This window comes from Lepus europaeus, chromosome X (genome assembly GCF_033115175.1).
Source record: "Lepus europaeus isolate LE1 chromosome X, mLepTim1.pri, whole genome shotgun sequence".
Taxonomy (NCBI): domain Eukaryota; kingdom Metazoa; phylum Chordata; class Mammalia; order Lagomorpha; family Leporidae; genus Lepus; species Lepus europaeus.
This window is the reverse complement of record NC_084850.1, coordinates 6,604,162-6,676,250: the sequence shown is the minus strand read 5'-3', so window position 1 is coordinate 6,676,250 and position 72,089 is coordinate 6,604,162. Positions and strand designations below refer to the sequence as shown.

The 72,089-nt window shown below is 38.3% G+C and overlaps 1 protein-coding gene across 11 annotated transcripts; it reads left to right on the top strand.

Annotated features, from left to right (window-relative positions):
- Nucleotides 1–28,704: 28,704 nt before the first annotated feature.
- FMR1 (fragile X messenger ribonucleoprotein 1) lies at nucleotides 28,705–71,295 on the top strand. Of its 11 annotated transcripts, none has more exons than XM_062182871.1 (17): nucleotides 28,705–28,829; nucleotides 39,499–39,551; nucleotides 43,375–43,468; nucleotides 45,982–46,053; nucleotides 46,315–46,463; nucleotides 47,943–48,036; nucleotides 48,120–48,236; nucleotides 50,352–50,522; nucleotides 50,613–50,691; nucleotides 56,697–56,806; nucleotides 57,627–57,761; nucleotides 58,253–58,315; nucleotides 61,607–61,693; nucleotides 64,347–64,542; nucleotides 66,147–66,254; nucleotides 66,699–66,781; nucleotides 68,950–71,295. In XM_062182871.1, exons 1-17 carry the CDS (start codon nucleotides 28,779–28,781, stop codon nucleotides 69,058–69,060), a joined length of 1,773 nt encoding a protein of 590 aa, XP_062038855.1. In that variant the 5' UTR covers nucleotides 28,705–28,778; the 3' UTR covers nucleotides 69,061–71,295. The 11 variants fall into 11 exon arrangements, with proteins under 11 accessions (XP_062038855.1, XP_062038853.1, XP_062038849.1 ...); XM_062182869.1 differs by having other exon boundaries at nucleotides 66,108–66,254; XM_062182865.1 differs by having other exon boundaries at nucleotides 66,108–66,254; nucleotides 68,899–71,294.
- The last annotated feature ends 794 nt before the right edge of the window (nucleotides 71,296–72,089 follow it).

Genomic DNA, 72,089 nt, shown 5'->3' with positions numbered 1-72,089 from the left:
TCCTGGCTTCAGGTTGCCCAGCCCCAGCCATTGTGGCCATTTGGGGAGTGAACTAGTGAATGGGAGATCAATCTCTCTCTCACTCTCTCTCTCACTAACCCTGCCTTTCAAATACATAAATAAATCTTTAAACAAAAAAAATAAAGCCATATTAAGTAATTATTTGTCAAGTTTAAGTGATATGTCATCAAATGTAACCATACCGATAAGCAAAGCCAAACTTACACTATGAGCTGACCCTATAGCTACAGTAGACGATGATAATCAATAATCATTTTAAATAATCTGTGAGAAACCAACAAAGATAAGCAAAATGCCAGGAGATTAGAGAGGATAATATTCTACATTGAAAAAAAAAAGAAAACAGACCTTCTAGTTTAATTGGTTCCTAGAAAAACTGCAAATACGATTCTTACTAAACAAATTTAACAGTACTCTAGGCTCAGTATTCTAGCTTTATGAACTCATTCACCGTTTCTCTTATATCTAGGGTCCTTAAGGTAACAATTCACTATACCTTAGCAGTTCATCAAGTCCAGATGGATACTTAAACAAGGTCTATCACAACTTAGACACGTTTCTCTACTCTTTTTTTAAGAGCCCTTCTCAGAGCACTCCTTGATGTGAGAAAAATAAATCGGTCATTAGTGCTGCTCTTCAGAGTGAGGCAAAATTCTGTATAGGTTAGGCACTGATGATGGCAACAAATGCAGAGAACTAGGTCCACAATCCAGTTCTAATACCATTGATGAAAACACTTAATGTTTGCTTACACTGGTTGAGCACTTTACAATTATCCCCATATATACAAGAGGTTTTCAAAAGTTCATGGAACATACTTATTATGAAACTAAAGTATAAATAGATTTCAAAACATTTTTGCCCAAAATAAACAAATAATTCTTTAAAAATTTTATTTATAAGGTACACAAATTTCATAAGTACAACTTTAGGAATATAGTTATCCTTCTCACCATAACCATCCTCCCACCCACACTCCCACATCTCCTCCTCCTCCCTCACCCCTTCCCAGTCCCATTCTCCATTAAGATTAATTTTCAATTAACTTTATACACAAAAGACCAATCTATACTAAGAAAAGATTTCAACAACTTGCACACACATACACACACACACACAAAAAAAAAACCTTGAGAGCTAGTTTTACAGTTAACTCTTATAATACAACTTATTGAAGACAGAGGTCCTGCATGGGGAGTTATTGCACAGTGAGTCCTGTTGTTAATTTAACAATTAACACTTTTATGTATGACATCAGTGACCACCCAAGGCTCTTGACATGAGCTGCCTAGGCTATGGAAGCCTTTTGACCACAAACTCTTGTCAGCATTTAGAAAAGGCCATAAGCAAAGTAGAAGTTTTCTCCTCCCTTTATAGAAAAATACAGCCTTCTTTGATGGCCACTTATTTCTGCTGGGGTCTCACTCACAGAGATCCTTCATGTAGAACATTTTTTTGCCACAGTGTTTTGGCTTTCCATGCCTCAAATGCTCTCACAGGCTTTTCAGCCAGACAGAAATACTTAAGGGCTGATTTTGAAGTCAGAGTGTTACTTAAAGTGATTGTCATTCTATGAGTCTGCTGTGTGGACTGTTTCCTATGTTGGAACATTCTCTCCTTTTTAATTCTATCTATTATTATTACTAGACACTTGATACTATTTATATGATCTCTTAAATTCCTAATCCTATCTATATGTTCACTTTAATACTTAATATGATCACTTTAACACTTAAGATGGCATTTTTATCACTCAGTGTAATGGGATTTGGGGTCCCATGACAAGCTTTTAAACTGTACCAGGGATAAATACCACTTAGTCTGGGTGAATGATATTTCTGATGTGTTGTTGGATTCAATTGGCTAGAATTTTGTTGAGGATTTTTGTGTCTATGTTCATCAGGGAAATTGGCTGTAATTCTCTTTCTCTGTTGGATCTTTTTCAGTTTAGGAAGTAAGGTGATGCTGGCTTTATAGAAAGAATTTGAGAGGACTCTTTCTCTTTCAAATGTTTTGAATGACTTGAGAAGAATTGGAGTTACTTCTTTTTTAAATGTCTGGTAGAATTCAACAGTGAAGCCATACACTCCTGGGCTTTTCTTTGTTGGGGGGAGTCTTTATGACTGATTCAATTTCCATCTTGGTTATGGGTCTGTTTCAGTTTTCTATGTCTTCATGGCTCAATTTAGGTAGGTTACATGTGTTAGTTCTCCCCATCAGAGTTAGGAGTCTCCACTTAGCTTGTTGCTGGGTGCAGACACAAGTTGGCGCAGCTGTTACGTATGTCCAAAATGGCACCTGCTCTATCAGCTTGTTACAGGATGTCATTGTATGGTGATCAGAGAAAAAGAAACGTGTCCCTCCATTTTTTTCTCCTCTACTTGGGCAGGTACACTATCACCCACAGGACTCCAAGCCAGGTTCCCTCTAGGCTCTCCTGAAGCTTTATTGCCAGTGGCTTGGGCTGCTGCAGTCTGGTCCACTTCATTCTCCAATGCTAGTGCGTATGCTCTCGGCTGCTGAGGTCCTGAATTGTGGGCATCCATGCCTTCCATGTAGGTTCACTGTGCCCCTCTAATTTTCATAGTTTCTTCAACTGTTTTCTCCCTAACCCTGCCCTGGGACTGCACTCTTCACTTTTTATTAAACTATCTTCTCCTAGACTAGAGCAGTAACCTCTCTCCCTACTCTACCATCTTGGAAGCTCCCCCCCTACTTTTAAAAAAATGCTTTATTTATTTATTTGAAAGGCAGAGTTAAGAGACGCAGAAGCATGGGGAGGGAGGGAGGGAGGAAGGGAGGGAGGTTGGTCTCCCATCTGCTGGTTCATTCCCCAAATATCCACAATGGCCGGAGGTGGGCTGATCTGAAACCAGGATCCAGGAGCTTTTTCGGCCTATCCCATGCGGGTGCAATGGCCCAAGGTCTTGAGCCATCTTCTTCTGCTTTACCAGGCACATTAGCAGGGAGCTGGATTAGAAGAGGAGCAACAGAGACTAAAACTGGTGCTCCTATGGGATGCCAGTACTGCAGGAGGCAGCTTTACCCACATGGGAGACCCAGAAGAAGCTCCTGGCTTCTGGTTTCAGATCAGCCCAGCTCCGGCTGTTGAGGTCATTTGGTGAGTGAACCTACAGATGGAAGACTTTTCTCTCTGTCTCTCCCTTTTACTGTCCATAACTCTACCTCTCAAATGAATAAAATCTTTTAAAAACATGATTTAATTATATCATCATAATAAATTAAATATTCATACATAAGATCAATATGAGGAAAACTATAAAATCTTAGTGAAAAAAAGTCAAAGATCTAAGAGATAGATATTCCTTGCTTCTATTTAGGAAGATATAACATTACTTCCAATTAAAATCTCAGCATGTTACCAGTAGATATTGACACATTGATTTTCATGTTTATATGAAAAGGTAAAAAACTAGGCTATCCAACACAATATTGAGCAATAAAGTTTGAGGACAGACACCACCTACTTTAAGACTTATTATAGCCAGCGCCGCGGCTCACTAGGCTAATCCTCCACCTTGCAGCGCCGGCATACTGGGTTCTAGTCCCGGTCGGGGCACCAGATTCTGTCCCGGTTGCCCCTCTTCCAGACCAGCTCTCTGCTGTGGCCAGGGAGTGCAGTGGAGGATGGCCCAAGTGCTTGGGCCCTGCACCCCATGGGAGACCAGGAGAAGCACCTGGCTCCTGCCATCGGATCAGCGCGGTGCCATTGGAGGGTGAACCAACGGCAAAAGGAAGACCTTTCTCTCTGTCTCTCTCTCTCACTGTCCACTCTGCCTGTCAAAAAGAAAAAAAAAGACTTACTATAAAGCTGCTTAGGTCAGTGTGGTATTGATGAAAGAATAGACAAATAGATCAATGGGAAGAATAGAGAAGCCAGAATTTGACCCATTCAAAAATAATCAATTGATCATTGAAAGAAAAAAGGCAATTCAATGGAGGAACTATGGTCTTTTCAACAAATTGTGCTGGAATAATCAGACATTCAAATGCAAACAAAGATAAGAATCTACACAGGTTTTTAATCTTTCATTAAAAAGTTACCCAGAAGAGGACATTTAGCTTAGCAGTTCAGATATCAGTTAAGATGTCCACATACCTTCTCAGATTGCCTGGGTTTGATGCCCTGATAGAGCTCCTAACTACAGCTTCCTCCTAATGCATATCCTGGGATGCAACAGCGATGGCTCAAGGGATTGTGTTCTTTTCACCGTCGTGGGAGACCTGGATTGAGTTTCTGGCTCCTGGTTTCATATCTAGTCCTGGCCATTGAAAGCATTTGTGGAGTGAATGGGTGGATGGAAGGTTTCTATCTCTCTGCTTTGCAAGTAAATATTTTTCTTCGTTTGCTCAAAATGGGTCATACACCTAAGTGTAAAACACAAAAATATAAAACTTACAAAAGACAACATAAGAACATGACAGATCCAAGACAGTTGAATAGAGGCCCTATATTTGCCTCCACTACAGAGAAGAACCAGAGGAACAAAAGAAGGATCACACTTTCCAGGAGATTAACTGAGGGAAAACTTTAGTAAAGATGTGACAGAAATTGTAAATAGCACAGAGACTCTAAGCCATCAGAGAGAGGGTGGCAGGAAACAAAGCACACCACAATTCTTATCTTGTCTCCTCAGCTTGGTTGAGGGGGGACTTCATCTTGCTGGAAAAAGGTAAGCAGAAAGCTCTGCAAACCCACTACCACCATATCCAGTAGACCTAACTACAGGAGAATCCTACAGTTGCCACTGGCTTTACGTACAAGTCTAGAAAGATAATTGGGGTCTGAGCAATGGCTTTGCTCCAAAAAAAGGAACTCACATTGCCTCCCACCCTAAGCCCTAGACATAAGCTACTTCAGCACAGCCACTGTAAAACTTCCCTGTCTTACAGGACAGTACAGAGCCCTGTCTCTACCAGAAGTCCAAAGAGTCAGAGCCAAGGACCTACACAATATACCCTGTAGCTACGGCATTGCTGGGCAGGAGTCCTGCAACCATGCTTGCTCACTGTGCATGATCTAAGGAAGCTCACTTCTGCTTCTCAGGGCTTGGTGCCAGCAGCAACTGGTACACAATCCCAGAGGGCCAGACCCAAGGAAGTTTCCTTCCAAACCTATTAGCACATGATGCTGTGTGGCCATTGCACAAACACTATCATGACCCTTGCATGCCTTACGGGATCTGGAGGCAGCCTCTTCTGTGTTCTACAGCTCTGAGACTGTGATTGTTGGTGCCACAATCCCTGAAGTAACTCATATTCACTGGTAGGACCTGGAGAGCTCTATCTACATTTCTCTGCTTCAGGATGGCAGGTGCCAGTCCACAATTCCCAGCATACCCTGTGAGAATGGGGTAAGAGGGCAACTGCATCTTGCATCTTTAGCATTGTGATGGTTCGTTCTATAAGTCATGGGGTCACCTGTGGAAGGACCTATCTGCATTCCTCTGCTACTGACCTGTACGTACTAGTAAAAAATCCAGAATATAACCTGTGGTTGCTTTGTGAGACCTGGTTAAGGTACCCTTTGAATCCTGTAGATCTGGAACTGTGACTGTTAGAGTTATATACCAAAAAGTTCAGATCAAGGGAACTGGGTAAGTACCACACTGAATTTTGCAACTCTGAGACTGGGTTTGTTTTTCCATATGTCCCAGGGATACCTGTGCTCACACTGTGGAGCCTAGGGAAGGCCCTGTCTGCAACTCACTTATGCAGAATTTTACCTGCTGGTGTAGGATACTCATCATAACCTATGATCATATTGTAAGACCTGGCCAAGGTAGCCTCTGAGTCCTTCAGCTTTGGTAGTGGGACTACTGGAGCTATAATTCCACAAAGTAACCTGATTTAACCTCATGAACCCTAGGTAGAACATTATCTACATTCTACTGCTGCACATCCATTCCTGTCAGTGCACAATCCTCAGCATAACTTTTTCATGAAACATGAAAGCTGGGCAATATCTCCACCACATCCTACAGCTCTGGGCCTATGACTGTTATCTCCATAAGTACCAGAAACACATGTACCTGCTCCGTGAGACCCTATCTGCCTTCCAATGCTGCAAGCCCATACATTCAAGTGCACAATCATAGAATAATCTAAACTTTTCCTATAGGACTTGGGTGAGGAAGCTATCCTGCTCTGCTGCCCTGGGACTGTTACTATTAGTACTATATTCCTCACCTGAACCCACACTGTGGGACCTAGGGAATAACCTACATGCATTCCACTATTCAAGGCCCACGTCTGTCAGTGTACTTTCCTCAGAATAAACTATATTCACCCCATGGGACTTGGATAAGGCCCACTTCAAATCCTGCAGTGCTGCAACTGGGGATTATGGTGCTATAAGCTCCTGTACCATCCAGGCCCACCCAACAGGACCTGAAGAAGGTCCCATCCATATCACACATATCCAAGGCAGTAAGTATTGGTGCCCAAAGCTCCAGCATCACTCAGGCTTCCCTGGTGGGACCAGGGAACAGCCCCCTCTGTGTCCCACAGCACCAAGTTCGTGGCTGCTGCCATCCAAAACTTCAGTGTGATTGACGTATAATTTGATGGGACCTAGAAAGACACACCTTTGGAAGCTGACATCCACTTCAAAGTCATACCACTACATTCATGAACTTCATGAACTGCTGCAGACTAGACAACTGTGGCACTGATAAACACTGCTGATATGGATTACAGCCAAAGAGATCATTTGGGGGTCATAATATTGGGATTATATAAACATAAAGCTGAAACAACTACCCAAGTGGCACTCCTACAGTCCATTTGAACAAACCAATCATTTTTAACAGAAACTACCCCCCCCAAAGAAGAATGAATCATTATACCAGATGTGTAGATGTCAATGTAAAGACACAGGAAACAGGAATAATCAAGGGAAAGCAGAACACCTCCAAAATAATATAATGCTTCTCAAGAAATAGATCCAGATTTGAAGGAAATCAATGAAATGCCTAAAATAATTCAAAATGACACTTTTTTTCTTTCAACTTTTATTTAATATAAATTTCCAAGGTACAACTTTTGAATTATAGCAGCTTTTCCTCCCATAACCTCCCTCCCACCCACAACCCTCCCATCTCCCACTCCCTCTCCCATTCCATTCACATCGAGATTCATTTTCAATTATCTTTATATACAGAAGATCAACTTAGTATATACTAAGTAAAGATTTCAACAGAATGTACCCACAAAGACACACAAAGTATAGAGTACTGTTTGAGTAATAGTTTTACCATTAATTCTCATAGTACAACACATTAATGGCAGAGATACTACATGGGGAGCAGGTACACAGTGACTCCCACTGTTTTTTTTTTGGAAATGAAAAATATTTTATTCATATATAGAAAACTGTACAATTCTTAAAAGTTGTGCATGAGTATTGTTTAACACAGCATTGACTCAGCACTCTCCTTGATCAAACAGAGACATAGAAAACAAAATCCATAGTTCCTACCTCTAAGCAAATGCTACAACCTAGAACGACCACCAGAAGCTACTCAATCATGATACTTATATAAAGATAAATGCTAACATACATAAAAATCTATATGCTCTATAGTCCAGAAGGTGATAAAATACATTTGGAATATCTTGAAAATTTGTCATGATTCTTACATACTTAAAATGTATTGTTTTTCTTCTTTTCGATTATATGTATGCTAATATGTTAGCTATATATATCTACAAACAATTATTTTTCAAGTTTATAAGTTTTCATCAACAAGTAAGCTCATTTTTGTTACAGCAAAATTTAATTAACTTCAGTAAAAGGTTTACCAATATTCTCAAATGATTTTTTAAGAATCCAATAATTCACCTTCAGAAGTACTATGGCTTAATTTTCTTTTTTTAACTTTTATTTAATAAATATAAATTTCCAAAGTACAACTTTTGGATTATAGCGGCTTTTTCCCCCATAACCTCCCACCCACTTGCAACCATCCCATTTCTCACTCCCTCTCCCATCCCATTCTTATCAAGATTCATTTTCAATTATCTTTATATACAGAAGATCAATTTAGTATATACTAAATAAAGATTTCTATAGTTTGCACCCACTCTTACATTTAACAGGGATCACTCTTCAGTTAAATTTAAACACCTAAGAATAACTGTGTGTTAATAAAAGAGTTCAACCAATGGTATTAAGTAGAACAAAAGAATACTAAAAGGAATAACGTAGTAAGTTGTTCCTCAACAGTCAGGACAAGGGCTGATCAAGTCATTGTTTCTCATAGTGTTCATTTCACTTCAACAGGTTTCCTTTTAGGTGCACAGTTAGTTGTCACAGATCAGGAAGAACATATGATATTTGTCGCTTTGGGATTGGCTTATTTCACTCAGCATGATGTGATCCAGATTCCTCTATTTTGTTGCAAATGACCAGATTTCATTTTTTTAACTGCTGTATAGTATTCTATAGAGTACATATCCCATAATTTCATTGCCCAGTCTTCTGTTGATGGGCATTTAGGTTCATTCCAGGTCTTAGATATTGTGAATTGAGAGGCAATAAACATTGAGGTGCAGACAGCTCTTTTATTTGCCAATTTAATTTCCTTTGGCTAAATTCCAAGGAGTGGGATGGCTGGATTGTATGGTAGGGTTATGTTCAGGTTTCTAAGGAATCTCCAGACTGACTTCCATAGTGGCCTAACCAGTTTGCATTCCCACCAGCAGTGGGTTAGTGTCCCTTTTCCCCCACATCCTCTACAGCATCTGTTGTTGGTAGATTTCTGTATGTGAGCCATTCTCACCGGGGTGAGATGGAACCTCATTGTGGTTTTGATTTGCATTTCTCTGATTGCTAGTGATCTTGAACATTTTTTCATGTGCCTGTTGGCCATTTGGATTTCCTCTTTTGAAAAATGTCTATTGAGGTCCTTGGCCCATCTCTTAAGTGGGTTGTTTGTTTTGTTGTTGTGGATTTTCTTGATTTCTTTGTAGATTCTGTTTATCAACCCTTTATCTATTGTGTAGTTTGCAAATATTTTTTCCAATTCTGTCGGTTGCCTCTTCACTCTCCTGACTGTTTTTTTTTTTTTTTTTTGCAGTACAGAAACTTCTCAATTTGATGCAATCCCAATAGTTAATTTTGGCTTTGACTGCCTGCACCTCCATGGTCTTTTCTAGGAAGTCAAAGTGGAAGTTCTCTGCTCCCTTCAGAGAAAGGTATTGCCTTCTTTGATGGCCTGTTTTTTTCACTGGGATCTCACTCACAGCGATCTTTCATTTAGGTCTTTTCTCTTTTTTTGCCACAATGCCTTGGCTTTCCATGTCTGTGAAACTCTCATGGGCGGAAACTCAATGAAACACGAGAGAATGCAAAGAGACAATTCAAAGAAATGAGAAAACAATGCATGACACAAATCAGAAATCCAAAAAAGAGAATTCATTAGAAAGAATTATCCTGGTTTTGGGGGGAAGCTATTGTAATCCATAAGCTGTACTTTGGAAATTTATGTTCATTAAATAAAATTTAAAAAGGAAAAAAAAAAGGAAAACCACAATGAGATATCACCTCATACCTGTTAGAATGATTGTTAAAAAAAAAAAAAGAATCATCCTGGACCAGTATCATGGCATAGCTGGTAAAGCTGCCACCTGCGTTGCCAGCATCCCAGGTGGGTGCTGGTTAATGTCCTGGTTGCTCCATTTCTGTTCCAGCTCCCTGATAATGACCTGAGAAAAGCAGCAGAAGATGGCCCAAGCATTTGGGCTACTACTGGGACATCCAGAAGAAACTCCTGGCTCCTGGCTTTGGATGGTTCAGCCCTGGCTGTTGCAGCCATCTGGACAGTGAACCAGCAGATGGCAGATTCTCTCTCTCTCTCTCTCTCTCTCTGTCTCTCTGTCTCGTGTGTGTGTCCCTCTCTCTATAACTCTTTCAAAAAAAGTAAAAATCCAAAAAAAAGGGAAAGAATCATCCAGAAATTTTGAATCTGAAAACTTCAAAGAAGTAAAAATATAATTTTGAAAGTTTCTGAATCGATATTCTGTATATAAAGATAATTGAAAATGAAAAAAACCCCTTCGTGTTAAATCAGAAATTACATAGAAAACTAATCAATCTTTTTAAAAAATATCATGCAGAGTCTCTGTCATTAATGTGCTGTACACTGTTATTTAATGCTATAACTAGTACTCCAACAGTATTTTCTCACTTTGTGTTGCTATGTGAGGGCAAACTGTTGAAATCTTTACTTAATATATACTAAACTGATTTTCTGTATATAAAGAGAATTGAAAATGAATCTTGATGTGAATGGAAGGGGAGAGCAAGTGGGAAAGGGGAGGGTTGCGGGGGGGAGGGAAGCCATTGTAATCCATAAGCTGTACTTTGGAAATTTATATTTATTAAATAAAAAATAAATAAATAAATTAGATTAAAAAAAGAAAGTTTCAACAACAGAATAGAACAAACAGGAGAAAGAATTTTTGATCATTAAGACAAGATTTTCAAATAATCAATCAGACAAAAATAAAGATAAAAGAATGAATAAGTCTTACAAAACATTTGTGATATAACTAAGCAAACAAGCCAGCACTGCGGCTCACTTGGCTAATCATCTGCTTGTGGCACTAGCACTCCCTGTTCTATTTCTTGTTGGGGTGCCAGATTCAGTCCTGGTTGTTCCTCTTCCAGTCCAGCTCTCTGCTGTGGCCCGAGAAGGCAGTGGAGGATGGCTCAAGTGGTTGGGCCCTGCACCCGCATGGGTGACCAGGAGGAAGCACCTGGCTCTTGGCTTCGGATTGGTGCAGCGCGCTGGCCGTAGCAGCCATTTCGTTAGTGAACCAATGGAAGGAAGACCTTTCTCTCACTGTCTAACTCTGCTTGTCAAAAAAAAAATAACTAAGCAAACAAATATTCTTATTATAGGGCTCTCTAAAGGAGAAGAGAAGAAAAAAGGAATTGAGAGTGGCTGCTGCTGTGGTATAGCAGGTTAAGCCATGTTGTGTAATGCTGGCATCCCATTCGGGTGCTGATTCTAGTTTCAGCTGCTCCAATTCTGATATAGCTTCCTGCTCTTGCACCTAGGAAAACAGCTCAAGATGGTCCAAGTACTTGAGCTCCTGTTACCCATGTGGGAGACTGGGATACACTCCTGGCTCCTGGCTTCAGCCTGGCCAAGCTCAAGCCGTTGTGGCCATTTGGGGTTTGAACCAGAGGATAGAAGATAGATATCTCTCTCTCTATCTCTCCTTTTCTCTCTCTGTAATTCTGCCTTTCAAATAAATAAATAAATAAATAAAACTTCTTTTAAAAAGGCATTGAGAATCGAATTAAATAATAGCTGAAAACTTTCCAAGTCTTGAAAGAGATAGTGACATCTGTATAAAGAATCTGAAAGCATCCCAAAATAGACTCAACATAAAAGACCTTCTATAAAGCATATTGCACTCAAATTGTCAAATGTTAAGGATAAGGAGAAAATCCTAGAGACAGAGAATGAAAAACATCATTACAAAATGATAAACTCATCAGAATAACAATAGACAGCAGAAATCCTATGGGCCAGAAGAGAACTGAATAATATATTCAAGGCCTTGAAGGGGAAAAAAAACTTTCAAACAATAATACTATTCTTTATAAGTTAAGCAGAAATAAAGTATTTCCCAAACAAAATTGTGATAATTAATCAGCAGCAGACCATCCCTACAAGAAATCCTGAAGTAAGTCCTGAATTAGAAGTAAAAATAGTATTAGAACCATCATGAAAACACACAGCAGTGCAAAATGCACTAAAAGAGCAGAAACAAAAAAGAGAAAATAAAGAGAATCAAACTTGATCATGACAGAAGCACAAAAGTAAATAATAAAAGAGATGGAAAGAAACAGAGACTTTATAGAATAATCAGTAAGCAATCTACCAAATGAAAGGAGATAAATATTAGGTTGATATTGATAAATAAAAATTATCAATATGAATATCAATATTAATTATTTCCTTTAAAGGAAATGTATTAAATTTTACAGTCAAAAGACACAGGTTGGCCAAATGACAAAAAAAAAGCAAAAAACACATATGCTGCCTACAACTCACTTCACAGGTAAAAATGCACATAGAAAGTAAATAGCTAGGCCTGTGCCACGGCTCACTTGGCTAATCCTCCGCCTGCAGTGCTGGCACCCCGGGTTCTAGTCCCAGTCGAGGCGCTGGATTCTGTCCTGGTTTTTCCTCTTCCAGTCCAGCTCTCTGCTGTGGCCCGGAAAGGCAGTGGAGGATGGCCCAGGTCCTTGGGCCCTGCACCCGCGTGGGAGACCAGGAAAAGCAGCTGGCTCCTGGCTTCAGATCAGCGCAGTGCACCAGCTATAGCAGCCATTTGGGGGGGTGAACCAATAGAAGGAGGACCTTTCTCTCGGTCTCTTTCTCTCACTGTCCACTCTGCCTGTCAAAAAAAATTACTATTAACAAATACATGCCACAAACTGAAAAACTTCAAAGAAATGGAAAAATTCCTGGATAAATATAACCTACTAAGATTAAATCAAGAAGTATAGGAAAATCTAAACAGACCCACAAGAAGTAACAAGATTGAAGCAGTAATTAAAAGTCTTTTTTTTTTTTTTTTGACAGGCAGAGTGGTCACTGAGAGAGAGAGACAGAGTGAAAGGTCTTCCTTTTTCCTTTGGTTCACGCCTGTAGCCTGGAGCCAAGTGCTTCTCCTGGTCTCTCATGTGGGTTCAGAGTCCAAGCACTTGGCCATCCTCCACTGCACTCCTGGGCCACAGTGGAGAGATGGACTGGAAAAGGAGCAACCGGGACAGAATCCGGCGCTCTGACCAGGACTAGAACCTGGGGTCCTGGCACCACAGGTAGAGGATTAGCCTACTGAGCTGCAGCGCCAGCCTAATTAAAAGTCTTTTATCTCCAGGTATGTGGGCCCTTTCTCCCCATGTGGGAGATATGGATGGAATTGTTGGTTCCTAGTTTCAGCCTGGCCCAGTCCTGCCATTGTGGCCATTTGGGGAGTGACAAAGTAGATACAAGATCTCTCTCTAACTATACTATCAAAGAAAAGTCCAGGACCTGATGGTTTTATAATTGAATTCTACTAAACTTTAGAGAGGAACCAACTCCAATACACCTCACATTATTCCAAAATATTGAAAAGGATGAAATGCTGCCAAACTATTTTTATGAGGCCAGCTTTACTGTGATAACGAAATCAAAGAAAAACACAACACAGAAAGAAAACTATAGACAAATACCCTTGAGAAAAATAGATGCAAAAATTCTCAATAGAGTATTAGCAAACTATATTCAACACTATATCAAGAAGACCATGCATCATGATCAAGTGGAACTTATCCAAGGGATACAAAAATGGTTCAACATTTGTAGGTCAATAAATGCAATAAATGACATCAACAGAATGAAGAAATCATATGATCATCTCAATAGATGCAGAGAAAGCATGTTATAAGATTCAACATGTCTTCACAATAAAAATTCTCAGAAAATTATGTACAAAAGGAACATCAGTCAAAATAATAAAGGCTATATATGACAAAATCACAGCCAATATCAAACCAAATGCAGAAAAGCTGAAAGAATTTCCCTTCAAATCTGCAACAAGATAAGAATGTTTACTTTCACCACTCTTATTCAATAAAATATTATAAGTGTTAGAGCAATTAGGGAAGAAAAAGAAAAAAACAGACAAGAAAATTGGAAATGACAGACTCAAAATATCTATTTTTAGATGACATGGTATCACACATAGAAATCCAAACACTCCATCAAAAAGTTGTTAGAACTGACAAATTATGTAAAGTTATAGAATACCAAGATCAATATTAAAAATGGTATCATTTTTGCAAATCATAACAATCTTGATCAAAGGGAAATCAAGACAGCAATCCCATTCACAAAAGCTCTGAAAAAAAAATGTAGAATAAATTTAATCAAAGAAATGATAGATCTCCACAAAGAAACTATAAAACATTGATAAAAGTAACCATCAAGCATACATTATCAAGCACCCAAAAATAGAAAGATATTCTTTGTTCAAGGATTTGAATAATTAATGTAACTTAAACATCCACACAGCCTAGAGCAATCTAAGGATTCAATGCAATCTGCATGTAAACACAAATGACATTTAAAAAAAATGAGAAGAAATAAACCTAAAATTCTTATGGAAACACAGAAGTCCAAGAATAGCCAAAGTGTTTTGAATAATAAACAAACAAATAAATAAAGCAAACTGGAGACATCAAAATATCCAATATATGAAAAACATACTATAGACACTACAGACCAAATAGACCTAGCTGATTTCTACAAAGCTTTCCACCCTACAGCCAGAGAATACACATTTTTCTTTCACCACTGCATGGAACTTTCTCTAGGATTCGACACATGCCAGGCCATAAAGCAAGTCTCAGCAAATTCAAAAAAATCGAAATCATACCATGCATCTTCTCAGACCACAATGCAATAAAACAGGAAATAAGCAACTCGGGAATCTCTAGAAACATGGTAACATCTGGAGATTGAACAATATGCTCCTGAATGAACAGTGGGTCAAAGAAGAAATCAAAAGAAAAATCAAAAAATTTCTGGAAAAATGAAGATAATACAACATATCGAAACTTATGGGATATAGCAAAAGCAGTGTTAAGAGGAAAGTTTATAGCAATTGGTGCCTACATCAAGAAATTGGAAAGGCACCAAAGAAATGACCTATCAATGCACCTCAAGGATCTAGAAAAACAACAGCAAACCAAACCCAAAACTAATAGGAGAAAAGAAATAATTAAAATTAGAGAAGAAATAAACAAATTGAAACAAAAAATACAAAAGATCAGCAAAATGAAGAGCTGAATTTTTGAAAAAATAAAAAAAATTGACACACTGTTGGCCCAACTAAACAAAAAAGGAGAGAAAAGACATAAATCAATAAAATATAGATAAAAAGGAAATTAACAACAGAAAGCACAGAAATAAAAAGAATCATCATTAATTACTATAAAGAGCTGTATGCCAACAAACTGAGAAACTAGAAGAAATGGAAAGATTCCTGGACCCATACTCTCTACTGAAATTGAGCCATGAAGACATAGAAAACCTAAATAGACCTGTTACCAAGACAGAAATTTAATCAGTAATAAAGACCCTCTCAGTAAAGAAAAGTCCATGACCAGATGGCTTCATTGCTGAATTCTATAAGATATTTAATGAAGAACTAACTCCAATTCTTCTCAAGTTATTCAAAACCATTGAAATGGAGGTAATCCTCCCAAATTCTTTCTATGAAGCCAGCATCACCTTAATTCCTAAACCCAAAGAAAAGACAACAAAAAGAAGTACAGACCAATTTTTTCCCCAATGAACATAGATGCAAAAATCCTCAACAAAATTCTGGCCAATTTAATCCAACAACACATCAGAAAGATCATTCACCCAGACCAACTGGGATTTATCTCTGGTTAAATGTTGAACCAGGGATATTTCAACATTTGCAAATCAATCAATGTGATGCATAATATTACAAATTAAAGAACAAAAACCATATGATTATCTCAATAGATGCAGAGAAAGCATTTGATAAAATATAACACTTTTTCATGATGAAAACTCTAAGCAAATTGGTTTTAGAAGGAACATTTCTCAACACAACCAAGGCAATTTGTGACTAATCCATGGTCAGTGTCCTAATGAATGGGGAAAAGTTGGAAGCATTCCCACTGAGATCTGGAACCAAAATGGATGCCCACTTTTATCATTGCTATTCAATAGAGTCCTAGAAGTTTTAGTCAGAGCCACTAGGTAAGAAAAAGGAATCAAAGGGATTCAAATTGGGAAAGAGGAAGTCAAACAATCCTTATTTTCAAATGACATGATTCTATATACAGGGGATCCAAAAAAATCCACCAAGAGACTAGTGGAACTCGTAGAAGAGTTTGGTAAAGTAGCAAGATATAAATTCAATACACAAAAATCAATAGCCCTAGGCCGGCGCTGTGGCTCAGTAGGCTAATCCTCCGCCTTGCGGTGCTGGCACACCGGGTTCTAGTCCCGGTCAGGGCACCGATCCTGTCCCGGTTGCCTCTCTTCCAGGCCAGCTCTCTGCTGTGGCCAGGGAGTACAGTGGAGGATGGCCCAGGTGCTTGGGCCCTGCACCCCATGGGAGACCAGGAGAAGCACCTGGCTCCTGCCATCGGAACAGCGCGGCGGCGGCCATTAGAGGGTGAACCAAGGGCAAAAAGGAAGACCTTTCTCTCTGTCTCCCTCTACTGTCCACTCTGCCTGTCAAAAATTAAAAAAAAAAAAAATCAATAGCCTTGAGACAATGGCAAGGTTGACATTGAGCTTCTAAGATCAACTTCATTCACAATAGCTACAAAAAAATCAAATACCTTGGAATAAATTTAACCAAGGATGTCAAAGATCTCTAAAATGAAAATTACAAACATTAAAGAAAGAAATAGAAGAAGACACAAAAAATAGAAAATCTTCCATGTTCATGGATTGGAAGAATCAATATCATCAAAATGTCCATTCTTTTGAAAGTAATTTACAGACTCAATGCAATATCAATCAAAATACCAAAGACATTCTTCTCAGATCTAGAAAAAAATTATGCTGAAATTCATATGGAAACACAGGAGACCTCGAATTGCTAAAACAATCTTGTACAACAGAAACAAAGCTGGAGGCTCACAATACCAGATTTCAAGACACACTACAAGGCAGTTATAATCAAAACAGCCTAGTGCTGGTACAGAATCAGATAGATAGACCAATGGAACAGAAAAGAAACACCAGAAATAAATCCAAGCATCTACAACCAACTCATCTTTGAAAAAGGAACTAAAACCAATCCATGGAGCAAGGAATTCTCTTCAACAAATGGTGCTGGGAAAACTGAATTTCCACATGCAGAAGTATGAAGCAGGACTCCGACCTTATACCTTACACAAAAATCCATTCAAAAGAGAATATATACCTAAATATATAACCTGACATACCATCAAATTATTAGAGAGCATTGCGGAAACCTTGCAAGACATTGGCACAGGCAAACAATTTCTGGAAAAGACCTCAGTGGCACAGCAGTAAAGCCAAAATTCACAAATGGGATTACATCAAATTGAGTTTTTCTACTGCAAAAGAAACACTCAGACAAGTGAAGAGACAGAATGGGAAAAACTATTTGTAAGCTATGCAACTGATATAGGATCAATAACCAGAATATATAAAGAGATCAAGAAACTCCACAACAACAAAACAAATAATCCAGTTAAGAAATGGTCAAAGGATTTAAACAGACATTTTTTGAAAGATGAAATTCAAATGGCCAACAGATACATTAAAAAAATGCTCAGGATCACTAGCCATCAGGGAAATGCATATCAAAACTATAATTAGGTTTCACCTCACCCCAGTTACAATGGCTTTCATACAGAAATCAACAAACAATAAATGCTGGCAAGGATGTGGGGAAAAAGGTACCCTAATAAACTGTTGGTGGGAATGTAAACTGGTAAAATCACTATGGAAGACAGTTTGGAGATACATCAGAAATCTTAATATAGACATACAATACAACCCAGCCATCCCACTCCTGGGAATTTACCTAAGGGAAATGAAATCAGTAAATAAAAGAGTTATCTGCATCTCCATGTATATTGCAGCTCAATTTACAATAGCTAAGACATGGAATCAACATAAATGCTCATCAGCTGGACATTTGATAAAGAAATTAAGGTATATGTACTCTATAGCATACTATACAGTGGTTAAAAAAAATGAAACCCAGTCACTTTCAACAAAATGGATGGATTTGAAAAACATCATACTTAGTGACATAAGCCAGTCCCAAAGGGATAAGTACCATATGTCCTCCCTGATCTGTGAGAACTAACAGAGCGTCTAAAAGTAAACCTGTAGAAGTAAAATTGACACTTTGAGAAGCAATGATTTGAACAGCCCTTGTCTTGACTGTTGAGGAACAGTTTTTTTCTTCTTCTTCTTAATACCATTGGTTGAGCTCTTTACTTAACAGAATTAATCATGTGTGTATAAAATCAATGGAAAATAGATCCAAGTAAAAAATAAGAGTGGGAATATGAGAGGGAGGAGGAAGTTTGTAATTGTAAAGCTGTACAGTTCTGCATACATTCCTACTTCTAAGGGTACAGCTAAAATCTTGCCATGGGACTACAAATCCCATTAAGCTGGGTGGTAATTATGCCATCTTAAGTGTTAAAAGGATCATATTAAGTGTTAACTTCATCATATAGATAGGATTAAGTGTTAAAGGAATCATATAAATAATATCAAGTGTCTGATAATAACAACAGATAGAATTGAAAAGGATAGAATGTTCCATCATGGAAGCAGTCCACACAGCTGACTCATAGAATGACAATTGCTCTAAGTAGCACTCTGACCTCAGAATCAGCCCTTAAGGCATTCTGGTCTGGTCTGGCTGAAAAAACCATGAGAGCATTTCATGCATGAAAAGAATGTCCTACGTGAAAGATCTCTGAGAATGAGACCCCAGCGGAAGTGGCCATCAAGGAAGGATGTACTTTTCTCTAAAGGGAGGAGAGAACTTCCACTTTATTTGTGGCCTTGTCAAAATACCAACAGAGACTGTGGACTCAAAAGGCTTCCAGAGCCTTGGCAGCTCATGTCAAGAGCCTTGGGTGATCACTGATGTAATACACAAAAGTGTTAATTGTTAAATTATCAACAGGAGTCACTCTGTACTTACTCCCCATGTAGAACCTCTGTCCTCAACATGTTGTACTATGAAAATTAACTTTAAAACTGGTTCTCAAACAGTTTTTTTATATTTTGTGTGTTTGTGTGTATGTGTGCAAATTGTTGAAATCACTGCTTAGTATAGAGTTGGTCTTCCGTGTATAAAGTTAATTGAAAATGAATGTTAATGGAGAATGGGTCTGGGAATGGGAGAGAGAGGAGGAATTGGGGTGGGAGTAGGTGGTGGGAGGGTATGGTGGGAAGAATCACTATATTCCTAAAGTACTTATGAAATTTGTACTCATTAAATAAAAGGTTTATACAGGTAAAGATGCTGCCTGCAATGCTAGCATCCCATATGGGCACTGGTTCAAATCCCAGCTACTCCACTTATAGCTCCTTGCTAATGACCTGGAAAAGTAGTGGAGGAATGCCCAAGTACATGGGCCCCTGCTACCCATGTGAGAGACCTGAATGAAGCTTCTGGCTCCTGGCTTCATTATGGCACAGCTCCGGCCATTCTGGCCATCTAGGAAGTGAAGCAGCTGATGAAAGGTCTCTGTCTCTGTTTCTTGTAACTCTGACTTTCAAATAAATAAATCATTTTTAAAAAGAAATAAAAAGATCTCTACCTCTCACCATATACAAAAATCAAGTCAATACCTGAAACAATAAAAATCCTAAAAGAAAACACAGGGGAAACACTTTGAAACACTAGTATAGGTAAGGGTTTTTTTTGTTTGTTTTGTTTTTCATTTGTTTGTTTTTTGGTTAAGATCCCAAAAGCACAGGCAACAAAAGAAAAACTACAGAAATGGGGTTCTATAAAACTCAGGAAATTCTGTACAGCAAAGGCAGTGGCCAACAGAGTGAAAAGACATCTGACAGGATGAGAGAAAATATTTGCAAGTTACTTATTCAACAAAAGATTAATATCCAGAATATAAACCCAATCAGAAAAACAGCCAATCCAGTAAAGAAATGGGCAAAAACCTGAACAGACTTTTGTCAAATGAATACAAATGGACAAAAAATACTTGAAAAAAATATACACCATCACTAGCCATCAGGAAAATACAAATCAAAATCACAGTTAAGATATCACCTTACCAATGTCAGAACAGCTATTATCAAAAAGACAGAAAGTAACAAATGCAAGTGAGGATGTGAAGAAACAGGAAGTCTTACACAGTGTTGGTGTGAATGTAAGTACTGTCACTATAGAAAACAAAAATGGAGATTTCTTTTTAAAAAATGGAACTGCCATGGGATCTAGTAATTCTACTACAGGGTATATATCCAAAAGACATGAAATTAGTTTTTTCAAAGAGATACCTGCTCCACCATGTTTATCGCAGCACTCTTCACAAAAGCTAAGATATTAGAATTGGATCAACCAAGGTGTTTATCATCAGATCAATGATTAAAGTGTTATATATACACAATGGAATATTATTCAGCTACATCATATTAAGCGAAATAAGCCAGATGGAGCAGAGAGTGTAGCACAGTGAGTTAATCCGTTGCTTGTGATGCTGGAATGCTATATGAGCAACATTGTGAGTCTGGACTGTTGTACTTATGATCCACTTCCCTGCTAATGCACCTGGGAAAGCAGTGGAAGATGACCCTAGTAGTTGGAACCCTGCTAACCATGTGGGAGATCCAGATAGAGTTCTGGGCTCCTAGCTTCAGTCTGGCCCAGCCCAAGCCACTGGGGTATTTGGTGAGTGAACTAGTAGATGGAAGATTGCTTTCTCTGTCTCTCCCCTCCCCCCAATCCCACCCCCGTCTCTCTGCAACTCTTTCAAATAAATAAATCTTAAAGAAAAGAAAGCCAAGCACATTAAGACAACTAACAAACACTCACCCTCATATTTGGCAACTAAAACACAAAATCTCAATATCTCAATCTGAACACAGAATGGTGATTACTATCTACTTGTAGGGATAGAGGCAGTTTGAATAATCAGAGCTAGATCAAAAGAATAAGATCCTACTGTTACACAGTATAGTGGGAAGATTATACTTCACAATAATGTAGTATATATTTTATAAACAGAACAAAGAGGCGCTCCATGCTTCCAATCATACGGTATTGTCAAATTAAGGGAAATGTTGATTATCCTGATTTGATAAGTGCATATTTGTATATAAGTATGTAAATGTCATAATGTAGAACCTAAATATGTAAGTTAGTATTCACAAAAATATTTTTTAATTATATAAGAGCAAATACAGGCAAGCTTGGGTCTAGTGACAACTTTTTGTGTATAATGCCAAAAGTATGATGCATACTTTTGAAAAAGAAAAAAAAATGACACATAAGTTTTTATTTTTTAAATTTTTTAAAAATATTTTATTTATTTATTTGACAGGTAGAGTTACAGTGAGAGAGAGAGAGACAGAGAGAGAGAGAGAGAAACGTCTTCCTTCTGTTGGTTCACTCACCAAATGGCTGCAACGGCTGGAGCTACACCGATCCGAACCCAGGAGCCAGGTGCCTCCTCCTAATCTCCCATGTGGGTGCAGGGGCCCAAGCACTTGGGACATCCTCCACTGCTATCCCAGGCCACAGCAGAGAGCTGGACTGGAAGAGGAGCAACCGGGACTAGAGCTGGTGCCCATATGGGATGCCGGCACTGCAGGCAAAGGATTAACCTTATTTGGTGCCAGCCCCAAATAAGTTCTTTTAGTTAAAAACTTCTGCTCTGTGAAAGACACTGGTAAGTAAATAAAAATATAAACCACAAACAGTGAGAAAATATTTGCAAAATGTATATTTGATAAAGGGCTAGTATCCAAATTATACAAAGAACTCTCAATACTCATCAAATAGAAAACAACCCAATTAAGAAATGTGCAGGGGTGGGCGCCATGGTATAGTAGGCTAAGCCTCCAGACTGTAGCACCTGCATCCATATGTATGCTGGTTCATGTCCTGGCTGTTCCTCTTCTTATCCAGCTCTCTGCTATGGCCTGGCAAAGCAGTGGAAGATGGCCCAAGTCCTTGGGCTCCTACACCCATGTGAGAGACCTGGAAGAAGCTCTGGGCCTTGGATTAGCCCAGCTCAGGCCGTTGCTGGGGATTGAACCAAAGAATGGGAGACCTTTCTCTCTGTCTTTCCCTCTGTCTGTAACTCTGCTTCTCAAATAATTAAAAAAAAATCTTCTAAAAAAAGAAATGGGCAAAATATCCAAACAGATACTTTGACAAAGTATATATATATATATATATATATATATATATATATAGGCATATGAAGGGATGCCCAAGGCCATATGTCATTAGGGAATTGTAAAGCAAACCAATGAGTTTCAACTGCAGAACTATTTAGAATGGCCAAAATTAAAAACACTGAAAACACCAAAAGCTGGTAAAGATATGTAAACAACAGGAAGTCTCCTTCATTGCTAGTGCGAATGCAAAATTGTACAGCCAGTTTGGAAGAGCATTTCTCACTTACTTAACAACCTGAACAGTTTTACCATGTAATCCATCAATTTTGCTCAATGGTATTTACTCAAGTGAGTTAAAAATTTAGGTCCACACACAAAAACCTGAACAACAAAGTTTACAGCAGTTTTCTTCATAACTGAAAAAAAAAGTTGCAATCAACCAAGTTGTTCTTCAGTGGGTGAATGGATAAACAAAGTGTGATAGATTTTTCACAATAAAAATAGATAAGCTAACAAATCATGAAAAGACATAGAAGAACATTAAATGCTTACTTTTGAGTGAAAAAAAAAAAGTACAAGAATGCTACATACTAAATAGCATTCAGGAGAAGAGAAAACTACAGCCAATGATCACCAGTGTTAGGAAGTAGAGCAGATGAATAGATAGAGCACACAGAATTTTTTTTTTGACAGGCAGAGTGGACAGTGAGAGAGAGAAAGAGACAGAGAGAAAGGTCTTCCTTTGCCGTTGGTTCACACTCCAATGGCCGCCGCAGCCAGCGTGCTGCGGCAGGCGCACTGCGCTGATCCAATGGCAGGAGCCAGGTGCTTCTCCTGGTCTCCCATGGGGTGCAGGGCCCAGGCACTTGAGCCATCCTCCACTGCACTCCCTGGCCACAGCAGAGAGCTGGCCTGGAAGAGGGGCAACCGGGACAGAATCCAGTACCCCGACTGGGACTAGAACCTGGTGTGCCGGCGCCGCAAGGCGGAGGATTAGCCTATTGAGCCGCGCCGGCAAGCACACAGAATTTTTAGGACAGTGTAGCTGTTCTGTATTACACTGCAATGATGGATATATTATGCATATGTCACAACACACAGCACTACCTTAATGTAAACTACAGACTGGTTAACAATAATGCAGCAATTGTAGTAAATATACTACATTAATGCAGTGTGTTAATATGAATATGCTAAAATGCTGATTTTAATTTTTTTTAACAAAATTAAACCTACTCTTTTCAAAGATGTATTTATTTTGAATTGAACCAGCACTCTAATATAGGATGCTGGTATTGCAAGCAGTGGCTTAACCTGCTGGGCCACATACTGGTCCTAAACTTATATTTTTTAAAAGGTTTATTTATTTATTTGAAAGACAGAGTTACAGAGGCAGAGGCAGAGAGAAAGGTCTTCCATACACTGGTTCACTCCTCAGATGGCTGCAATGGCCAGAGCTGTGCCATCTGAAGCCAGGAGGTAGGAGCTTCTTCCAGGTCTTCCCCATGGGTGCAGGGGCCTAAGGACTTAGGCCATCTTCTACTGCTTTCCCAGGCCATAGCAAAGAGCTGGATCAGAAGTGGAGCTGCCAGGATCCGACCTGGCATCCATATGGGATGCCAGCACTGTAGGCAGCGGTTTTACCCGCTGCGCCACAGTGCCAGCGTCCCTAAACTTATTTTTAATTCCATTTTTTCTATAAGCATTTTAGCTCATTTTAAATTTTTAAAAATATTTTGCGTATGTATTTGAAAGTCACAGTTACAGGGAGGGGGAGAAGGGGAGAGAGTGAGTCTTTTATCTGCTGGTTCACACCCCAGATTGCCACAATAGTGAGGGATGAGCCGGTCTGAAGCCAGGAGCCAGGAGCTTCTCCCAGGTCTCCCACATAGGTGTAGGGGCCCAAGCACTTGGGCCATCCTCTGTTGCTTTCCCAGGCCATTAGCAGGGAGCTTGATTGGAAGTAGAGCAGATGGGAATTGAACCAGTGCCTAATGAGATACTGGCATCACAGGCAGTGGCTTTACTTGCTATGCCATTATGTAAAAATGCCAGCCCTCCATAAGCACTTTGAAGTACCCTCGTAATAGGGAAAAAGGGGGGGGGGGCACATACATCCAATCTTTATGTAAAGCAAAAACTGTTCTAAAATTACTGATGCCATAAACAAGAGTGTCAATTTGTTAAGTCAACAGGAGTCACTGTGCACTTACTCCACATGTAGGATCTCTGTCCTTAATGTGTTGTACAGTGTGAATTAATGCTATAACTAGTATTCAAACAGTTTTTACACTTTGTGTTTCTGTGTGGGTGCAAACTGTTGAAATCTTTACTTAATATATACTAAATTGATCTTCTGTATATAAAAATAATTGAAAATGAATCTTGATGTGAATGGAATGGGATGGAATGGGAGAGAGTGGGAGATGGGAGGGTTGCAGGTGGGAGGGAAGTTATGGGGGAAAAGGCCATTGTAATCCATGGGCTGTACTTTGGAAATGTATATTTATTAAATAAAAGTTAAAAAAATTAAAGTCTATGAATTGTATTTTTTCTAGTATCGAGTTCAAAGGAAAGGTCATGGCAAGCTGAGATTTTCAGAGAAAGTGTCATGAAAAAACTGAGACTGTAGCTTGGTCCTGAAGCCTACCTAAGATTTCTAGAGCTGGAAAAAGTAGAAGGCACTTCAGCTGGAATTAGGCTAGAAGACTCAGAGGATTCAGATTATGAGAGAGCAGGAAATAACACAAAATAAATTGATGCAGAGATGATAGGCAATGATTTGACAAAAGGTAGTGGCCAAAGCAAGTCTAGAAGTGCTGAAGATTCATTCCAATATCAGATATAGATACAGGTACAAATTTGACCTCCACAAAATCTCAACGCATAATTAATCACTCATTAAGTATTTAGTAAACATCTAATATGTTCCAGACACTGTGGCAGGCACTGAGGATAAGCAGTGTATAAAACCAATGGAAATATTTGTTTTCACTGAACTTACCTTCTAATGAGGGGAGATAAACAGAACCTGCCTGGTATTTTCAAGCAAGGAAATCATCATTACTGGAATGATGGAAGAAAGTGTAAGGTCTCTGCTTTTCACTTTGAGAGATTTAGGGAGCTGCTGGAGTATTTTGAGGGGCAGATCGACTTGATTGCACCTGAACGGGGTCATTCTGTCTTCTGGGTTGAGAACTGACAGAGAGGACAAGAGTGGCTGCCAGATCAGTGAAGAAAAATTGTTGCCATAATCCAGTTAAGATAATGGAGGCTTGAACCATAGCTTTAGCAGTGCACGTGTTGAGGAATAGACTCTGAATTCTGAAAGGATTTGCTGATGGATTAGATGTGTGAGAGAAAGAGAGGGCCAACATGACTCATCTTAGGCCTGAGAAACTAATTTGAAGACAGGGGCTGCCAGTAACCAGGAAAGACAAGAATATGTGAAGAGAAGTGCTATGAACTTGGCTGAACCAGTGTCTATATTCAGCTGATCTATCTTGAAAGGGGATTTCAAAACTAGAGATCAGAGTGGGGATAATCTGTATCTAGACAGGTAGGCAAGACTTCGTCACAGCATATATAAGTAATGAGGGTAAGTGCTTATTCATTAAACATATCTTGAAACTGGCCTATTTTAATGTAACCAACACACCAAGAGAAGTAAGATATCTTTCCTCCCTAGATGAAACAAATGTTCCAATGAAAGAATCAGAAATATAAATAAATAATTATAGTACATTAAGCATCATAGAAGTACTCAGCATTTGAGTCCCTTCTATCTGCCAAGTAGTGTGGTGAGAAAGCAGGAGTTATGCACTATCGAGCATCAAATAGGGAGCAGTTAAGATGCCTGCATCTAACATTGAAGTACTTGCATTTGATTCACACCTCCAGCTCCTGACTCTAGCTTCCTGCTAATGCAGTCCCAGTGGGAAACCTTGATGACTCTTGTAGTTGGGTTCCTGCTACCCATATGGGAGATTTGGATTGAGTTACTGGCTCTAACTTTGGCCCAGCCCCAGCCCCAGCTGTTTCCAGCATTTGGGAAGTGAACCTGGATGGGATGCAAGTTGGGATAGCTGCATCCCATACTGGAGTAGCTGAGTTCAAGTCCTGTGCCAACTCCCAATTTTAATTTCCTGTTAATGCACACCCTGGGAGAGAGCAGGTGTTAGATGAAGTGGTTGGGCCTCTGCCACCCATGTGGATGAACCAGATTGAATTCCTGGCTCCTGGTTTTTGCCTGGCCCAGTCTCAGCCATTTTGGGCATTTGGGGGAGTAAACCAGCAGATGAGAGCTCACTTTCTCTCTCTGCCTCTCAAATAAATGAAATAAATAAAAACTAAGAGTATACTATAAATCCTTTCAAAGGTTAATAAAGATATTCACAAGGGTTTTCACCACAATGATATTAGTGATTTAACAGAAACCTAGATTTCCCATCACTAGAGATATACATCAGGATAGACTGATATTCAGTAGCACTTAGAAACAAAGTATCTAAGTGTACACATAGCAATGTGGATGTAGTTCACAAACCTACTATTGAGTGAAAACAGTTGGAAATGGGTATTTACAGTCCAATTACCACTTCTGTAAGTGTAAAAGGCATACACAAAACATTACCTGTATTAAATTATTAAGGATCTGTATCAAATCCATTCCAGTTTTTATCTAGAAGAAAGAGAGGGGTTGAAAAAGATGAAGAAAAATAACAAAGAATAGAAAAGAATAGAAAAAAGAAAGGGTCCTTGTAGGAACTGGTGATGACCGTGTGCTAAGAAATGAGAGGCAAAGTTAACTCATCACACCTGAGGTAAAATAACTAGCTAACAGGAATCTAGCTGATAACCTTAAGGGGAGGAGGAAGCACAGAGACATGAAGGTATGAAAGGTCATCATAGGTTCAGGGAACAGTACCAGGTTGAGTGTGACTTGTGAAAAGCTGATATTGGGGAATTGCACAACTTCTTAACATGTGGAAGGCATACTCATTCTAATCAATATATCCCTTTTACCTTGTTGGAGCTAAAGACAATCCTCTGCTTACATCCAGCATATGGTGAAATTGTCTTTCAGAGCTAGTGGTATCATCACATCTCATGAGTACTCCACATACCGTAGTCCAATGGGTCATTTCCGTTTAGTATAGCCACCAGGAATGTGGTCCTTATCCTACTAGTTTAAAGCTGAAGTTCCACAAGCAGCAATGTTGTTGCTCTGGCTGGGAGGGTGGTGGGAAGGGAATTGGAGGCCTAAATATGCCTCATTCTGGGGCACCTGCCTGGGGAAGTTCATCTCACTTCCCCCAACTAAGTGCTGCCAGTTAACTTGAACCTGTCACACTTCAGCTGAAACCATTTCCCTTTGGCTGCCCGCCCCTCCCCAATCCCAGACTGGGTCAGTTCCAGTATCATAGGGGTGTAATTATTCTTAGCCCTTATCACAGTTGTAACTGCACATTTACTTTTCTGATAATTTGCTTATGTCAATCAACTCCTATAGTTCCAAGTTCAATGCTGGCAGTCTTTTCTTTCTCTTTCTGCTCATCAATGTTTCACTAACACTTAGTACAGTGCCTGGTACTTGGTAGGCACTCAACAAACTTCTCAGTTGGATACAAGTACTCCAAACAAAGGAAACAGGGAGAGACAGATTCACACACACAGTGCAGAGGCAGGAATAAGGAATTAGGATTGGTTTTAATGGAGCAGGGTCAAGGGGGAGAGATGCAAGGAAAATGTGCACTGGTCCCTATGGACAGGTCGCGAGACTGCTACACACATACCCGTCGTCTACTCTAGTAGAGGATGGGCATAAGTGGGAGCAGAAATGAACCATAAAGGAATTAACCAGTTTTTAACACCCATTCTATTTTCACGTATGTCAAATTAATTATGAAACTGAAATGAGGAAAGGCTAACATTTCCAGAGGTCCTGAGGCAATGCGTTACCCATCAAAAGGCACAGGATGTATCCAGGGGACAGTCCAAAGTCTCTTGTGGGAGGAAGGGCGTTACTGTTTGCCCGCTGTTTCTATAGGTTGCATGAGGCTGGATTACCGTTAGCTGCCAGTGTTACAAATTCAGTTTTCGCCAATCGAATTCTTCACCTTTATTCTCCTCCGCTCATTCCACTTCCAGCTCAATGCAAAAAAAAAAAACAAAAAACAAAAAACAAAACAAAAAAAACCAAACGAACCGTCTTGCTCCAGTCATAGCCAGACTGAACTCCAGTAACTAAATGCAGTCGACCGCTGCGAGCGGCCCTTTCTCACGACTTCCGACTTCACTTGCGCCTCTACAGTAATGGGCGCTGAGGCCTCAGCAAGCACACACGAGACCACACAACCTGTCACCGCCCTTCGCGCCTTCCCGCCCTCCGCCGAGCTCGCGCACGCCCAGCCCGCGCACCCCGACCCGGCATCCGGGCTGGTTCCCAGCAGTGCGCATGTGCGCGCTCCTAGGCCCTTAAGGAGGGAGAGGGCGGGGCCGAGGGGGCCGAACCCGCGGGGGGAGGGGCGGTGTCGGTCACGTGACTCGGTTTCACTGTTTACACGCGGAGCGGGTCGAGCTTTCAGCCTCAATCAGGCGCTCGGCTCCGTTTCGGTTTCACTTCCGGTGAGGGGCTGCCTTAGAGCGGGCGGCGAGCCGACGGCGAGCGCGGGCGGCGGCGGTGACGGCGGCGCCGCTGCCGGGGGGCGTGCAGCAGCGCGGCGGCGGCGGCGGCGGCGGCTGGGCCTGGAGCGCCCGCAGCCCAGCTCTCGGGGGCGGGCTCCCGGCGCGAGCAGAGCTGACGAGAAGATGGAGGAACTGGTGGTGGAAGTGCGGGGCTCCAATGGCGCTTTCTACAAGGTACTTGGTTCCAGGGCAGGGCCCATCTTCGTTCTCCCTTCCCTCCCTTTTCTTCTTGGCGTCGGCAGGAGGCAGGCCTGGGGCCCTCTTCCCGAGTGCCGCGCCCGGGGCCAAGGCGCGCTCGGCGGGATGTTGTTTGGGAGGGAAGACCGGACCTGGGGCCTGTAGGGAGCCCCGCTCCGTCTCCGCCCTGAAGCTTATGGGAAGGAAAGGGAACCTAGGCGAAGTGGGGGCCCTTTTGGGGACAAGACCCGCCAGGGAGAGATGAGGATGGGGCAAAAGGCGGCGGCAGGTACGGGATCCTGGCGGGAAGGGCCGAGATCGGCGCTAAGTGAGGGCGATGGCTTATTCCTCCTTTCCTAAATATCCTCAGTGGGATCCAGGCCTGACGTGTGGGTAGTTGTGGAGGAGCAGGGGGCGCTTCAGCCAGCCGCCTCCTTCCTGGCCAAAGTGGGTTTAAGGTCTCCTTTGGCTCCTCTTTTCCAGTCCATCATTGGGACTTCGGAGAGCTCCCCTGTTCTGGGCAAGTAAGGGGTGCGGAGACAGAGTAAGAAGTGGTAGTCAGCACTCAATCACAATGGCAACTGATTTTCAGTGGCCTCTTTTTGTGGATTTCAGAGATTTTACACTCAAAAGTTTCAGGAAAACCCTAACATCCGAGCAACAATGCATTTAAGAAGTTGATCGTCGTGAATGTTCACAGTCCCCTTGCCTTTTTATAAATGGAGGTAAATTCAGGAACACACATGCTTCAGTTTCTAAAAAGATTAGCAGTTCTGCTGCTTATGTTTTCTTGTTTCGGTCTCCAAAGACAAATATATACCACGCAGAAATTAACGGAGAGCTTACGATTACTAGGGAATTTTGGAGACCGTTTGGAAATATTTGCTCTGTGCTCTTAAGAACTTGACCATATTTTCTTTTTTTTTTTTTATCTTCTAGCGTTGCAGTGGCTCTAACTATTGAGATTTTAAATAGGCATTCATGGATTCACTGTCTTTTTAAGTTACATCATTGCAGCTCAACTGTTATCTTAACATTTTTAAAAAGAACATTAAAAGTATTTTCTTGTATTAGTAGTGTGTTTATTGGAATACAGTTACTGTAGATCTAGTAATCTCTAAGTTCTTTCATCTTGAATGTAACTTCTGTAAATGTCCCACATGACAGCAGTATTTTAGCAATAGAAGATGCACATAGAAGTATGAAAAATAGTTATTAAACATAATGTGTTAACCAGTTTTTTGGAAACGTTTGGACTTCAACATGTAAGTGAGTAATATATGTAATCTGTTCTATGCTTTGTGCAAAAAGAAACCTCTTACTGTACAAAGAAGCAAAACTGCACAGCATTTATGTTCTTAATCTCACCAATATAAAACAGTTTCAGTTGACACTGCAGTCAGAATTTTAGTTGCATTTATTTCAGTGATCCATAGTTTCTGCTTGTTTGTGTAGAATCTTTCTGGATCCTGGATTGATAGTTTTAGTCACTAGATTTGTGGTATTAACTATTAATGTATACATATGTGCATATATGTGTGTATATATAAGTATATGTGTATATATATATATTTATATAGTAATGGTTAAGTAGTACCCTGATCTGTAATATCAGCTTAGATTAGCTGCGGCTCTTAACTGTCTTTTAGTGAAGTTTGCTTGCTATAGAGAGTAATTAAAACATCCTGGTCTTGAAAGATTTCTTGGCTCACGTGATTTCGTTTGTAAACTGTCTGGAATATAAGAAATATCCTCTGCTTTTGTCATTGAGCCTCCCTTTCTGGGTTTCATTTTTTAACAGAGTCACTAAATTTGAAGGTGAACAAGAATGGGTTGTCCTTTAGTTCCCATTGGGGAAATATAATACTTGAACGACTATATGTAGGGAAATTTTTTTATGGTTTTTTAATTAAGGTTGATTTTTAAGAAAACTTCAGATGGTCTATATTGATTGAAACATGGTTTTGATAAAGAAGAAAGGTTTAAATCTTTATATGACTTATAATACTGCTTTGAGTTAGAAAAGTAAAGCAAAAGTAAAATAAGTTCCTCATCTGGGGTGGAGAGGAAGGATGGAAAGTAAAGATCAATTTAAAAAATGATCACCTGGAGAAGTGTTAAATTTATAGAGAAAAATGGAACATTGCTCATCAAATTGATTTAAAAAAAGTCTTCAGAAACTAAACACATTAAACAACTTCAGGGTAATTTGAATTCAGACATTGCTGTGCCTGGCACAACCACCATATTCTGAAGTGCAGTTCTCCATCTTCTGAGTACATTGTCCAAGTTTGCAGTATAAACCATGGATAGATTGTATACTGAGAAATGTTTCTTTCTCTAAAAAATAACTCGAGCTTAGGATTCAGTATTAACAGAACTATGAAATCTAAACCCCAAGACGCAACTGTTCTATTTCTTTGCCCTTTGGTGTTTATTCTTAAAAACTTTAAATTGGGTTTGGTAATCGCCAGAGCCACTACTTTTATGCTTAAGTATTTCTCTCACTTAGTAAAAGTCGATTACATGTATCACTTACAGAATCCTATGCGTACCCTAAGATAGAAAAACATTGTGGCTTATACCTTATAAAATCTTTATGGAGCATTTTTTAAAGGAATGGTATTCTAGGGGTATCTGCCCCAAATTATGTAGTTTTCTTTGGACTGGGAGTTCTGATGTGCTGAGAATGGTAATGAATTAACTTCATTTTATATATAGTTTGTATGTCATTCCAATGTTAGCGCCACAGTAATTTGTCCTAAGATTCATAGGTTTTAGATATGTTTTGAAGTTTGATAGATGAAGACAGATTATCCTTTCATGAGTATTTTGGTAGCTAGCAGCTAAATATGATAAAAATGTATAATCAAGAGGGAATTTTTTTTAATGAAGACATTGATTACTAAACACCACCAGCTAGAAATCACTGTTTTACGATCTATAAACTCGCATAAAGTTTGAATTTAGAAACTTCCTTAAAATGAAAATCAACTCACATTCACATATGTCTCTGAAGTCTCTTGAGCTAACTTTGCATGCAGATATTATTTTGTGACTCTAGGAAATGAGTTATTCAGGTCAACCACCTTACCCCCCCCCCAATCCCTACCCCAAAATTTAAATACCCTTTTCAGTGTTTATTATCTATATGGATTCAGTGCTTGCTGAGATGATTAGAGTCATAATTAAAATCATGGTTAACAGGTGCTAAATGCTTTCTAGGTGGCAGGCACTGTTATGTGTTTTATCTGTATTAATTTATGGAATCCTCCCCCACAATTCTGAAGTACTGTTATTCCCATTTTTTTAGATGAAGATGTAGATATACAGTGAGATAATTCTTCATACAAATACCTATTAAGAGAAGGTGAAGTTAGAAATCTTTGACCCTGCTAGGGATACTTTCATTACATTTGGATCTCAAAACCTGAATTATTCAAAAGGTAGAATATATACACACAAGAAAAATTAGTCATTTGTTTAATACTGTTTTCTCTGTAGCTGTGTTGTCTTTTGGTCAGGATGAACCAGAAAGAATTGTATTTTTCCCAGGATTTGTGGTAAATGCCCATGTGAAATTAAATATTCCTGGAGATAATACTGTGGTTGTTAAGGACTGTTGATGAACTTATTGTACTTTTCTCTTTCTGTTGTTCATCCCATTATTTTATTGATGCCCACATACAAAGGGGGACCACATAAAAACAAATTTGCCTTATAGATGAAGCTTTGGGTTTGAATCTTAACCACATTTTACATGTCCCTGTTCCCTGTCTTTGCATGGTTTTCTTTTGGAGTCATATTTTACAATGTTACAAGTTTTCTCTTAGAAGAATTATCATAACACTACATGTTCTGTCTTCAGTGGAAAAAAAGCCTACTGATTATGTAGTAGATGTGTTACCTGGTGGTCAGGAGCTTACACTGAAAGTTCTATGCACAGTAACCAATCTTGTCACAGTGGCTTCAATTGTAAGTATGGTTGTTGAGATTGCCTCTTTGGCCCAGTTACCAGTATACTAAGTGATTTCATAATGATTTTTTTAAGTTCCTGTTTATCCCCCTGGTGAAGAACGTATATCTGTTTTGAACTGTATCCTAACACTTTTCTCAAACCTGATATTTTATTAACATCTTTATTCTTCTTGTAGTCTAAATAGCCTTTTAGAATTTAGTATCTTTCTGGAAATATGCTTTTCTTTTTCTATTCTGATTTTTCCTTTGATGAGAGGTAACATTCCCAAATGCAAGAGCATTCATGGTACTGCATCTTTTATGATGTATGCCCCCTCTTTACTTTCTTTCTCATTTAGTGCCACTTATGTGTATAATTTCAGTACTCACAGCAGCTTCAGGAATCTGGTCCGATACCTTATTTGCTGATGATGACTCTGAAGTCCAAAGACCCCATCTTTGAGACCACGACTATTATGTAGAGCCAGGATTTTGATGCTAGATCTGATTTGCAGCAAAACTTTTTTTTAAGATTTTATTTATTTATTTGAGAGGCAGAGTTACAGACAGAGAGAGGGAGAGGCAAAGAGAAAGGTCTTCCATCTGCTGGTTCACTCCCCAAATGGCCACAACGGCTGGAGCTGGGCCTATCCGAAGCCAGGAGCCAGGAACTTCCTCTGGATCTCCCACACAAGTGCAGAGGCCCAAGCACTTGGGCCATCTTTCATTGCTTTCCCAGGCCATTAGCAGGGAGATGAATAGGAAGTGGAGCAGCTGGGACTTGAACTGGCACCCATATGGAATGTCAGTACTGCAGGTGGAGGCTCAGCCTACCACACCACACAGCAAAGCTCTTAACTTTAACTGCTAAGTTCACTGACTACAGTAAGTGCCCTGGCTGCCATCTAATACAGTGAGGTTCCCTTTGTGCATTCATTAAAAACTCATTCAGTGTTCCTCCTTTAGAAACCTCTTAGGCATTTCCTTATTTTGTTCACAAACTCCAACTGTGCTTGATAGGTAAGGATCATAGCAAAATGTAGTTTCCAAGTTGGTGGTGGGTGGAGTGACAGTGCCCTTGAGGTGTCCAGGAAAAAAGTCTGCTTGATGTTGGTGAAGAAGGGGTAGGGTCAAAAGGAGGAAGCAGTAAGCTGTGGAACCCTTGTAGAAATGACAGTTTAAAGGCCTTGGACTCATCCAAGATATTTGCCCTTTGTATGAATGCTGGTCAGGGCAGTTGTTATATTCTGCTTATTAAAGCAGCAACCAGAAGGTACTACATGACTTCCATATTCAGATAATATGCAAACAGTGACTAAAAACAACCGATTTTGAAACAGTCACTCAAACATCAACATGCAGATAAGCCTCTTTAACTCAGAGGCAGAGGCCATGTTATGCTATGATGATTAATGAAACCATTTCTGACATTTTCCGCTTGGAATTGCATATAGAGCCTGTGAACACTTTTTTTTTTAAATAGTCACAACACTTGGAGATCTTCCTCTTTTGAGGGAACATTTCATCTTAGGAAAGAGACATATGTGATCAATGAGTATGAATAAATGGGGCAATAACTTTTAGGCAAATAGAAACAATAATATATGACAATGTCATAATAAGATTTAGGATGATTTTTATAGTGGATGTAAAAGCAGTCTCCAACATTTTTGAATGATTTAAATAAATAAGTACTGCCCTCTACAGTAGCCATTAAGCCATAAGTGTCTACTGGAAATATGGCAAGAGTGAATGTGAAACTCGATTTTATTTATTTTTAATTAATGTAAGTGAAATGGCTACATGTGGTCAGTTGCTACCATAGTGGAAACACAGTTTTAGGCAAGGATAGTAGTATTGGATAAATACTGAGAACAGCTCTTTACCCAGCAGCAATAAGGCTCCGTAAGCTGACTAAAGGATTTAACATTTTCAGCATGTAATATACAGTAAGAAACTAATGTTAATTACTGCTAAGGCATGCAAACATAATTTTTAGATGAGGATAAAGACAGAGCAATGGCCTTTCTTGGTAAATAAGGAATCACTCACCTCCTAATAGGAGTCTTCATTTTAGTCAGTAATCTAATATCATCCCTCAAAGCAAATTGTTATTTTGATCTTAGCCGTCATGGAAGCACCAGGGAGACATAAGAGTTGTCTTTCCCGTTTTCTGTATTTTTTATGACTTCATTTATAAAACTAAGAACCCACGAGTGACTGGTTTCCACACCCTTAGCTCAAAATAGGGCCTCTTTTTGCTGAAGTGATGAAGTGATAGTGAGGCAAACAACCCCTTAGAACAAACACTGGAGGCATGCACATTTATGAAATCTCATGTATTCCAAAACATAGTGTTAAAACTAGAGTTCTTAAAATATGTTGTAGAAAATGTTGGTAGCCTAAATATAGCTGAGTAAAAATAAGCAAGATCACAATGATAGGAAGAAAATGTAGATTTCTCCCACCTTGACCTAGCAACTATAAGGATATACTACCCAAGCTTTAAAATAATAATTTAGCTACCTCGGATATAGTAGAGCCATTGTAATCCACCTTAATCTACAAAGAAACTTTTAGTGTTGTTTCACTTTTCTTCATCTAAACATTCTTGGAGGTGTGTGGTTGGTGTCTTATCATTTTCCAGGGCCCTGCTGCAGCTTCCATAGTTTTTTTCTAGGAGTAGATGATTAATGCTTGATTTGTATGCCTTAATTTGGGTTTTGAGGAAGTTTCACTTTTTTTTTACAAAAAGATTTATCTATTAGAAAGGCATAGTGACACAGAGAGAGGGAGAGAAAATGGGAAAAAGAGAAAAGAGATCTTCTATCCACTGATTTTTCTCCCAAATGGCTGCAATGAACGGTTCTGAGCCAGCCCAAAAAGCTAGGAGCCAAAAACTCCATTCCTGGTCTCCCATGTGGTTCTCAGGGACCCAGATACTTGAGCAACCATCCAGTGCTTTCCCAGTTACATTAGCAGGGAACTGGATTAGAAGTGGAGCAGCTGGGATGCAAACCAATGCACTGTCAGCATGGCAAGCAGTGACTTAACCTGCTGTGCCACACCACTGAACCCAGGAAGTCTCATTTTTTACAAAGGGATCCTTTTACCTATATCAAGCCTTTGGAAAAATATTTTTTCCAAAAGATTTATTTATTTATTTATTTGAAAGCAAAGTTATAGAGAGAGAGAGAGAGAGAAGTCTTCCATCTGCTAGTTCACTCCCCAAGTGTCCACAATGGCCAGAGCTGTGCCGATCTGGAGCCAGGAGCTTCTTCTGGGTCTCCCACGTGGGTACAGGGGCCCAAGGACTCGGGCCATCTTCTACTTTCCCAGTCCATAGCAGAGAGTTGGATCAGAAGTGGAGCAGCCGGGACTCGAGCCAGTGCCTACATGGGATGCCAGCACTGCAGGAGGCAGCTTTACCTGCTATGCCACAAGACTGGCCCATGGAGAAATATTTCTTTACCAATATGTTTGCAGTAAATCATTTGTTTACAACATTATCAAGGACCTACTATGTACTAAAAATTGTGTGGATACTGAGGATACAGAAATTCAAACTGCCTATCTTCCCAATATGGATATCCAGTATCCAAAGTCATATGGATTTATTACTATGTTTTCTCCTAAGAGTTTTATAGGTTTAACTTATTTAGATCTCTGATGTGTTTTACTTGATTTTTACATATGATATGAACTAAAAGTTATTCCAGTTGTCTCAGCACCATTGGTTGAAAACACTGTTCTTATCCATCATTGAATTGTATTGGCTTCCTTTTTAACAAAAACTTTTACTTTGTTATAGTTTTAAATTTACAAAGCAAAAATTGAGTTGTACAGAGTTCCCATATATGGTTTCCTTTTTAACAAAGAATTTATTTTCATCATACCATAAGCTGTTTCTTATTTCTAAATCTTTGTGTTACTTAGGTCCAGTGCAATGCCTCTCCATCTTCTACTCCCCTTTGTCTAATTCTTCCTTATCTTTTAAGGTTCACTGGAAACCTCACTTTCTTCTAATAGTCTTCCCTTACTAGCTGCCACCCAACCCCAACACACACACACACACGTTTTCCCTAGGGCTGGGATTGGAATCTCTTAGGTAATGATCCACTTAATAACTATTCATGGAGTTCATACTAAGCACTCTGAAACGCAACTGTGAATAAAATTAAGACCGACACCATCCTCAAGAAGCTTACTCCTGGTGAAACAATGGGCAGTGATAATGCAGGATGAGTTTATGGCGGGAATGGCATAGAATGCTATCAGAATACAGAGGACAAGGATTTAACCTAGTCATCCCATACATGTTGACATCTGAACTGAAACCTAATGCCAATCAGTAGGAGATCGCTAGATGAAAAGAAAGACAGAAAGAAGGAGGCTGGCGCCGTGGCTCGGTAGGCTAATCCTCCGCCTTGCGGCGCCGGCACACCGGGTTCTAGTCCTGGTTGCCCCTCTTCCAGGCCAGCTCTCTGCTGTGGCCCAGGAGTGCAGTGGAGGATGGCCCAAGTGCTTAGGCCCTGCACCCCATGGGAGACCAGGAGGAAGCACCTGGCTCCTGCCTTGGGATCAGCGCAGTGCGCCGGCCGCAGCACGGCAGCCATTGGAGGGTGAACCAACAGCAAAAAGGAAGACCTTTCTCTCTGTCTCTCTCTCACTGTCCACTCTGCCTGTCAAAAAAAAAAAAAAAGAATAGCATTTATGGAGAGACTCTGAAGATACAGAGTGTGTCACAAGCAGTTTAGCACTCCTGGATTACAAACCCTAAAAATGTGAAAGAGGAACCCTTCAGAGTTTGGGGATATGGGGTGACTGACCGTGAAGAACCTGTTTTTATTTTAAAGATTGATTTATTGATTTGAAAGTTCTAGTTACAGAGAGAGGGAGAGACAGATCTTCCATCTGCTGGTTTACTCCCAGATGACCACAGTGACCGGGGTTGGGCTAGGCTGAAATCAGGAGTCAGGAGCTTCTTCCAGGTCTCCCACTTGGGTAACAGGAGCGCAAGTACTTGGGCAACCTTCCACTGCTTTTCTCAGGCCATTATCAGGGAGCTGGACCAGAAGTAGAGAGGCCGGGACGCCCAGCTGGCACCCATATGGGATTCCAGCATTCCAGATGGTGGCTTTACCTTCTCTGTCACAACACCAACCCCCATGAAGAACCTTTTACAGCCAGAGGAGTATGTAAGGTCCTATAGGCAGGGAGAAACTCGTGAAGGAGAGAAAGAAATATGTACAGCATAAATGTGAATAAAAAGCTTAAATCTCTGAGCTATTTTAAAATGAATTATGATATAAAGTCAGTTGAGTTTCTTTATGCTTTATCCTATTCCTCTAATTGCCCAAACCCTCCTTTTCTGCACCTATTGAAAACTTCATTTTCTAGAATTACAGATAACATCTTTCTGTAGGTTGCTAACAGTTGTGCCACCAGATTTAAAAGATTTGAGTCTCTGGACTTTTATATTTTTTCCTCCAAGTGCCTATGAGATTGAGAATTTAATTAAACTCTAGTAATTGGCCTTGGTGGTATTTACAGCATGTGATTGGAAATTTATTGTACTTGTATATATTGTATATATACATATATATAGTTTGAAGATTATATTTAATCATTTACTATTCTTTTTTTAAGATTTATTTTATGCATTTGAAAGAGCAACAGAGAGAGGTAGAGACAGAGAGGTCTTCCATCTGCTGGCTCACTCCCCAGATGGCCGCTATGGCCAGAGCTGCGCTGATCTGAAGCCAAGAGCCAGGAGCTTCTTCCAGGTCTCCCACGCGGGTGCAGGGGCCCAAGGACTTGAGCCATCCTCTACTGCTATCCCAGGCCATAGCAGAGCGTTGAATTGGAAGAGGAGCAGCTGGGACTAGTACCGGTGCCAATATGGGATGCTGGCGCTTCAGGCTAGGGCTTTAACCCCACTGCACCACAGCACAGGCCCCTGAATTCTTCTAAAATTTTATTGAAAGATAGATTACAACAGACCTGTAAGGGCCAACATAGAGCTTTGAAATGTTTCTTAATTTTTAATACTGCTGGCCTAAAGTATACCTCCAGATTTGCACTCAACCACTGCATTGTAATTTTAGTATACCTGTTTCTCCTATGATATGTTGAACTCTGGAGCAAATTTTCTGATTTTAGTGTTTGGTTTTACTTATCTGTTGTAATTCTAGAACCTAGCACATAATAGCTGGCAGTGTGCGTGTGATAAGTGAATGTACCTTTCATTTGACTCTCCATTTTATTCTTAAACATAAATTGTTTGATATTTCTGTAAAAGTTGACCTAAAAACAAAAATGATCTTTAGGCCGGCGCCGTGGCTTAACAGGCTAATCCTCTGCCTTGCGGCGCCGGCACACCGGGTTCTAGTCCCGGTCGGGGCGCTGGATTCTATCCTGGTTGCCCCTCTTCCAGGCCAGCTCTCTGCTATGGCCCGGGAAGGCAGTGGAGGATGGCCCAAGTCCTTGGGCCCTGCACCCGCATGGGAGACCAGGAGAAGCACCTGGCTCCTGGCTTCGGATCAGCGCAATGTGCTGGCAGCAGTGGCCATTGGAGGGTGAACCAATGGCAAAAAGGAAGACCTTTCTCTCTGTCTCTCTCTCTCACTATCCACTCTGCCTGTCAAAAAATAAAAATAAAAAAAAAATGATCTTTAAGCTTAAAAGTTAATTTGGCTTTTTCTTATAGGCATTTGTGAAGGATGTTCATGAAGATTCAATAACAGTGGCATTTGAAAACAAGTAAGTGTATTTATGTTCAAGTTCTTTAATATTTTCTGCTATTTTTTTTTTACTCTTTCAAAATTTAAGTCTAATTAGAGTGTTTTTAATGAATGGATCTTCATCTTATGAAGAAGTTCCTGAACAACTCATATTAAACCAATAGAATGACTTTGTGCTATTGGCCTCAGTGTCCCCTTTTGTATAATCTTGATTCTGACATCTCAGTCCTATTGACTGAATAAAAGTTTTTTCCATATTAGTAACTTGGAATTTGGATAGGCATTTCATGTGTATTAGCAAAAAAGAATCTACATGGGTTTTGAAACATTGATGGCTTTAGTTATCGAAAATTGATGGCTTTAGTTATGTAGTATAATTTTATGAGAAACAATCCTATTTACCTGTTAACTTATTTTTTATATTTTATATATTTATAATTGGTAATAACAGTAGCTGGTCTTTTCTGCTTGCTTTTGCTAGATGAGAAAATGAAAGTACAGATCTAGATGTAGGACAGCAACCATAGTGTAAATATATTAACATTTTTTAGGGGGTGAGACAAGTCTCTTGATAAATTCTTTGAGTGCCAATAAAGAGTCTTCATAATGGTCATTCAGGAGTCTGAAGTACAAATAAACTCCTTAATCAAAGTATACAGATCGACGTGATATTATAATTTTACTGAAGTCTGATGAATGGTTGACAGTTAACACGTTTTGGCATTTATGTACCAAGAGACTTATAGTATATCAAAAGCAGTCCGCAAATCTGTAGAGACAGAAAGTAGATTAGTGGTTGCTTAGAGCTGGTGGGGGGATGGAAAGGGTCATAGCTAAAGAGTACAGGATTTCTCTTAGAGGTGATGAAAGTATAAACTTGACTAGTAATGATTGTACATAACTGTGGATATAGTAACCATTGAATTGTACATTTGAATTGGTGAATCATATGGTATGTGAATTATATCAGTATTAAAATATAGTATGTGATGCAGTCATACTGAGCAATAAATAAAAGCCTCTTGCTTCTAAAACAGTTTAAAAGCAGGCCTGCATTTCAGTGCCTAGATAATAAATTTTGTGATTAGACTGTTAGCATATCATTTGAGCCAGCAACAGGACAAAGTGTAGTATCTTTAGATACCTGAGGCACATTTAAAGCGAGAGAGATAATAGGATTGAGTGTATCCAACCGTTTTCCCAGCTCTAGACTAATCTCAGTCCAAAACACAAGGTTGAATAATAGAATGCATTTCTCTGAGTACATTAAGGCAGATGCTCCAGGATTTGCCTCTTTGCTGTTTCAAGTATCCCTGGTTGTACAAGAGGCAAGTTTCATACCTGTAATGGAGGAATCCTTTATAACTTGGAGAGTTTTTTTCTTGTAATTCTACTTTTATTTGCTTACTCCCATCACTCAGTGAACACTGTTTCCTATAAAGGGAGAGTTATCTTTATTTGCCACTTTTTTAGTTTCTCCTGTAGTCTGTAACCTAAAGTATTTAGCAAACACTCATTTCCTCTTTGCATGTAAGAATGTGTCTAGTTTATATATTGACTTACCAGATCAGTTCTCTTTTGTTTTTAATCATATTTCTACTGTAAAGTTAAAAGTATTCAATCTTTGGGTCGTCTTATTTATCTTTTGTATCTGCATATAAGTTTCTTTCCCTGGAAATTTGAAATAAACCAACTGTTTTTCCTTGTGTTAGTGGAGTGTATTTGAAATGCAGCACCAGGATTGAGCAACATGACCAGGACTTGATAGGGCCCTACCAGTTTCTCTGCTGTTTTTTGTGTGTTTGCTTTTTATTTTTTCTATTTAAAAATATTGCATTTTAGAGAACTTCAGATTTCTATTTCTTGTTTCTTTTCCTTTCAGTTAACTCTTGTTACCAGATTGTTTTAATTAACTGATTTGATTTTTTTTGCCTTTCATATTTCACATTTTAATATATTTGATGTTTTATCTCTATATACTTGAAACTTAAAATCACTTTTCTTTGAAACCAAGAAAATTATATTATGCATTATATGCTTTATATATCAAGTTTAGCAATGAATTTGTTAAAAGTCCTCAGTTTTCAATGAGTATAAAAAGGCTGCTTTGAGGTAAAGACTTAAAAGTTTTTATAGTTCTTTTTTAATTTTTAAAATTTATTTATTTGAGAGGTAGAGTTACAGACAGTGAGAGGGAGAGACAGAGAGAAAGTATGCTTTTTAAGTGTGTATAAGTCAGAGAGAAATATGGTCTAATTTAGACCCTACTCAGACCTCCACAGATGCTGACTTAATTATTTGCCCTCTTAAATAATAAAATCTTTTTAAAGATTTATTTATTTTTGAAAGTTGCAGGGGGAGAGAGAGATATCTTCCATCTGCTGGTTCACTCACCATATGGCTTCAGTGGCTGGGGCTGGGCCAGGCTAGAGCCAGGAGCTTCATCCAGGTCTCCCATGTGTGAGGCAGGGGCCCAAACGTGTGGGCCATCTGCTGCTGCTTTTCTCAGGCCATTAGCAGGAAGCTGGATTGAAGTGAAGCAGCTGGGGCATGAACCGGTGCCCATATAGGATGCTGGATGTTGCAGGCAGCAGCTTTACCTGCCACAAGCCAGCCCCATGATAACTTTTCTTTAAAAACGAAAAGCAAATTAGCACTTTCCTCAAAGCCCTTTAGCAAGACATCAGCATTATACATTGAACAAATCTCAGTATTTGCTGGTGAAACACCCTAAGCTTAAAGAACTCAGAGGGCCGGCGCCATGGCTCATTTGGCTAATTCTCCGCCTATGGCACCAGGTTCTAGTCCCGGTTGCTCCTCTTCCAGTCCAGCTCTCTGCTGTGGCCTGGGATAGCAGTGGAGGATAGCTTGGGCCCCTGCACCCGCGTGGGAGACCAGGAAGAAGCACCTGGCTCCTGGCTTCAGATTGGTGCAGCGCCAGCCGTCGCGGCCATTTGGGTAGTGAACCAACGGAAGGAAGAACTTTCTCTCTCTCTCTCTCTCTCTCTCTCTCTCTCTCCTCTTCTCTCTGTCTCTCACTGTATAACTCTACCTGTCAAATAAAAAAAAAAAACTCAGAAATGACTGCTTCAGCAGCTGAATCCTTAAGTGTTTTTGCAGCTTGTCTTTTGGTGTATCTTTATGACATAAAAGAGCATTTGTGGTGTCTTTCAACGTTTCTCCATATCATTTTAAGTTTGAAACATAGGCAACTTAATTGAATTCCTCTAGGCCATCTCTATTGGGTTTCTGTGGTTTAGGAGATCCCCACCAGCCCAGTGCATGCTGATGTATCATGCTGATCAGCAGCCAGCTACCGTGTCAAGAATTGACAGCCTCGTGGGATCTAAAATTTAAAGGGGGAAAAGTGAGTTGTGAATTGCTAATGTGCTGACTGCCCCAGTTTGCTTGGGAAATTGAAGTCAGTTTCTGTGGTTGTTGGAATGTGGTTAAAATTCCTTTGCAAGTGGAACTATGTTGATGACATTACTAACAATTACTGATACTAACATTTAATGTAAATATTAAAGGTCATTTCTATTGGGGCCTTATGTCTAAAAGTTTTCAGAGTTGAAATTGAAAGAACGACTATTGATCTATTGTGTTTATAGAAATAATCCACAATGGAAGTTATAAAGCTGCTGTGCTACATGCAGACTTCGTTGAAAATTTTCTGTATTACCATTATGCCCCACTTGGTAAAAACTGACCCTTGTAAAGCATTTGCTTTTTGAGACTAGAGAAAGAGAGTTCCACTTAACCAAACGTTAGTGGCAGCATGGTCATTGTTTCAGTTAAACTCTAAAAGCATGTTACATAATTGTGTGTTTACTTATTTGCAGCTGGCAACCAGAGAGGCAGATTCCATTCCATGATGTGAGATTCCCACCACCTGTAGGTTATAATAAAGATATAAATGAAAGTGATGAAGTTGAGGTAAGTTTCTCCTTAAGCACTGAAGGAATGGTGGTATTTAATTTACCTGTGCTTTTTAAAATATCTTTAATACTACTGAAACTACCTGGAGAATTGTGGTTGAGGCAGATACTCCTTTGGCCCATATTAATGATTTGGAAGTGATACATGATGCTTAAATGTGGTGATCTGAGCAGCACTCAGGGCATAGCTTTGAATGTCACTGACCCAAGATTTGGCCACTATTGGTATTTTCCCCCTTTCTCTCAGTCTCTGAATCTTTGGGTAACTTATTGCTTGTTTATAGCTGTATTCCTATTTAAAGCAAAATAGATAAGGAAAATTAATTTTACAAGGGAAAGAGAGAATGCTACTTAGTAGAATGGTAACGTGGAATTTCTTTTAGTAGCAGCGAATCTTCCTGGTAGCCTACTACTTTCTATTTATACATATAGGTAAAACCTCTCACAGGATATATTGTGAATGAATTACTCATCTGCCACTGAAGTTTTTGACCAAAAGGTGATACAGAGATTAAATACATGAACAAAATCGTTGTGTCTCTGATTCTCCATTTTAAATTGTTTTTGTACTTATGACACATGTAGTCTGCTTAATATTACAGTATGTGTACTCTCCTCTCTTACCTTTTTCACACATTCCATTTTGAGCTGCTTTTCCTTCTTTGAAAAATTCTTAACATAATGCCTTGTAAATAGTTCCAAATTCATGAATATTTATAGTGTGAAGGAAACAGCTATGTAGGCTTTTGTACAGGTAAGACAAAATGGTACTGGGTCCTTGAATTTTTATTTTCTGTGGTAGGTACCAAATGTACAGTGAACAGGACAGTTTGCTGCCTTTGAGGTCACATTCTAGTGAGGACAGCTAATACCATGACAAGTGTGAGATAGTCACGTGAAGAAGAAAAAAGGGGATGAAAGGTGATGTAGGGGAAGTTCTGAGTACTGTTTGAGGGTAGTCATGGAGGGTCTCTGGATGTCCAAGCTGATGTTCTTCTCTCTAGTTTTTTTTTTTTATTAAACTTTTATTTAATGAATATAAATTTCCAAAGTATAGCTTATGGGTTACAATGGCTTCCCCCCTCCCATAACTTCCCTCCCGCCCGCAACCCTCCCCCCTCCCGCTCCCTTTCCCCTTCCATTCATGTAAAGATTCATTTTCAATTCTCTTTGTATACAGAAGATCAATTTAGTATATATTAGGTAAAGATTTCAACATTTTGCCCATATAGTTTTAAAGTGGAAATAGGATGAAGTATTATTAAATATATACTCAATACCTAGTAGGTGGAAAAAGCTGGGCTTGTTCTTGTAAGGAATTCTGATAGGGCACAGAAACATTATCTGTATCTCCTAAGGAGAATATAAGCTGTCTGGAGGCAAGGACCAGGTCTTTTGGTCTGTATCAGGATTTCTTAAGATAATTGTTTGGTGGAGGCTAAAGGAAACCCTCCCCCACCTTAGTCATGTGACAAGTGAAGACCAATGAGACAGCATTGCTAAATGACCCCACTATATTATGTAACAATTAGCTGAGGTTATCTCTCTGGCTACAGCAAAATTAGGCAGAGATGGCTGCAGGAAGCAAAGGTAGGTTAAACTGTATTTAGTCCTGGTATTGTGTAATTGTAGAAGGGAGACGAGATTGAGCCCTGACTCACTTGTCAACCTTAGACTACCTCTGTCTCCTCTGGGCCTCTCCTCCCAATTCCCCATTGTCTTCACCTGGTCTCCTTTCTGCTTCTGAATGTTTTTGTCCCTTTCTTTATGCATACTATGTTGTCTCTCTTCCTATTAACTTTAATTTGCTAGTGTCTTCACTAAGGTTCCATGCTGCATGTCTTTAGTGAGTTTCGAAGTGGTCATCAAAAGGGATCGGTTAGAAGAAATGATCCACAATGTATGAGAGAGCAGGTAGATGGTATCCAGAAAGTTGCCAGCATGGAATTGTCCTTTTTAGTGGAAAGGAGGCAGGAGACAACAATCTATCCATTTAGTCCCCAGGAGATGTTAATGTCAGAGTGGTATCCTAAGTGGTCTTAGCCATTTAGTAAGTGAGGAATCAGGCAATAGACCAGTGTCAGTAACTTCCAAATAGTTCTTGCTAAAATGAATAAAAAAGAAAACAAGTTTGTACATGTTTAGATGCATTTTTGTAGCTCACAAAGTACATAAGAAAATCTCATCTGGCTACAGAAATCTCTCTGGCTACAGCAAAATCTGAAAAAATTATGCTAATGTTTATGAATGGATAGCTTGTTCAGAGCACTAAATCTTTCCTGAAGTAGAACAGAGGAATAGGAAAGTTGCTTTATGCAGGGAGTTCCCAGGCAGTCTCAGGTAGTTCCTGATTATATATAGCTCAGAGTACATAGGCATGCAATCTGGTTGAAGGTATACAGTATGATTTGAAACACACCTATAGGCGTTTCAAGAAAATTTCCTAGACATATCTGTAGATTTCAAAATTGTATTAATCATGAAATATCCTGTGTTGTAATTTGTGTATAGGTTTATTCCAGAGCAAATGAAAAAGAGCCTTGTTGTTGGTGGTTGGCTAAAGTGAGGATGATAAAGGGTGAGGTAAGAAAACACTTTTTTTTTTTTCTGGCACTGTTTCCCTTTTCTGAACCTATGTACTGCATTTCAATCTGGATTTCTATTTTGAAATAGTTTTATCTATTTTAAATTATACTACTAACATTTTCACCAGGTGGTTACTATGTTTTAGTTGATTAACTTTTCTGTCTAGAAAATTTAATTCAAGGAAACTAAATAGGTACAGCTTCTTACTCTTATTTTTAAAAACTATGACTAGAAATGACTTTTATTTATTTCTCTCAGTTTTATGTGATAGAATATGCAGCATGTGATGCTACCTATAATGAAATTGTCACAATTGAACGTCTACGATCAGTTAATCCCAACAAACCTGCTACGAAAGATACTTTCCATAAGATCAAACTGGATGTGCCAGAAGATTTACGGCAGATGTAAGTATGCAAGCTGAAAATGCTGAGAACTTAACAAGTTTTATGCGATTAACTTAAATTTTTTTAATTTAGATTCATTGAACTGTGGCAAAAATGGTTTGAGTTGGCCGGCGCCATGGCTCACTAGGCTAATCCTCTGCCTGCGGCGCCAGCACCCTGGGTTCTAGTCCCGGTCTGGGTGCTGGATTCTGTCCCGGTTGCCCCTCTTCCAGGCCAGCTCTCTTCTGTGGCCCGGGAGTGCAGTGGAGGATGGCCCAAGTGCTTGGGCCCTGCACCCACATGGGAGACCAGGGGAAGCACCTGGCTCCTGGCTTCGGATCAGCGCGGTGTGCCAGCCGCAGCGGCCATTGGAGAGTGAACCAACGGTAAAGGAAGACCTTTCTCTCTGTCTCTCTTTCACTGTCCACTCTGCCTGTAAAAAAAAAAAAATGGTTTGAGTTGCCAAAGTCGTGGGAAAAACTTCCTTAGCTTTTCCTAGTTATATAATCAAGTTAGCCTTGTACTTGTTTAAACTTATTTGGCTAGATACATGGCTAGTATACATAATATATATTTACTTTCTTTTTTTTTTAAAGATTTATTTATTTGAAAGGCAGAATTACAGAGAGGCAGAGAGAGAAAGAGAGGTGTTCCATCTGCTGGTTCACTCCCCAAACGGCCACAACAGCCAGAGCTAGGCTGATCTGAAGCCAGGAGCTGCTTCCATTCTCCCATGCAGTTGCAGGGGCCCAGGCACTTGGGCCACCTCCCACTGCTTTCCCAGGCCATAGCAGAGAGCTGGATTGGAAGTGTAGCAGCCAGAACTCAAACCAGCACCCATATGGGATGCTGGCACTGTAGGTGGTAGTTTTAATCACTGTGTCACAGAACCGGACCCTGTATTTGCTTTCTAATAAACTAGCTTCATTAATGAATTTCTAAGCCTTTGAAACAGATAAAACAGATGAGATTAATTCTGTCTTAAGTCAAATTTTCCCAGGTTTTTCTTTTAGCCAAAATATTTTCTGGTAAATATGAGATGATAAATAGAGCTAAAACATAACTTTCTCTGTAGTATCAAATGCTTGAATTGTCTGGTTGTTTTAGAGATAAACAGTGAAGATATCAAACTTTTAAATGGCTTTTAAAATTTTAAAGTAAACTTTATGTTATATATAAATTTAATATGGAACCATGATTTTTTTTAAGATTTATTTATTTTTTGGAAGGCAGAGTTACAGAGAGGCAGAGGCAGAGAGAGGTCTTCCATCCACTGGTCCACTCCCCAAAAGGCCACAATGGCTGGTGCTGTGCTGATCCAGAGCCAGGAGCCAGGAGCTGCCTCCGGATCTCTCACATGGGTGCAGGGGCCCAAGCAACTGGGCATCTTGCCCTCCCTCCGAGGCCATATCAGAGAGCTGGATTGGTAGTAGAGCCGTTGGGTCTCAAACTGGTGCCCATAATCATTTAGTTAATGATGGATATTCTTTCTGTTTCTAGGTGTGCCAAAGAATCGGCACATAAGGACTTTAAAAAGGCAGTTGGTGCCTTTGCTGTAACTTACGATCCAGAAAATTACCAGCTTGTCATTTTGGTGAGTGTTTTTGAGTTGTCTTATGGTATATTTCATTTGGAGTATTTGTTTTGATAATAATCTTGTTAACTTATATAATTTAGTCCATCAATGAAGTCACCTCAAAGCGAGCACATATGCTGATTGACATGCACTTTCGGAGTCTGCGCACTAAGTTGTCTCTGATACTGAGAAATGAAGAAGCCAGTAAGCAGCTGGAGGTATGACACTTTCCCTAGCACTGCTTTTAAGACTGTCTAGAAACAATAACTATACAGTTCCAAAAAATAGGGGGCAGCTTGGCATTTATTTATCATTTGTTAACAATTCTTTATAGTAGAATATTGTACAAAAGCATAATCATACTAAAGTTTTCATGCCTAAGGTTACCAAATTAAGTAGAAGTTTATGTATATTAAGGGGCTTCTAATCAGTTCACTTTTACTAGAAGTTAGAGCTGCTAATAAAATGAGGCAATATTTCTTCCATATAATGTTATCATTAAAGTACTAGAGAGTATTTAAATATCTAATCATTCCTTTCATTGTGTATGTTTATCTCTGTTTAAAAGGGTATAGAACTTCATCATTCTAATTGATTGTCACTCTTTAAAACTCCTGTCTTCAGATTCCTGGCAGAGGCTATTTCCCTAACTTACTATTTCGTCTCTTAAGGTGCATTTTATCTACTTTTATTAATTCTCCAATAATTTTCATCACCATACATTTATTTTCATTGATAACTATCTAGTATGTCCATCCATTGCCATAGAAACTTGATTTAGTTTAATGTGACAACTGAAGTATATTACTGTCAAACTCAAGAGTTCCTCATTCATTTTGATAGAGGAAAACATCATTCAGTTGAAATAGTAAAGAAAAAAAAGGAGTTCTAAACTGCATTTTAAAGGAGAAGGTAGTCAAAGCTATAGTCTTGTAAAATTTTCTGCCTTCCAACTTGATGTGTGAGTGCTGAACTCTTAATAGAGGAAAAATTTAAATCTCCTTTTGCTACTTTGGTTTCCTTCTGGCCATGGGGAGTCTATTTAATTGTTTTTGCTTTCATTCTTTCTTAATGTCCCTATGTTCATAATTTTGTGGTTTCTTTAGCAATTCTCTCATAACTTTTAGAGCAGAGCAACCTCTTTGCTCATTGTGAGTATTAAAGGAAATATATTTCTATGCCTCCTCTTACATATCTAATTCTTAAATGATTTGTAATCCTATCTTTGGTTTACCATTTATCAATGAGGTATCAATGAAAAGAATGAATCAGATTAATGAACCAGGACTCAAAAAATATGACCTTTTGAAATTCCTAGGAGTATTTTGTATGTTTTATAGTTAATAAAAAGATGTTTTATTTGTAAAATTGTTTATACCAGATATGTGCATTTATTCAAATTACCAGGTGCGTTGAATAATGAGAGACTAGTATGCATGCCTATCTTTTGTCACTACTAATATTAAAGAGAACCACATATACCTATAAGAAGTTTGCATTTTTCAACATGAGCCACTAATATGTTTGGTTTTCATTAATAGCATGCTAGAACTAAACATGAAATTTTGATACTCTTGTTAAACATGATTATCCACAAGTTTGGGGTTGCAGTTTAACTTAGTTTCATCACCACTGAATATTTGAAAGAGCTCATTGTACTTAATCGTGGATCCAGATCACTAGGTCTTACAGACTCTGATCTTATTTTAGGTTTCAGATGCAAACTAGGATTGGTTTTAAATCTTTGACATGATCTATGGTCATTCATTTTTAACTCCTCTACCAACAAATGTTATGGTTCCTTTCTTGAATTTGGGGAGGAAGAGAGGGTTTTAATGTCATCACTTCATCAGAGAGATGCTTAGATCACAGTACCATTGATTAATTATTAAAAAGTACTTTTTAAAAAAATACATACATTTATATCCTTTAATAAATAAGAAAAAATTTTATAAAGATGAGTATTGTAACAAGGAGTCTGTCAGACCAAATGAGCTGGGTTTTATTTGAGCATAATATCTTCTGCTTCTTAGTTACTATGTTGTTGATGTCATTACTTAACTAAAGCAGACTTACAAATAGGTTTTTAAAAGTAACCTTGGAAAATTGTCAACAAGCTCTTTCCTATTAACAAAAATTTATCAAATAGTATAGACATTAAGTAACCTAAAAAGTATTTACACTGTGGGAGATAGTTTCCAAAATTAGTTTTCTACTGAAACTAATTTACTGGCCCCTGATATACAGGGTCATGATAACTTACATGGCTGACCTGATTACAATTATCTTATTAATTGACACAGCATATTCATCAGATATACATTTCTCTTCAGAGTTCAAGGCAGCTTGCCTCAAGGTTTCATGAACAGTTTATTGTACGAGAAGATCTGATGGGTCTAGCTATTGGTACTCATGGTGCTAATATTCAGCAAGCTAGAAAAGTACCTGGGGTCACTGCTATTGATCTCGATGAAGATACCTGCACATTTCATATTTATGGAGAGGTAATTATTTTGGTAAATAATTTTTTCTACCTCAAATGAGTATTTCAGCTGGCTGATTTTTGTCATCAAACTTTCCCTTGTTTTTATTAGGATCAAGATGCAGTGAAAAAGGCTAGAAGTTTTCTTGAATTTGCTGAAGATGTCATACAAGTTCCAAGGAACTTAGTAGGTGAGTGAGAAATATTTGTTAACATGTACCAAAAAAACAAAATTTACACAATGTATATGCCAATGGAAATTCATTTCCCCTCACTCAAAGGTATTATTTAATTGAAATATGATTTTTAAAGTGTGGTCTGTTGCTATAGTGTACCAAAAATATTTGATCAGTATAATACTCAAAGATTATATTTTCAGAAGATGTGCAAAAGAGAGTGCTTTGCTAGATCAAACCTACTAATGCCTGAAAGGATACATTTTACTTATCCTTTTGCTATATATATTTAAGATTATTTATTTTATTTAAAAGAGATACAGAAAGATAAGGGGGAGGGAGAAGAAGAGAGAGAAAAATATCTTTCTCCTACATGTTTGCTTCCCAGATGGCCCCAAGCGGCCAGGGCTGGGCCAGGCCAAAGCCAGGAGCCTGGAGCTTCTTCTAGGACTCTTACATGGATGGGAAGGGCCAAACACTTGGACCATCTTCTGCTGCTTTCCCAGGCCATTAGGAAGGAGCTGGATTGAAAGTGGAACAGCCAGGACACTGAATGGTACCAATATGGGATGCTAGTATCACCGGCAGTGGCTTTACCCACTATACCACAATGCTGGCCTCTTTATCACACGATTTTACAAAATGAATGGAGACTTTCTAATTTGGACTAGATTTGTATTTGATCTCCCTCATGGCACTATAAAGTGATAATATTCATTTTATGTTTTTAAAGATTAACTTGAAAGTCTGTTACAGAGAGGGAGAGACAGAGAGGCAGAGAAATCACTCCCCAGATGGCTGCAACAGCTAGGGCTGGGCCAGGCTGAAGCCAGTATACAGGAGGTTCTTCCAGGTCTCGAACATTGTGGCAGGGTCCCAGACACCTGGGCCCTCTGCTGCTGCTTTTCCCAGGCTTTTACCAGGGAGCTGAATTGCAAGTGGAGCAGCTGAGACTTGAACCAGCACCCATATGGGATGCTGGTGTCGCAGGGACAGCTTTACCCTCTACACCACAATGCTTGCTCCAATAAAAATCATTTTAATTATCTCAAGGTTGAAGATCTGAATGTACCTAATATCAGATGTCCCTGAAACTTCCTACAAAGCCAATGGCAGTTCTTCATTTTGACTTGAGTATTGTTTCATGACCATTACCACCTAGGAAGTTCTCACCAATATTCCCAAGTGTTATTGGTATCTTTAGTAGATCTTGTCAGAATCAGATGTATTTTCCTCAAGAAAGCTACATAGGTTTTATGTTTTTAGTTTATAAATAGAATTGGAATATGCTACCTATACATTTTTAAAGGATTTTATTTATTTGAAAGGCAGAGTAACTGGATCACTCCCCAGGTGGCTGCAATAGCCAGGGCTGGGCCAGCCCAGAGTCAGGAGCCAGGAGCCAGGAACTCTATCTTGGTCTTCCAAATGGGTAGCAGGGGCCCAAGAGCTTAGATAATCTCCCATTGCCTTCCCAGACAGGAAGCTGGGTCAGAAGCAGAGTAACCAGGGCTTGAACTGGCGCTCTGATATGGGATGCTGCTGTTCTAAGCAATGGCTTATTTTCACTGCACCACAACACTGACCCCTGTCAATACACCTTTTATCTTTTTACTTGAGATCTTGGCTGATTATAGAAAGTGATGTGTGGTCTTACTATGTATTTTGTTTACATTATTTCAATGCCACTAAGCCTGCTTTTTGGTAGCATACAAGGGAACTTCATGTAGAAAAATGGAATTAAAAGATAAAAATAAAAAACTAAGTTTTATTAATGAGTTCCATCAAGTTTGAAACACTTTTGTAAGCAATGGTATCAACCATTTTATATCATCCCTTAAAGAACTGAGGATACTGAGAATTTAACCATGTCAGTGAAATCTTATATACCTGCAGAGAATTGCATGCCCTTTAAAGGTTGTTTAAGATTGGGAAACAAAAAGAAGTCAGAAGGAGTGAAATTAGGACTGTGAAGTGAATGCCTAATGATTTTCCTTTGAAACTCTCTCACAAAATTGTCCTTGTTTGAGAGGAATGAGCAGGCGCATTGTCATGGTGGAGAAAGACTAGTCAAGTTTTCCAAGGTGTTTTTTTGGCTAAAACTTTGTCTCAAAGTACTCTCTTAATAAGCAGATGTTGTTGTCATTCTTTGGCCCTCCAGAGAGTTGACAAGCAGAATGTCTTGAGCATCCCAAAAACTGTTGTCATGACCTTTGTTCTTGACCAGTCTCTTTGTTTTGATTGGACCATTTCTACCTCTTGAAAACCATTGCATTAATTGTGCTTTGTTGTCAGAACCATACTAATAAAGCCATGTTTCATCTCCTGTTATGATTCAGCCAAGAAATGCTTCAGGATCTTAGTGGCACTTGTTTGTTTCTTTTAAAAAATGTATTTATTTATTTGAAAGGCGGAGTTACAGAGAGGCAGAGGCAGAGAGAGAGAGAGGTCTTCCATCTAGTGGTTCACTCCCTCGATGGCCACAACAGCCGGAGCTGTGCCGGTCCGAAGCCAGGAGCCAGGAGCTTCTTCAGGGTCTCCCACGCAGGTGCAGGGGTCCAAGGAGTTGGGCCATCTTCTACTGTTTCCCAGGCCATAGCAGAGAACAGCAGGACAGCCAGAACTTTAACTGGTGCCATATGGGATGCGGCGCTGCTGCAGGTGGCAGCTTTACCTGCTGCGCCACAGCGCTAGCCCTGCCACTTGTTTCATATTTCCATTGAGAGCTCTGCTCTTTAAATTTTGAGTCTAGAGTTGTATAAACTGAACCTTTTTTATTTTTAAAGTTTTGTTTATATTTTGACATTTTGCATATACCTGACTATATATATTATATATAAAAACATATCAGGAATAATAAGAAAAACATCTGTAAAATACCCCATATCTAATTTTTTTTGTGTATAAAACACAGATGTTCTTTTTTTAAAAGCTTTTGTTTAATGAATGCAAATTTCATAGGTACAACTTTAGGAATATAGTGGTTCTTCCTCTCCATACCCACCTTCCTAGCCCCACTCCCCTCCCCCCTCCTACTCCCTCTCCCATCCCATTCTTCATTATGATTCATTTTTAATTAACTTTATATACAGAAGACCAACTCTATGCTAAGTAAAGATTTCAACAGTTTGCACCCACATACACACACACACAATGTATAAAGTACTGTTTGAGAACAAGTTTTGCAGTTAATTCTCATAGTACAACTCATTGAGAACAGAGGTCCTACATTGGAGTGTAAGTGCACAGTGACTCCTGTTGTTAATTTAACAATTAACACTCTTATGTATGATGTCAGTGATCGCTCGAGGCTCTTGCCATGAGCTGCCAAGGCAATGGAAGCCTTTTGTGACCACAAACTCTGGAACTGAACCAATTTAAGTCTGTGGTGTTGGCTGTTGTTTTTGTTCATCATTGATCCTCTTTAGCTAGAGCATGAATAACACTAATTTTGTCCTCACAAATAAATTGGTGTGGATGGTTTACCACCACTGTAGGCTTCATCTTTCAACATCATCTTGTTCCTTCTTAGTGTGAGTTATCCTAGGGAGGATGTTATGGCACAGTGGATTTAAGCCACTACTTGGAATGCTGGTTTGAGTCCAGCCAGGCTGCTCCACTGCTGATCCAGCTTCTTTCTCATGAATCCTGGTAGGCAGCAGATAATGGATTAAGTGCTTGGGTCCCTGCCACCCACTTGAGGGAACCAGATGGAGTTCTGGGCTTCTGGCTTTGGCACAGGCCAGGCTGTTGCAGGCATTTGCGGAGTAAACCAGCAGATGGAAAATACTTTTCTTGTCACTCTGCCTTTCAAGTAGATGAAAAAAATAAACATTTTCAAATGAGTTCTCCATTTCTAAATTTCTGATTCTTTTGGGACATTATCCCCACAAACCTTTCATAAAGCATCAGTGACTTCACCATTCTTCCACCAAAAACTTCATCATCAATTTGATGTTTGCATCTCAATTTTAGCAGAATTCATGTTGCTCTGATAGAGACTCTTTAAATTTGTGTCTTATCCTTCTTAATGCCTCAAACTAAATTCTGATCAGATATTTTATAGCAAGTTGGTACAAATTTATTTTGGTGTAAAGAAGTTGAAGATCTTACCTAATTTTTAATAATATACATTTTCTATGAACTCTTTGACGATCCCCTCGTAAAATCATAAACATTTTCCTATGCAATTAACATAACACCAGAAACAATATTTTTCTCAAAAAAAAAAACTAGCTCAAATAGAATTTTTTTTTAATTACCAACAGACAGAAACTTGTTATCAGTTTTATTGAAGTTTGTAGTATGGCATGATTGTAAAGGAAAGTGCCTGGGCATTTGAGTTAGATCTAGATTTTGGTCTTACTTCATTCATTTTTCAGTATTTGTGCGACTTTTGCCAGTTGTTTTAGCTCCTCTTAGTGTTCTTTTCTTGTCAAACAAATATGATCATAGCATACATCTCACAGAGTTGTAATAATTAAATGGGAAGAGTATCCATGTATCTATTTGTGTGAACTATTTTTGTAAAGCAGAATTGTACTAAATTGTCCACTGGGCTTTGGAAATAACTATGTAATGTATAATTGGATTGAATTATTTTTTTAAAATGTTAAAAGTGGATTCCACCTGGAAAGAGGATCCCAGAATCAATCAGCCTTTCTCCAGAAAGTTTGCTGAAATAAATCATTCTAGTTCCTGTTCAAACCATTGCATTTCTGTTCAGTAAAACCAGAATTCTGTTTTCAACATCGTCCACTACAACACTGGGAACATCAAGACTTTTCAGAATTTGTTTTTCTATAGGATTTGGCAAGCCAGATCTTTATTTATGGAGCTGTCATAAGAAGTATTGCATGATAGTGAATTGCTTTATTCAGTCAGCTGTAGTTAACATTAAAATCATCATTAATTTATGAAAATATATGTTGTAGACTGAAAGCAAAATATGTGAAGATTCCAGATAGTTTCTCTCCCTTTACCCTTTCATTTGAAAAAAAAGAGCAGAAATAATTGACAGAAGCACTTAGATCAGTAGTCCTGATTTAGTGGTGTCAGTTCTGTTCACTGATCAGTAACCAGTCAAGAGAAGTTATAAAGGGATTGAACCAGCCATACATGCAAGAGTTCCCACGTTACATTCTTATTACAAGAGTCACAAATTTACAAGATCCTGTTGTGAGATGGCCTTTTTCACTGGGCTCTTATTTAGGTATATATGATTCAATTTTATAAAATGATAAAATAATTAATTATTTGTTTCTAGTACTTAAAGGCTTTGGAGATTTAACAGATGTTACTGAAGAATAAAACTGGTTTTAAGCTTTTTCATTGTAATTTTGAGTTATCTTAAAGTCTGTTTTGTCTTTTACTCTATGACTAATCTTCTTACCTTCTAATATTCTGCTATAATTTGTTGCTAATGCACAGGAATAATATTCTGTTAACACATTGGCCTGAGGAATTATGTTCCTTCTAGATCTATGTATAACTACTTAAGCCATTTTAAAATTTAGGCTATCTTTTATAAATGTGCCGTACATAATTTTAGAAATATTTACTGTGAAGAAAGAAGCAGATTTAAATCTGATACATATAGAAATTCAAATTGGGAAATGAACAAACATATTTGCTATTATACTCCTTTTCCTTAATTCCTTTTGTAGAAATTTACAGAAACAGTGATACACATCACAGTACCAGCACATTTAAAGTGTATTATTTTATGCAAAATAAGACTCTTAAACTGCATTAGCAATTAAAAATTATCCAGTTAGTTCACAACTATTAATTCTGTACCTTACCAAAGAAATTTAAACTATGATGACCTAATGAAACAGAAAACTAGTTTAACTCTGTCTTTCTGAACATAGTTTCTGCTTTAGTATTGAAATTTTAGAATTCATTTATGAGTGTGTATGTGTATGTCTATAAAATTTGTGTATATATGAATGGGTGAATGTGATAAGATAGTTTACAAATATGTTTTTAAAATCAAACATGCATTATTCGTTTTCTAGGCAAAGTAATAGGAAAAAATGGGAAACTGATTCAAGAGATTGTGGACAAGTCAGGAGTTGTGAGGGTGAGAATTGAGGCTGAAAATGAGAAAAATGTTGCACAAGAAGAGGTATGTTGCCATATATGTTTCTGGCTTATCTAAAACAGGTTTTAGTTGACATTATTTTAGAGGCCTCTGTAATATGCAGATAATGTGAATATAAATATTCTGAACAATCAAGCATGTCTGATGTGATTCATGTGTCTTCTAGTGATTTGACTTTGTATTGGTCATTTTAACCTATTTAAATTACTTTAAAATGGGTAGTCATACATTTTTAAAATATGAAACATACATCATTGAATTGGACATTAATGACACATTAATGAAATAATATACACAAAAATGTTTTACTGATAGGGCATTTTTCAAGTGTTAGTTAATGTTACTGGCAAAGACAAAGACAAAATTGTGACACAGGTTAGGTTTTCTGGCCTTTATCCTTTGGCTTTTTGAGTTTGGGAACTGTGTGGTATGCATGTTTAAATTTGAGGAGGGGGTGGAAATAATGGGTGTTTCCCAAGGTTCTCATCTTTAAATTTTGTAACCCTGACTTTTATCTTCCTGAATATATGCTTTTGGGAATAACCTTTAAACTATTTCTGTGAGGTAGAGAAGGTGAAGGTGTGCCTTTCTGTACAATACTTTATTTGTTTAAAATACTATCCCCTTGAGTGTCATAATTTTCACATATCTAGCCTTCTTTCATGAACGTTTTTTTTAGATGAGGCTTAAATCCTTCGGGATTCTCTACTGCATTATTTTTGCATTCTTTAATTTTTATATCAAACTTGTTATTTATTTTCTTAAAATATGACCATTGATACAATAATATAGCTACTTAATATTTTAAAATTTGAATTTTTGAATTTTTTCTGTTTTTACCAAGGAAATTATACCACCAAATTCCTTACCTTCCAATAATTCAAGGGTTGGACCCAATACGTCGGAAGAAAAAAAACATTTAGATATAAAGGAAAACAGCACCCATTTTTCTCAGCCTAACAGTACAAAAGTCCAGAGGGTAAGAATTACTTGTCACTTTGAATTACACTAAAAGGAATTTCTTCAACTCAGATGGTACAGTTGGTATTTTTGGTATTTTCTCTGGTTAGACTTACAGGATGCTTATGTTCTGTTTTTTTTTTTTTTCAAATCTGATTGCCAGGTTATGAGATACTATAGACCAAAATAATACATATATTCCAGTTGATTCAGTGACATATCTTATGCTATAAACACAGAATACCTGGGTTGCATATTTTTTTTTTGAGGGTGGACTTTGTTTTTTCCATACTGTGTCTTAAATTTTCAGATGTTATAGTTCAAAATGTGCCTTCCCTTACATGTATTAGTTGCTTAAAACCATGCTTTAGAGACTTAATTCACTATTTGAACTAACCTAACTATTTGGAAGTGGGTTTAGAAGTCCTACAGTGAAAGTCCTGCGTTCAGGCTTCTGTGTATCATTTGTTATAGTTAATGACATCACTTGCATTCCTTATACTGCTTTAGGTGTTAGTGGTTTCATCAACTGTAGCAGGGGAATCCCAGAAACCTGAACTCAAGGCTTGGCAGGTAGGAAAATATTCCTTGAAAAATACATTTTAAATTTATATTTTAATGTTTATTCCCCTTATTAAAAAAGACTACAAGTGATCTTCATGGTTGGGACTGGTAGAGGAGTGTTTTTAGATTTGTGAATCCATTGCTGGGGATACAGCTCAAACACCTTCACTCTGCTTATAAGCCCTATTCTGGTTACTTGTTTAGTGTCATCTCTTCCCCAGCTTTCTCCCTGCACTCTAGAGAAGCTTGAGTCATACTGAAATACTTGGAGTTCTCTGAACATTATCGTACTCCTTTGCTTCTAGAATTATATATGGGTTTCACTCTGTCTGGAGTATTCTTTGTCCCCCACTTGCCACCTCACTTTAACCGTACGCTGAAACTGTTCTGTACTTACCACGGGTCTTCCAACTGGGTTGAGAGCCTTCCCCTTTCTGTGCTCCAATGTGTTCACACCTAACATAGCACTCATATATAGATGGTTTACTTGTGGATCTCAATCAACCATATTGTAAGCTCCTTGAGGGCAAGGGCCCCTATCTGACCCTGAAAACTGTTTATGGAGAAGATGCTATGACTCACAAGAGATTAAAAGCAAAACTACCATTTTACAAAGAAAACTGTAACTGCAAGCAAATTGAATATTCCTCTCTGCTGGAAAGTCCAGTTCTTTTTCCAGAACAGGGAATCACTTTTTCTTGGTTTCTGCATTGAAGGCCACCATCCTTTCTTCCTTTTGATTTATTGTTCTGGCTCACAAGAATGGTTCCTGAGTACTCCCACAGTTTGGACATACTGAAAGAGAAAATGATTTTAAAATATTTTTTCCAAAATAAATCTAAGTATTTTAAAGGAGATTTTAGTGATATTTGACCTAGGGGGGAGTATGTGGCATTCATTCCATCATATGGAATGACATATAGCAGAAGCTGAATTGGAGGTGGAGCAGCCAGGTCTTGAACCGGTACCCAAATGGGATGCTGGCACTAAAGGCAGAGGCTTAGCCTTCTATGCCACAGAGCCAGCCCCCTGTTTTAATTTTTTTAAGAAAAGAGATCTGGAGGCTGGCACTGTGGCATAGCAGATAAAGCTGCCACCTGCACATCCCACATAGACGCTGGTTCGAGTCCCAGCTGCTTCTTCCAATCCAACTCTCTGCTATGGCCTGGGAAAGCAATAGAAGATGGCCCAGATGCTTGGGCCCCTGCACTTGCATGGGAGACCTGGAAGAAGCTCCTGGCTTTGGTTTGGCCCAGCTCTAACCTTTATGGCCGCTTGGGGAATGAACCAGCAGATGAGAAATCTCTCTCTCTGCCTCTGCCTCTCTATAATCCTGCCTTTCAAATAAAGAAATCTTGAAGAAAGATTGATAGTAACAAATTTTTTTAAAAAGATATCTGATTCTCAAAAATCTGATTCTTTTTTGTTAAAAGATTAATTTTATTTGAAAGGCAGAGTTAGAGAGAGGGAGAGGCAGAGATCTTCCATCTGCTGGTTCACTCCCCAAGTGGCCATAACTGCCACAGCTGGGCCAGACAGAGCTTCCTCTGGGTCTCCCATGTGGATTCAAGAGCCTAGCAGTTGAGCCATTTTCTGCTTCTTTCCCAGGCTCGTTCGCAGAGAGCTAGATGGGAAGTGGAGCATCCAGGAATTGAACTGGCATCCCATATGCTGCAGACGGTGGCCTAACCTGCTATGCCACAGAGCCATATGAAGCCTATGGTTTTTCAGCAGCATCTTACTGTTGTAGGTGGTTGTTGCTACTAGGAGGCAGTGCCTTGCCTACCGGATTAAGGTCAGCTTATCAGTAGGATTTTTTTAAAGATTTATTTATTGGGCCCGGCACTGTGGCACAGCGGGTTAACGCCCTGGCCTGAAGCACCGGCATCCCATATGAGCACCGGTTCTAGTCCCGGCTGCTCCACTTCCAGTCCAACTCTCTGCTATGGCCTTGGAAAGCAGTAGAAGATGGCCCAAGTCCTTGGGCCCCTGCACCCACGTGGGAGACCTGGAAGAAGCTCCTGGCTCCTGGCTTTGGATCGGCGCAGCTCCGGCCATTGCGGCCATCTGGGGAGTGAATCATCGGATGGAAGACCTCTCTCTCTCTGTCTCTACCTCTCTCTCTAACTCTTTCAAATAAATAAAATAAATCTTAAAAAAAAAAAATGGGATGCCGGCACTTCAGGCCAGGGCTTTAACCCACTGCACCACAGTGCCGGCCCCTGGTAGCAGGATTTTCTAAGTGTTCAGTTTTATTGCCTATCAATTGTCACATTCACACGAAAGGAAAAAGAAAAGCTTGTTCAAGTCCCCACATACCTTTAAGATGTGGTATACTGAATGTAAGCAGGCAAAAGCAGCTCAACTGTAGCCATACCTATCAAATGAAAGGTCATTATTAGGCTTTTCTTACCTTTTAACTTTGTCTAAAAATTATACTATATCCACACCAAAGTTTCCATATGCTTCTTGGTGGTTATTTGTGAATATCAGTAACATTATGCAGTTCTTCAGAAGCAAAATGTTGAACTGGTTTCCATTTAGAATGTCTGTCTCATAGTTGCTAGATATTTACACAACTGTTTAGGCTTCCTTATAACTTGTAACAAGAAATAATTTATTTTGTCATTTATGCTGATGAGCTAAAAGAACAGAGTTTTAGTATATGCCTTTCAAAAAATCTATTCTTATACTAAAGTGTAGTATACAGAGAGAAATTAAACCTTCCTTATCTGTCAGCCTTTTGAAACTTTCAGAGTATATTATTGAAATGTTTCTGGGCTTGCTTATCTTTATGCTCATGGATGTTCCTAAATTTTTTTGTCTCAACAGATTAATTATTGTATTTTTATTAACCCTGATTCTTTTTTGCTTTGTTTGTTCTCTGTTGACAGAAATAACACAATTGTTAGCGTTTTTACTTTTGTATCCCTGGTATCTAATTTTGAATTTTTTAATGTTATAAATAATTTAGAATATTTTAAACTGTTAATTTTATTTATATAGATGTAATAAAGCTTGTATAATTCTGAATTATATATTTGTAGTTTTTGCCAACATTTAATAGTAGTATATAAAACATAATCTGATGGATTTAAAGGGTTACTCTAATGATCTGTCCTTATTCACAGATGTACAAAATACACCAACTACTTTGGCTTTTATGTATTGATTTTTATTTTCAACAAAGTTTTGTGCCTCCTGTTCACCAGACCCTGTGCTAGGGATTTAGTCACTATTTATATTTTTCAGATTAATTTTTCATTAATTTTTTAGATTTATTATTGCGATTTTTTTCAGGGTATGGTACCATTTGTTTTTGTGGGAACAAAGGACAGCATCGCTAATGCTACTGTTCTTTTGGATTATCACCTGAACTATTTAAAGGTGAGAACAAAAAGAACTTTAACTTCTAATCCTTTTGTACTAATATGTAAATAGTCCATAGTAAATCTTTCAGCACTTAGGATTCATTTAGCTTGTGTATAGCAGTGTATGATATGTAAATAGAAAAAATGCTCACTTTGGTTAGCTTATTTTGCTTCTAAAAACAATTCAGTTTTTCATCATTACAAATTTAAGATTAATGTCTCAGTTCTCAGTAAATTCCTGTGTGCTCCCTTATTCTTCTGTTAAACACTTAACAGTCAGTTTAGGTGATCCTATACATAGCCTTCTAACCTAGATGATCCTTTCTAGCTTTCGTGGTTTATTTCCAGGCCAAATCTTGTGTCAGTAACCCTTAACGTTTCTGTAACCTTTTATGTCACTTACCAAGGAAATCTCAGCATTTCAAGAAGTTGTCCTCTGTTTACATGTTTGTCCTTCATATCTTTCTATATACTTGGTTATTTGAATTGTAAATGATTTGTGTCTTTTATTTGCTCATTTTAGTACCTGTCAGTTTCTCCCTCTAGATTTCTAGATTGCAAACTAGAAGGTAGAAACCAAGAGGCTGCAATGTGTGGTGAAAAGAGGCTACAGTGTGTAATCAAAAGAGCACTGGATTGGCAATCTAGTAATTTGCTTCCATTTTTTGGCTGTGAGCTAGCTATGCAACTTTAGCCAAGTTACTTCCCCAGACTGGGAGCATTTTTGAAATTCTTTGTAGCCAACATGTTCTAAATTTATCAAAATGGAACCTTACCGATTTCATTTTTGTAACTTCTTCTTTGTATACATACAAATCAGAATTATATAGCTGATCTAAAATAGTCTTTAAAATGTAATCCATCTTTCTATTTTATTTGTGTTGCTATCTTAAGAATTTTTGATAATTTCTTGAAGAAATAAAAGTAAATGATTTTATCTTAGGCATTTCATTCATTTTTAGGGTAATCAGTTAATAATCAAAGGTGGGAATGCTTCATCTAGCAAGGTTTGCATGGGTAGGATGCCTCTTTGATTTGCTTATTTGTTTTTTTGTTTGTTGTACAGTGTGTTATGTGTAGTCTCTTGAATGTTTTTCTTCATAGTCTTATCTTAAATAATTAGGAAGACCTGGAGAGTTAGGGATGCATTCTATCAAATCCTTTGTTCTTTTCACTGATGTTCTCTCTTAAATCTTTCAATTTTATTGTTCACAACTGTATGTCTTTTGGTTATTGGCAGCTGTCCTGTTGCCATTCTTTCCCATCTGGCATCTTTCACTAGAACGTGACTGCTTTTCCCAGTGGGATAACCTGGAATACCTGTTTTGCAAGATACACCCAATACATGAGCAAATACTATACCTTTGAAGGAAGGAAGCCACTCATCTGTAGTCTTTTTCTCAAGTCCTAAGCAAAGCAGAGTCTGGTTCACTGCACAGCTGAAACTCACTGAAATTCTTACCTGACCATTCATTTCTAGATGTCACACCAAGATTTTAGAAACTCCGTTTTACAGGTCCTTCTTCAGTGACTGTTCATATACACCAGGAGATGGGAATGTCCAGTCTGCAGGCCATTTAAGACCCACCAAATCATTTGGTCTGCAGGACTCAAAATTCAATAAATCTGTAGCAAGCTAATTTTTAAGTTGATAATTTTGTATGGCCCATGGATGATGATACAAATATCCAAATGGCCCTTGGCAGAAAAAGGGTTCCCCATCCCTGAATATAGGCTGTCACTATAATGACCTCTGCTTGAGAGAGACACCAGTACTACTGTAGTAAAGGATCTGATTCCATGTAGCCTGTCAATGCATTGTTTATGGTTAGATTGGAAGGACTTTGAGAGGCAGTTTCATCTGGATTTACAGAACCCAGTTTAGTGGGAGCAATGTGTGTTAAGAACCTGTCAGTGTACCTCAGTTGTATATTTTGATCAGTTAAATTTATTCTGTTTGTTATTCTTGATCTAGGAGAATTGTGGTCTTTTAGAGGTTTTCAAGGCATTATATAACATCTTGCTGTTTTGGCCAGACGCTAAGTAGGTTTTTTTCCCCTCAAGTAAGGAATATCAGTGTTTTCATTCAGTTCATGGAAAATAATTGTTCCTTAATTGTATAATCACATCCAAAGATAGTATACCCATATGTTCTTATAAAACAAAAAAAGGGCCCATACTCAATTTATAGTGCTTTATAAATTTAAGATATCATTTGGAAAGTTGTTTTAATTAAGATTACTTACAATGTGTGTTTTTTAAGGCTAGCTGGTTAAACTTAAATGTTATTGGTCTTTATACATTTTAGCATTGTTTTATTCCATGTCTTCTCATCAAGAAGTCCCAAAACTACCATATCTGCCTTAGCAGTAGAATAATTGGATAATAGTGCCAAATCAAGCAGCTTTAAGTTTTATTCAATATTATTTTATTGTAGAGTACTTTTGTTATATCTCTAACTCAGGACATCAATAATCTGTTAGCTGTAGTTATTTTCTTTTTAAGGAGACCCTTTACTTTCCTGGTAATTCTGTGTAATCGTGTTTACTGTAAATTTAGAACTGAAATTGAAGTATTTCCAGTATACTTTTTATCTGATGAAAAGGAGAAAGGTATTATTAAGTAAAATGTCAAATTATTTTTACTGTTATCTTGTATATTTTAAATAGGAAGTAGACCAGTTGCGTTTGGAGAGATTACAAATTGATGAGCAGTTGCGACAGATTGGAGCTAGTTCTAGACCACCACCAAATCGTACAGATAAGGAAAAAGGCTATGTGACTGATGATGGTCAAGGAATGGGTCGAGGTAGTAGACCTTACAGAAATAGGGGGCACGGCAGACGCGGTCCCGGATATACTTCAGGTACAAACTAAGCATTTTACTCAGTAACTTTATCTGTTCTAGACTTAATAGCTGCTAATCTCTAATACTCATTAGAACCCCATTGTAACAATTTCTCACTACGTGATTTTCAATTCATAGTGGGTCACATTGTGTTACAAGAGACTTACAGAGTGAAAATCTGATAATAACACACATAGTAAACAGGGCGAGTATGAGTTCTGTCCATGTTCTGATTGTGGATAAATCTGCTTAAGCCCTTGTGTGTTGATGGCTTTCTAAAAGGCCTCTCCTGATTTTATTACTGTGTAGCCAAAACGTTTTCCACTTGTGTACTGTGGCTCATTTTTTGTTAGGCATGTGCTGGTCATACTTCTTGATGCACCGTGTAAATCAGGGGTCTATATCCTGTGGGTCATAAGGTGATTTTGAGTGGCATGGCCAAAGTCAACCCTAGGCATAGTCAAGAACAGGCAAAGTTTCTTTGCCTTCCCAGCTCTTCTGTCCTTGCTTCTTTCTACTCTCCCAGTACCTTTTGGTGAGCCAGGTCCCCACCTGCCAGTGCCTACTGTCTTTCTTGCTCAATTGTGTATCTACTATGTAACTTGCTAATGATGGTATAAGGTATAATCCATCTCACAAATATTTGCATTTCAAAAAGGAACTCTTTAAGATGGAAAAGCTACAAGATCCACAGGAATGAAGCTATAATGGTGAAGCTATAATTGGTCATTAGCTCCAACAGAGGAAGAGAGAGAGGTAGTAGAGTGATATTCTGGAGTCCGGGAGAGTCGTCTACTCCTATGGCCAACTTTGAACCTAACCCTAACCCCTCTTCCAACAGTCTATTCTTTTACCTATAAATTTCTACCTCACTGTGGAACTCTTTTCCCCTATTTCCATATCTGTGTCATTAACCTCCTCAGGCACAATAGGTTTATTATAGTAACCCGACATGAATTATCACAGTTGTTTTAGTGGGAGTGGGAGGGAAAATTGTGAACTAAGCGTAAGGCAAACATACCTGTCTTTCAGCAAGGTCCAAACCCTGAACCCACAACAGACCCTTTTTGGAGACAGTTGTCATGATGGCCTTTGCCACCTCCCAAAACCAAAATCCATAGATTGCCCTCTGTCCATTTCTAAATCTTGTTAAAAGGAGCTCTCTTCATAGAGGTTTTGTTTGTCAGGGTATTGCATTTAACTGATGGAGACAACTTTTCCTCCAGAGGGCACAGATGTGTAAAGGAACACAGCTGTTTAATGATGTGTCACATTTGGGTTTGAACTTAGGTGACTATAATAAAATTCCCTTTTTAAAAAGGAGATCCAAAACTGTTTATGACCAAAATTACCTTAAATATTGCAATGCCCTTCAATTTGAATTTAAAAACTTTTATTTTACAACATGGTAGATGATAATTTTTTGTTTGTGGTGGGCTTATAAATTGGGAAAAGTATTGAATTACCCCTGAAACGTCTCTGGAAGCTTCTTTTAACCTTTTTTTTTTAAAGTCGGACAATGGTATATAACTTTTAACTCTCGATAGGAACTAATTCTGAAGCATCAAATGCTTCTGAAACAGAATCTGACCACAGAGACGAACTCAGTGATTGGTCATTAGCTCCAACAGAGGAAGAGAGGGAGAGCTTCCTGCGCAGAGGAGACGGACGGCGGCGTGGAGGGGGAGGAAGAGGACAGGGAGGAAGAGGACGTGGAGGAGGCTTCAAAGGTACAGAGATTTTCATTATTAAGAAATAAAGGTGAATAACTCTTTGTGATGCAATGAAATATTATCAAGATTTCATCTTTCCTGTTTTGTGCTGATCACCATAAGAAAACAGTAGGCTCTTACTTATATGGTACATAGCAAAAATATTATACAGCCTTCCTTTATAGTTCATGTAGAATATATGAATAAACATTGATAATTAGTTCAGCTTCTTTAGAGATTCTAAACATAGCATCTGATTGCAAATTCAGATTGTCCTGCAATGCTGCTGATGCTTTTATAATATTTGTTTTCTTTGTAACAGTCTAGATTATTAACTATTATATAACTAGACTCACTAAGCTATTGATTACACTTTAGAGCCTGTGATTGGTCTGAATAGAAGATGGTAAGTAAGCATTTCAGAATCAGTAACTGCTGAACTTTTAAAAAACGTTGCTATAGGAAACGACGATCACTCCCGAACAGATAATCGTCCACGTAATCCAAGAGAAGCTAAAGGAAGAACAGCAGATGGATCTCTTCAGGTAAACTCTCTGTGCTTCTTTTCACCTAAGTTATTTCAATATGGTAGTTTGAGATTTGTGAGTCTATTTTTAAGCATATACAGAAAGTATAAGTTTTGTGTATGACATTTTTTCCCATCAACATTATAATGTGGGTAATCTTAGACCTTAATGACAAATGCACAGATAAAGTTTCTCTGGGGAACATGCAAAGTTTTCACATTTGTGAAAACTTTGACAGCCACATTATGATTTTTAATAACACATTTGTGAGCCCACTCATCCCCCAAAAAACAGTCATCCTGGAATATATTAAGAGATTTGAGAAAACTCTCTGGATCTCTTCTCCCTTAAGTTACAAGGATAGAATATTCCCTTTAAATGAGGAAAAGAAAGTACCTCTCACAAGTAGTACTGAGGGTAGGACTGATGATATTCAGCTAGTCTCCATGCCAAATCAGTCAGCTGCTTATTCACAGACAGGGTCTATTCTAAGGATCCCATCTTAATCAGAATTAAACTCATTGTTAAGTAAATTTTAAGTGACCACTCAGCATATCCAGGCACCTTTGTCTAAGTGCTTTGTGTATGTTTTATCTCATGTAATCATACAGCAGCTCACGGAGGTAAGTAGTTTTGTTTTATTTTATAGTTGAGAAACTGAAGCTTTAGTCCTTTATCCATAGTCACATAGCTATGGTGGGATGATGTTCAGACCTTGGTGTCTGATTCTCCAGAATGCATGCTTTCTTATTCTTCTGTTACTTTCAGTTCTCAAGCCAAGTAGGGTTCCTTTCTGACTGTAAAATGGTTTAGGACCACACCCAAGGTTAATGATGGATATTTCTTAAGGTAAAAACTTTGATGGCATATTCCTAAGAATTCATAGCAACTTTAAGTGTTAACTGTTGGTTGATTCTTAAGAATTCACTTAGAAAAAAAGGTCTTGTGCCTAGATGAAAAGATTGGCAAATTTATATACATGTGCTTTACAAAAATAAAAGGTATTTATGTACCACTTTGGTAATTCCCCACTTAAACTGACGTGTTTGATGGTCTGGGCAACCTGATCATTGTATTTTATAAGTGTGCATAGTTATATTTAGAATACTGAATAACAGTTATGTTTTCCATGTGAAAGTAGATGAAAGATCAAAACATTAAACCCTTGATGACCAAACACTTAAAACATACATCTGGATCCAACACTTAAACATACTTTTAAATTGCAGTTAACATTTTGGGATATTTTTAGCGCTTATACCTGAGGCAAGTGAATACTGTCAGTTGTTTAAGGTCCATTGGTCAAGGTCTTCCTTTGGTACACCATCTAGAATTCTGTTAGCAATGTTCAGTGTTAGCCCTTAAAATATTTTGTAACTCTTAGAATATTATTTTTTAAACTATGTTAATCTTTATACCCTTCTAGGATTACCTTTTCAAAAATTATCTCCAAAGCTAAGTTTGTGGAGAATGGAATTAAAAGATCTTTATTTTGCTTCAAAAAACTCTGAAATCCATGCATCCTTTTTTTTTCATACAGTGTATTGCCCATGAACTTTTTGAAGATCTATCATACAAGCTAGAAACCAGTGTTCTCATTTTTCTACTCTAAGACAATGGAGTTCACAGTACACAGAGAAATTTAATCATACTTATAATGGGATATAAGCTTATAAACTAACGGCTAACTAATAAAGTGATTTAGTTGAGTTCTTAACCTGGGAAATTCAGAATAAGAAGACATTATTTTGTGTGTCTCCTAGGTTTCAAATTCTTTGGAGAATAATCCATTCTTTTTTGAACTCTAGTGTTAGAGGCATGTATAACTTCTGATAATCAGTAATAGCAATTGATTTTAACTGTTTGTTTCTCACTGTTCTATTCTGCTTAGAATAGAAGTTTGTCTCTTTGGATGCAGTGAGATGACCATTTGTGTTCCAGTTAAAGAAGCAGAGTGTTCTAAAATCAAACTCAATAAAGACCCAATCTTACCTTATCTTTGCACTTCTTGTATTATCATCTCCAGTTCCCTTATAACGTGTAGAATTTACACTTCAGACTTGCATTTCTTGTCAGGCCAATTACAGTTACAATAGGATATGATCTGTATATATAACAACTATAACTTGTTTTAGATCAGAGTTGACTGCAATAATGAAAGGAGTGTCCACACTAAAACATTACAGAATACCTCCAGTGAAGGTAATCGGCTGCGCACGGGTAAAGATCGTAACCAGAAGAAGGAAAAGCCAGACAGCGTGGATGGTCAACAACCGCTCGTGAATGGAGTACCCTAAACTGCATAATTCTGAAGTTATATTTCCTATACCATTTCCGTAATTCTTATTCCATATTAGAAAACTTTGTTAGGCCAAAGACAAATAGTAGGCAAGATGGCACAGGGCATGAAATGAACACAAATTCTGCTAAGAATTTTTGTTTATTTTTGGTATTGGCCATAAGCAACAATTTTCAAATTGGCACAAAATGATCTTGAAATTTGAAATTTTGCTTTTAAGTATACTTAGCACTTCAGGGCAGGATTTTTGTTTTATTTTTTAAAGTACTGAGCAGTGATATTCTTTCTTAATTTGGGCCATTTTCTTGCATTGGGTGAGAACTCACCAGTACATTTAAGTTTTTTTAAATAGTGTTTATGATAAACCTACTAGACTTCTATTTTCACTCTCACAGAGAAATCTCCATGAAATGCTATGTCATTTCATGACCTGTGTCAGTTTATGTTTTGGTCCACTTTCCAGTATTTTTGTGGACCCTGAAATGTGTGTGATGTGACATTTGTCATTTTCATTAGCAAAAAAAAAAGTTGTATGATCTGTGCCTTTTTTATATCTTGGCAGGTAGGAATATTATATTTGGATGCAGAGTTCAGGGAAGATAAGTTGGAAACACTAAATGTTAAAAGATGTAGCAAACCCTGTCAAACATTAGTACTTTATAGAAGAATGCATGCTTTGCATATTTTTTTCTTACATGAACATCAGGTTAGGCAGTATAAAGAATAGGACTTGTTTTTGTTTTGTTGCACTGAAGTTTGACAAATAGTGTTATTGAAAGGGATGTGTAATTTTTCTGTATAGACAGAAGAAATAACTATCTTCATTTGAGAGAGGCTAAAATGTTTTCAGCTAGGAACAATTCTTCCTGGTTGAAAGTTAGTAGGATATGCCTGCTCTTTGGCCTGATGACCAATTTTAACTTAAAACCTTTTTTTATTTGTCCTCTCCAAGTTTTGTGAAAGTTTTTCATATTTTGATTTCAAGCTTCTTTTGGTGAGATGCAAAGGTCATTTCATGTATACATAATAATCCTGTGCCATACAGGTACTTTGTCTAAGAAACTTTGGAAGCAGGTTAAATGTTTTGTAAACTTTGAAATATAGGGTCTAAGCTGTAAGCAGATCGAAAAGCAGACTAGGGTTGGTTAACAAATAACACAATTTTTTTTTTAATTTTTTTCCCTTTTGTTTTTTGATGTGTTGGGTTTTGGTATTGTTTTTGAGTTTTTCTTTTTTAATTAATGAAATTTACTGAGGAAAAATATGTGAAGGACCTTCACTCTTAAGATGTTATATTTTTCTTAAAAAAAAAAAAAAACAACTCCAAGTAGGGGTACCACTGATTCTGTACAGAGCCGTACAAACCGAAGTTCTGCCTCTGATGTGTTTTGTGAGTTTGTTTCTTTGAATTTTCATTTTACAGTTATTTTTCCTTGCATACGAATAAGCATATAAAAATGGCAGCAAACTGCACATGATTTCACGAATATTAAAAAGTCTTTTAAAAAGTATTGCCAAACATTAATGTTGATTTCTAGTTATTTATTCTGGGAATGTATAGTATTTGAAAACAGAAATTGGTACCTTGCACACATCATCTGTAAGCTGTTTGGTTTAAAATACTGTAGATAATTAACCAAGGTAGAATGACCTTGTAATGTAACTGCTCTTGGGCAATATTCTCTGTACATATTAGCGACAACAGATTGGATTTTATGTTGACATTTGTTTGGTTATAGTGCAATATATTTTGTATGCAAGCAGTTTCAATAAAGTTTGATCTTCCTCTGCTAAATTGATGTTGATGCAATCCTTACAAATGATTGCTTTTAAAATTTTAAGATAGGAAAAGAAATCTATAGAAAGTGTTCTGTTACAAAGTGTAACTGTTACCATTGGAAATGTCACATGTCATAGGAAGTTAGCTGTTATCTACCAACTTTCAAGAACTTATATCTTGTTTAATAAAACAAGTGAAAAATCAAAATGGTACAAAAACACTATGTACCATTACAATATGCACTAAGTCTCTTTTTTACGAAGGCTGAATTCAGCAAGGCGCTAACTTGCTTAAATGTGAATTACTAACTTCTAAAACTGTAATTTGATTCACATGTTTTCAAATGGAGTTGGAAGTTGATTCATATTACAATATTTGTGTGCTAAACGTGTATGTTTTTCAGTTCAAAGTCATGATGTTTTTAAATCTTTAATTAAAGTTTCAGAATCTGAAGATTGTTTATCTAGATGTAAATTTTTATTAAAAACTTGCACTTATGAAAAAGCAACAAATTAGTCTGACAGATGTTTGCTCCTGGCTTTAAATTTCTATGAAAAAAATTGATATGTGGGGGAAAAGTTATTTTTCATGCAAAGCAATTGTGTGTTGCAAATCATCTTTTATATGCCCTTAAAAGGCAAAAATGAACATATTTGAAACTAATTCTCCATATTCTCAGTTACAAAAGTTACACCTATGGCCTTAAAAAAGGATATAGTGTAGAAGTGACAGTGTCAAATCTCCACCTGGTGTTAGAACCTGAAATAATGCAGGACAGCCTCCTACACTGATTTTTTTTTTTTCTGAAAAATGCCTCTGTTTTCAGCTTTTCTAGTTTTTCACCGTGGTTCTTTGGTTCTCTGCTACACATTCTGCCAAGCTGGGCATAATCCACTAGAGGCAGATGGGTAGAAACTATTCTCAAGTAACGTTGGATTTTCCTTGTTTCATGATCATTTTTAGCCTGTTAGCAGCAGCCAGCCCAACACCCACCTTGGCTAACTCAGAGGTACTTGTTTCATCTGATGATGGTCTTAGAACTCCTAGTGGTGTGGAGTATGGTGGTTTTGGAGCTGATGTTACTGGTTCTGGTCCCTGTAAAGGTAGTTTCTGTGGTATGGCCATAAACAACATCTTTCCCTCATGACCCTCAGATGCCTCTGATGACCACTTACCCTGAAAAACCCAGTACCAAGTGCTAGTCTAGATTGCCCCAAAGGCTTATTGGATGCCAGGATTTAAATCTT

Excerpts from the sequence above, each read along its gene's own strand:
- FMR1 (XM_062182864.1), top strand. The coding sequence starts at position 28,779 with ATGGAGGAACTGGTGGTGGAAGTGCGGGGCTCCAATGGCGCTTTCTAC. Across the intron at positions 48,037-48,119 it reads ATTACCAGCTTGTCATTTTG|TCCATCAATGAAGTCACCTC; the intron begins GTGAGTGTTTTT and ends TATATAATTTAG. Across the intron at positions 58,316-61,606 it reads CTGAACTCAAGGCTTGGCAG|GGTATGGTACCATTTGTTTT; the intron begins GTAGGAAAATAT and ends GATTTTTTTCAG.